Raw genomic sequence first — 72,089 nt, 5'->3', positions numbered from 1 at the left:
ACTGACTACAGATAGTCTTGGGAGTGCTTAAATTTCTGTGGATTTTACTGATCCCAGCTTTTAGAGACAGGTTAGCATTAGAGAGGGTAAAGAAGCCTCCCTCCTCCTTCACTTACTCAACCACTTCCATTCAGTAAATTTCCTCTGGTTATAGATTCAAAGATGTGTTTCATTGGGCTGAAACTAGGCCCTAGAAAATGTTCATACCTTTTAACCCAAAGTCATACCTTTTGCTATGACACCAAGATGTAAATCTGTTCCAGTTGTTTTATACATACAGGTTCCTGCACAGATCCACCCCTCCTGCTAGGCACGTACCAAGGCCAGACCCTCAAAGGCCCTCCAGATGCACCACCAGCTGCTGCACCAACCAAGGACATCAATGGGGCAAATACTGGCAGGTTAACTTCACCCACATGCCCCCTCATAAAGACTCCAGTATCTCCTAATTCGTTGACACTTATATAGGATGGATAGAGGCATTTCCCACCTCCAGAGAAACAGCAGATGTGATGGCTCCTGTACTCCTGATTTGGCATGCTGTTTCCCCAAGCTCCTGGAATGTCACTGCTGGTACCACCACTTTAGATTCAAGGGCATATCTGCTCTTTCATCTGGCTCATCCACTCTTGCCTCTTCTGTACAACCAGGGCTCTTCTCTGTCTCATTCTTTCTGGCAGTTATCACTCTTCCCATGGCTAGCTCCACTCATGAAGCCAATGATAACCACCTATTTTTTCCCCTAGCAATCTGCCTTCTCAGCTCCCTGATGGGGTCTCCAGGATGACAGCGAACTGAATGCTTCTTCACTCACACCTCCCACTGTGTGTGACCCTGACTCCCAACTTCTCCCTCCCCAATTTGCCCCCAAATCAGCAGGAAGCAGTCTCAAGAATTCAGCACCCTAGCCAGGCATTGGAGGCACATGCCTTTAATCCCAGCACTTAGGAGGCAGAGGTCTGAGTTCCTTTGAGGCCAGCCTGGTCTACAGAGCAAGATCCAGGAAAGGCAACAAAGCTACACAGAGGAACCCTGGAGAGAGAGAGAGAGAGAGAGAGAGAGAGAGAGAGAGAGAGAGAGAGAGAGAGAGAGAGAGAGAGAGAATGAATTCAGCACCCTCATTCCCCCCACCACTTGCTATCCATAACTCACCTTTCTATAATAATCAAAAAGGGAGGAATGTTAGCCCAGCATCCTGATGTCATCTTATGTAAAGTCCCCTTTAAGTAAAAATCCCTCCCCTCTTTATCTTCTTTTTCCCTCTTCCTTGCTCTTTCTCCCCAGGAGGTAGTGCACACCTCCACTTCTCTCTCTCTCTCTCTCTCTCTCTCTCTCTCTCTCTCTCTCTCTCTCTCTCTCTCTCTCTCTTTCCTTCCCCCTCTTTAATAATGAAACTTTCCATCTGGATGTCATGTCTGCATGGTGTGAGTAACTTTCTGCCATGCCCCCTTGGCCACCGCCCACATGGTGCGTCTCCCTCACCCACCGGGCACCCTGGCTCAAACCTGCCAAGGCCTCTTGCACAACATTGTACGAAACACTGTACTTGGGGAGAAAGTATCAGAATCCTGTCTGAGGACATTTGAATGTTTCAGTGAGTTAATCCTCATGTTTGGAGTTTACCATTTTAATTATATTTCCATATGCACTTTTATCATTTAGATTTTTATGTTTTGGGGGGCCTGAGAGATGACTTAGCAGTTAAGAGCCCCAACTGCTCTTCCAGGCATCCCAGTTAGATTCCCAGCAATCACATGGTGACTAACAACAGTCTCTAACTCCAGTTCCAGGGTCTCCAGTGCCTGCTTCTGGCCTCTGTGGACATCAGGCATATACATGGTGCACAGTCATACATGCAGGCAAAACATCTGTCTTAGTTAGAGTTTTATTGCTGTGAAGGGACAACATGACCACAACAATTCTTATAAACATTTAATTGGGTCTGGTTTACAGTTTAGAAATTTAGTCCATTATTTTCATGGTGGAAACATGGTGGCATGCAGGCAGACTTGGTGCTGGAGAAGGAACTGAAAGTTCTTCATCTGGATCTGAAGGCAGCAGGAAGAGACAGCCACTAGGCCTGGCTTGAGCTTCTGAGATCTCAAAGCCTACCCCATAGTGACACACTTCCTCCAACAAAGCCACACCTACTTCAACAAGGCCACACCTCCTAATAGTGCCACACTCCCTATGAATCCATGGGGCCTATTTTCAAAACACCACAATACCCATATACATAAAACAAAGATTAAGAAACACTTTTAGTGGGAATTTAAAATTTTACTCAGGCAATAATTTATTTTAAAGTAAGTAGGGTGTGTTGTGTCTATCTTCTTAGCCCTAATCATTTGTTGTTCTAGATGGTGAATTGGGAAAGGATTTTTACTCTATCTATTCATGGACGCTTTTAGGCTTTTATTACGGATGAAGTTAAATTGATCCCAGAAACTTGTTTTAAATGCTCTTACTAAAACTATTAGACAAATACAAGGTTATTAATACAAGGTTATTAATATGTGGTCAGATGAAATATAATTAGGTTCAAAAGTCCATATTTGTGCAAGTAACAATTTGCAATCTCAATTTACTTCATTAATTATATAGCAAACATAGAAGTAAATTATGTATGTATGGTGATTATCAGGACATTTGTCATGCATTTGACCACTCCATAATAACTATATTACATCTCTGGAAAATTTCTCAGAGTGGAGTACTAACCAGGTCTGACCCTGACTAGCTTTTGAGATCAGATGAGGCCAGGTGCATTCAGACCTTAGACAAATTTGTTAAACTTGTAATCTTACGAATATTGTTGTGTATAGTAGGGGTGGATTATCTGCCATAACAGCTTTTCTGCTAACCTTTGGTGTTGGACATTTGGTCCCAGCTGATGGTGTTATTTGGGAAGATTGTGGCATGTTTAGGTGTGGAGTCTAACAGGAAGAAGTGAGTCACTGAGGGTGGGTCTTGAGGCTTTAGAGTCCATTCCCAGTTCACTTTCTGCTTCGTGAGTATAGCATGAACCTTAAAAGTTCTTATTAATAAAAACAAAGCTGGGAGCCATATATTGGGGTGAACACTGAAAGATCAGAGAAACAGAACCACCCACAGCTAACCTCACCTCGCCAGTGCCTCAGGTGATCTCGTTTTTTCAAACTGAAAGCCTCTGTGTCCTCATCTGAATGGATCTCAGCTAAACTGCTGCTAAAAGCCTAAAAGCTTAACAGCTTCTAGTTCCTGGTCCTCACACCTTATCTACCTTTCTGCTTCCTGCCATAACTTCCTGGGATTAAAGGTGTGTTTCTTTCCCAAGCAAGACATGAGATCTCAAGTGCTGGGATTAAAGTGTCACCATGCCTGGTTGTTTCCAATGTGGCTTTGAACTCACAGAGATCCGGATAAATCTCTGCCTCCAGAAGGCTAGGATTAAAGGTGTGTGTGCCACCATTTTCTGACCTCTATGTCTATTGGTTGTTCTGTTCTCTGACCCCAGATAAGTTTATTAGGGGGCACAATATATTGGGGGACACAATATCACCACACCTGAGTGTGAATAAATGTGACCAGTCAGCTTCCTGCTCTTACCACTATGTCTTCCTTCCACAGTGGCACCATAATAAACTCTATCCACTCGGACATGTAAGCCCAAAACACCCATGTCTCCTAAGAAACTACCAGGTGGGATTTGACCATCCATCAACATGAAAAAGAATTTGAAAGAATATCAGTTATTGCAGTGGGAATGGCAGTTTCTGTTAGTACCAGAGGGACTAATTTTATCTCAAGACCAACTTGAAACAGGGTTCAGTGAATTTCCCCAGTGGCTTAGCCTTGAGGCTGTATGTATTTCTCCTTGTGGATTCTGTACAATTTCAAGTGATAAGGTTTACCCACATTTTTTTTTTCATTTTTAAAGTTTAGTTTGTATTGTGGTTAGAAGATAAAGCCTCAACTATAATTACTTTAAAATTTGTTGGGCAGAACATGCATATGTGTTTGAAAAGAATGGGTATTTCCTCATTATTATATAGAAACTATGACACAAGTTGTGACAAACCCACACAGTGCAAATTTCATCTATTTTCACTGCTGGGGCTTGAGTCTAAGGTTTTATACATGAGAGGGCTAGGCAGGTATCATGACATCCTTCCCTAATAACTCAGTTAAGAACTAGTCCTCAGTCCCTGCTTTTTGAAACCAAGCAGGCAATTTCTGAAGAGTACCATGAACAAAGGATAATCAATCTCTAACACCCCAACAGCAAGGACAAGGGGCCTGGTACATGCAGTCTAGGCATGAGTCATAAACAGCTCAAGGTGATAACCAACTAAGGACAAAGCCTGGGACTTGCCCAGGTCTGCTCCAAAATGGAAAATTGTAGCCCTGATCAGCCCCTGACTAGCCCTGGCCAGTTAGAACATAGTAATATCATTGCCACTTGCTTAAGCCAATCATATCTAAGATGAGCTAAGTTCCTTGGACACTTCTCTTAGGCTTAAAAGAAGCCCTCACTTCCTTCTTGGGGTCTTTGCCATCTTGCCTTTGTCTGGAATAACAGGCCCCAGCATGCTGGAAACTTTCCAAGATAATAATCGCTCTTGCTGATTGCATACATGAACGATGGTCATTTGTGGGGCTTTAACAACATAGGCTAGGCAAGTGCTCTATCCCTGAACAGTGTCTCCAGCCCCCAAATATACCATCTTAACCATATTCAATTTAGCAGACCTAACTATTGTACACTGTTGTGTGTTATTGCTTAAAAGTAACATATTTGGGAGTAAATTTGCCTTCATCACAATCACCCTTCATCACAAGGGTGAACTTGCGATGGTTAATTTAGATATTATCTTGACTGGATTAAAGAATGACTAGACAAAACTTTTGGTATATCTGTGATGATATTTCCAGAAAGATTAACCAAGAGGGGAAGACACCCCTGAATGTGGCCTGCATCATTCTATGGGCTAGATTGCTCAGTTATATAAGAAGGAAAGGCATCTGAGCATCCAAACTCAGCTCTTTCTCTTTCCTGTTCCACCAGATGAAAGCAGCCTCATCCTCATACTGACAAACCTTCCCTTATAACTAGAGTTTTCCTGCCTGGCCCATAGTCAGGACAAATCTCTCTCACCTGCCAGTCCCACAGCCGCTCAGACCCAACCAAGTAAACATAGAGACTTATATTGCTTACAAACTATATGGCCGTGGCAAGCTTCTTGCTAACTGTTCTTATAGCTTAAATTAATCCATTTCCATAAATCTATACCTTGCCACGTGGCTCGTGGCTTACTGGCATCTTCACATGCTGCTTGTCCTGGCAGCGGCTGGCAGTGACTCCTTCTACCTTCCTGTTCTTTCTTTTCTCCTCTCTGTTAGTTCCACCTAACTTCCTGCCTAGCCACTGGCCAATCAGTACTTTATTTATTGACCAATCAGAGCAACACATTTGCCGTACAGAACATCCCACAGCATTCCCTACTATGATGAACTGTATTCTCAAGCCAGGTGGCAAAATGAATCTTCCCTCAGGCTGTTTCTTGTCAGGTATTGGTCACATCAATGAGAAATGTAACTGATACCCCGTGTTACAGACTTTTCTCCAGAGTATATCTGGCTATAATACTTCAGCTACCTCATTTAAGTGAAATAACACAGTATTTTCTTTCTTTTTTCAAATAATGCTACCATATTATGAATCCATCAAGGAATCAATCCATTGATTAGTCCAAAGCCCTCTTGATATAGTTGTTTCTATAAGCATCTTCACAGTTATTGTTTGAATCTTAAATGGTCTTTTAATAAAAAGCCCAGAGTTAGATATCAGGGTGAAAGCTGAAATATCAGAGAAGCAGAACAGCCAGCCACTAGTTCTTGCCTCTACGAAATCCTCAGTCTAAAAAGAGTGAGTTCTGGTTTCCTCATGCCTTATATACCTTTCTCTGCCCTGCCATATTACTTTCTGGGATCAAAGGTGTGTGTGTTTCTCAAGCAAAATCATGAGATCTCAAGTGCTGGGATTAATGGTGTGGGTCACCACTGCTTGGCTCTGTTTCTCTCCTTTACTGGATCAATCTCATGTAACCCAGTATGGCGAATAACTCAGAGATCCAGATGGACCTCTGCTTCTGGAGTGATAGGACTAAAGGTGTGTGCTACCCCTGCCTGACCTCTATGTCTAATCTAGTGTCTGGCTCTGTCCTCTGATCCTTAGGCACGTTTATTAGGGTATATAATGTATCACCACACACAGTCACACTCAGAAGTGTGATTAACTAATTTACTACTGGCTGGTTTTGTGTGTCAATTTGACCCAAGATAGTCATCGGAGAGGAAGTTGGGAGCTAGTCAATTTGAGGAAAAATAAAACACTCCAGTGACAGAAAAAAAAAAAAAAAAAAAAAAAAAAAAAAAAAAAAAAAAAAAAAAAAAAAAAAAAAAAAAAAAAAAAAAAAAAAAAAAAAAAAAAAAAAAAAAAAAAAAAGCCTCATTTGAGGAAATGCCTCCATGACATCCAGCTGTAAGGCATTTTTTTAAATTAGTGATCACTGGGAGAGGCCCAGCCCTTTGTGGGTGGAGCTATCCCTGGGCTGGTGGTCCTGGGTTCTATAAGAAAGAATGCTGAACAAGTCAGGGAAAGTGAGCCAGTAAGCAGCTGCCTCCATGGCCTCTGCATCAGCTCCTGCCTGCAAGTTCCTGCCCTGTTTGAGATCCTGTCCTGACTGCCTTCAGTAGTAAACAGCAATGTGATAGTGTTACCTGAATAAACCCTTTCCTCCTTACCTTCCTTTATGGTCATGGTGTGTGTGTGTGTGTTTTTTTTTTCCCACAGCAACAGAAATCCTAAGACAACTAATACCCTAGAATGTTAAAAATCAAACTAAGATTAACCATCACACTATCTTTTTAAAAAAAGTTGTATTTTTATTTATATGTCTGTATGAGTGTATATCATACATGGGCAGGTGCCCGTAAAGGTCATAAGAGGGTGTCAGATTCCCCTGGAAGTAGAGTTACAGGAGGCTGTGAGCCACCTGATCTGCATGATGGGAATCAAACTCTTAACTACTGAGGCATTTCTCCAGCCCCATTATATGACCCCTCCCCCTTTAAATGTTTTTAATTAAAATAGAATCACATTTTTCTCTCCAGTCCCTCCTAGGTGTCCACCCTCCAACCTCTCCAGGTTTCCGATTCTCAAGTTGATCGCCTCCTTTCCTTTTATTATTGTCATTATATACATTTATACACCTATATGTGTGTATGCACAAGTATATATCAATACAGCCTGTTGAGTCCATTTTTGTTGTTTGTAGGTACTGAGTTTCAGGGCTCACCACTCTGTATTTGACAGTTAATAAGGAGGCTCATCCCTGCAAGAGGCTAATTCTTCTGCCCTCAGCAGTCACTAGTTGCCTGTAGTTCTTTGTCCGGGGCTGGGACCCCTCCCCAGATTTTCTTCCTTCTACATTAATATTTGTTGATTTTGCCATTGTTTTATTTTTGCTTTGTTTTAGGACAGACTGCTTCACAGCAGACTTTCTGGCATTCTGGCCCTTACAATCTTTCCATGTGTGCTGGCTAGTTCAGTGTCAATTTGACACAACCTGTAGGAGGATAGAACCGTGTCTCGTCTAGAGGAGAAAACCTCCATTGGGAAAACACCTCCATAAGATCTGGTGGTAATGGCTGTAGGGGCCCTCCTGGTGCCACTCGGCTCTGGCAGGTGAAAGACACCCTCGAGCCAGCCTGGGTCCTCACTGTCTGAAGACATCCACAGGCCCGTGCCCAGCGCCTTGTGACATCGGGTGGGTAGGTGCCATTATGATGAGAAAATTTATGGTGAACAAATAGGAGAGACAGAAAAGCAGAACAGTTCATGTGCTGTGGTGAGAGGCAGAACTGAAGAAGCTTGGGTGGTGAGGAACACGCTCAAGTGAGTGGCAGCCTTGCCACCTGAGGCCAGGGTGACATCCGGTCCGGGCTCCAGATGAAGGTCATGGCTGGGTCTATGGTCCTACTGCAGCCAGGATCTGTGTTGACAACCATACCCCCATGTTGCCACCAAAGACCACAAGGATGCCTGGGGTCTGGACTGCTACCTGTCTGTGGCCATGTTGGTGTCCAAGGGCCATGCTGTGAGTGGCCTGTGCTGTCACCAAGGGCCTTGATGACATCAGCGCCTGAGCTGCTGTCAAGAGCCATGTCTGGGTTGATGTATGTGGCTCCCATTCTCACCAAGGGCAAATACCTGGGATCTGGGCAGTCACCTGAGGCCAGGTGTGTGTCCAAGGGTCATGCTGCAGCTGAGGCCATCATACAGATCTGAGTGGCCTGCACTGCTACAAGGTGCCATCCAGGCCTGGGCTGCAGCTGAGGGCCATGTCTGGGTATGTGGTCCTACTGTAGCTGCGGTCTGTGTTGATATCCATGGCTCCTGTTACCCAGGGGGCATAGGAACCATGCATGTTGAAATCTGAGGGTCGTGCTTAGCCACCCTGCCCTTCACTGGACACTGCAACAGGAGAGCTGGCACCACCTCTCATGGGAGAGGTGCCCCCCCCACGTATAACACAGAATAATATTCAGCTATAGATGAAAATGAAACCAAGAAAATTTCAGGTAAACAGATGGACCTAGAAAAGATTATATTAAATTTGGTAACCCAAACACAGAGACAAAGGCTGAACATTTGTAAACCATGTATTTAGTAACGGGGTGTATTAGCTTTCTGTTGCTGTGATAGAACACTGATTAAATGCAACTGGGGAAGGAAAGGGTTTATTTGGCTTACACTTTCACATCACAGTCATCATGGAGGGAAATCAGGGTAGGGATTCAAGCAGGAACTTCGGGCCAGGAACTGAAGCAGGGACCATTGAGGAACATGCTTACCTCCTTGATTCCCCATGGCTGGCTCAGGAACTTTTCTTATACAGGCCAGGCCCAGCTGCCCAGGGACAGCAGTACCCACAGTAGGATGGGCTTCCTACCATAGACAGTAACAAAGAAGGGTCTCCACAGACATGTTTGGTGGGGAGAGGTGTATGGGAAGAGGCTGCCCATACCTGGCGCCAGTCTTCTTGTTTGACAGCCAATGATGTCCGGAAGAGGTGCTGTACTCTGCTCTAGAGTGGTATTACTGTTTACTTTAAAAAACCTTGAATTCATTTTGTTCATGGTATAAGGGTCCAATTTCATCATTTTGAGTGTGGACATCCATTTTTTTTCAACACCATTTATTGAAGAGACTTTGGAGTGGTCTTGACACCCTTGTTGAGGATCATTCATGCTATTACCATGATTTTTTGATTTCTGTAGTTTTCCTGATGTGCCCACCTTGACTCTCCAGTGTGTTATCTTTCTAATGCTACTTTATCAAAAATCCGCTTATCTATACTTCTGGCCTCTGCCTCATTCCTGGGAAAAGATACTTTAGGGAAGGCATCCAGAACCTCAGGTTGTCTTATTCAAGACAGGGATGATTTTTCAGTCTCCCAGTAATAATAATGCTGTACTTAGTTTAATCCTTTGTCAACCTAACACTAGATAAGGTTATTTGGGAAGAGGAAATCTCAACTGAGAAAATGCCTCCATCAGTTTGGCCTGTAGGCAAGTCTTTCTTGGTTAATGAGGTTGGTGGTCCTGGGTTGTTTAAAAAGCCAGCCAAACAAATAAAATAACCCAAACATTACTCTTACATCACTCTACTCCAGTTTTTGGTCATTCATTATCATTATATATGTTAAACATATTGATTACAAAACACAGCTTCTCAAAAGGAAGTTTACAGCAGCAGTTCTCAACCAGTGGGTCACCCCTTTGGAGGGCGTCAAATAACCCTTTCCCAGGGGCCACACCAGATAACCTGCATGTCAGATATTTGTATTATGGTTCATAATAGTATCAAAATTAGCTATGAAGTAGCAACAAAAATAATTTTGTGGTTGGGGGTCACCACAACATGAGGAACTGTATTAAAAGGGTCACAGCATAAGGAAGGTTAAGAATCAGTGGTTTAAGGCAAATATGAGTGACCATGGCCATAGCCTAGGAACATGGATTCTGGTTACCTTGAATGTCATGGCTCAACTGTGGGAGAGGATACATGGGCTTTTATAGTGTCAGAAAAAAAAAAGCCATATGCTAAGGCATTTACCAAACACAATAGTGGGCACATCACTGGGCGGGTCACAGGCGGCAGGGAAATTTCTGCTACAGGTTTCAGGCACTATCTGATAATTATCTGTACCATTTCAGTTTTCCAGTCGTGAAGTTCTCATCAGTCAACTGGGTCACACATCTTCAACACAGATGTGATGTTTCATAGGGAAATGAATGTTATAAATTAAACAGCACATCTTTAGAATCACTTATGGTCCATCTTGTAAGCTGGCCATGAGGACGTTTACATTTACACTTTTTGTGGTATTAACCTTCGTGTTTCTCATTTCTGTGGTCTTCATTTGTTCTTATGGATATGGGTTGGCATCAGAAGCAGTCCTAAGTGCACAGAACTTTATTCCTGCATTTTATGTTATCAGTAAATAAATGACATTTCTATGTGGCACAGGCCCAAGAATATAATACACCATACTTTTCCTGCTGTTCATTTAAAATTGGCTGCATTTTGTGCTGTCTTATAATTCTATGATTATTACCTTCACCACTGTTTAGTGGAGGGTAGGGGTGAATTACTTTCTGGGTCACTGACCTTCAACCTGAAGGATGTTGATTTAGAATGTGTTATAAGGAGGTTCAGTAAGCAATACAATTTCTGTTTTTATCTCAGAATATCTTTAATTTTTCACAAGGCAGATTAGCTGAACATAGGAATTTTATCTTAGCTAACAATCTCTTTCATTGAGTACTGACTGGACTATCTCAGTGCCATCTGAACTCTATTTTATCAAAAAGAACATGAAATATTTTACTCTGCAGTCAAATAAAAATGAGCACAGTCCAGCAACATGGATGCAGGTTGCTGCGAATACTATATTCTGAGGATTGGGGTGCGTGCGTGCATGTGTGCGCCAGAGATGTCCCATTTATGATGAGCTGGGCACTCCACTCTTATTCTGTGCTCCTTGACTTGTCTGTTAACTGCCACCTACTATAAGAAGCTTCTCTGATGAGGGCTGAGAGGCAATGTAACAGAGGGAGAGAGAATCTAAATTGATAGAATAACGAAACACCTGTTGGCCAACTGAAATTCGTGGGATTTAATTAGATTTAGGGGTGCTGGTAGTGAACTCAGGGTTTTGTATATGCCACACAAGCAGTATTATCACTGGGCTACAGGCCCAGTCAGTCCTTATTGGGTCTTTCTGTTGTTTGTTGTTCTGAGACAGGGTCTTCCCACAATTGCTGAGACTAAAGAATTATAATTCACATTCCTATGCTAGTGTTACTATGACCTTAAAAATATGTCCTTTAGAAGTAGCATTGAAATCCTCAAAGATGTAACATATGAAAATACCTCGAATTAACATAGAAGTGGGTGGTAGGTGGGATTATAGATTATGAAGTTATAATTTCTGAAACAGGGTGACGAGGGATGGCGAGAGGACTCAGCCTGACAGCCTGAGACCAAGCCCCGGGATCGGCATGGAAGAAAGAGAAAATCCACTCCTGAAAGTTGTCCCGAGTTTCATATGCCTCTCTTCCTCCCAAACAAGCGAATGAATGTAACAAACTGGGCAGTGGGTTGGTGTCTTGTTACTCTTTTGTTGCTGTGATAAAACACCAGGACCAAAAACAACTTGGGGAGGAAAGGATTTTCTTCTTCAGGCTTTTACTCGCAGGTCACACTCCATCACCGAGGGAAGGTGAAGTAGGAAGTGAGGGAGAGGCCAGGGAAAGTGCTGCTTACTGGCTTGTTCTCCGGCATTGAACAACTCATCCAGGGAGGGTACCATCCAGCAGGTTCTCATAGCAATTATCAATCAAGAAAATGTCCACAGACTTGCCTACAGGCCGGTCCTGTGGAGGCATTTCCTCCTCCCAGATGTCTAGGTTTGTGTCAGGTTGACCAGCACAGTTGGGATTTGCCACATCAGTCTTGAAATTTTTATAAATATCTGAAGTTCGTATTACTGCTTTAGCTTTGGGATCCTGGTTTTCACAGGGAATGAGTTTGTAAACTAAAAGTGGAGTTACAAAGAGAACAACCAACAAATACATCATCACATTCTGATGTGAAGACTTACAGACTGAATCATTCATAAAACCGAGGGTAGAGTTGGAAAACACTGACACATTTTTCTTTTAAATTTCTCCAGATGAAATTAAATCATGTTTTGTTTGTTTGTGTTTTTTCCTCTCTCTCTCTCTCTCTCTCTCTCTTCTCTCTCTCTCTCTCTCTCTCTCTCTCAGTTCTGGGAAAGAAAAAAAGCTCTGCACTAAAATACTTAAACTGGTGGCTGGGCTGTGGTGGCACATGCCTTTAATCCTAGTACTCCAAAGTTAGAGACGTAGGCAGAGATCGTGAGTTCAGGGCCAGCCTGGTCTACAGAGTGAGTACCAGGACAGTCAGGGCTGTTACACAGAGAAATCCTGTCTGGAAAAACAACAACAACAACAACAAACCTATCAAGTCTCTTTCTCAGTTCCCTGTTGATTTCTGTGAAATGGGAAAATATAACTGTAGTTCTATTTCTTTTCATGGCTGTTCAGTTTAAACTGACGTGCAACTTTTTTGTTGGCCAGTGAATTTGTCCATTTGGGCTGTCATAACAAAATATTTTACATGGGAAAACATAAATAAAAACATATCGCTCATAGTTACAGAGAGGTTAAGTCCAATATCAAGACTCCTGCTGCTTCCTAAAATGGAGCCTTCTAGCTGTGTTCTCACATGGGGAAGGGGTATTCAGGGCTCTTTGGGGGCATCTAAGGACCTTCATGACCTACCAACTCTCCACTCCTTGATACTACTGCACAATGAATTAGCTTTCTATATGTGAATTTGGGGATGACCTATTTTCAAAACGAAACAGTTGTCCTTTAGGTATACGTTGGACAACTCAAAATCTACTAACCGGAAGCCCCAGTTTCTTTTGTTCTGGGTACTTCATGAACACAAGTATATCCTTTTCACTCTTTAGTTCTGCTAAGGTGACAAGATACAAACTGAAAAAAAAATTTGTAACAGGACTCTAGCAACACTAAGCTACCAACACAATCACTTGGTTAATGAACAGATTCATTACCTTATTGGAAAAGGTTAATTTTTGGTTTCTGCCATACCAGGACACCCTGATAACCTTTACTGAATTTATTGGCAATTTCATACACATAAAGTACATTCTGATGACTGTACCCCCACCTCTGCAATCTGCCTCTCACCACCTTTAGTTCCACCCCATAATTCCCTTTCAAACACTGTGGTCTCCTTTTTGCTTTGAGTGGCAGAGTTGAACCAGAATCATCTGTGTGACGATAAGCTTTGAACTATTCAACTGAGCCAGGCTCAAGGTGCTGAGAATAAGTGTCAGTTGAGTACTTCGTTCCAAACAGAACAATTGTATCACACATCACTACCTCTACATACACATGAATGACATTCTGATGATAATTATGGGGACACAAGGCAAATAAGGCCTTCAAGAAGTGGGGTTTTTCTTTAAAAACAACAACAAAACGATTAAAAAATACAACCAAAGGATTAAGAACAGTTTTAAACATCATAGTTTAAAAAGGAAGAAAATGTTTCATTCATTTATCACAGGAAAATATTATTAGGCACAAAACTCAAATCAGGCAATACATTAAATAACTCATTGGGTTTTTATTACTTACCACTTAAGCCATTTTCTTTTTCAGAGTTCCCATTTTTCATTATCTATTTGGGAGACAGAACATGTACATAGCCTTACGTTGTACACTATGCCAAACGGTCCTTGGGTAACAGACTCTAGGTAGTCTGAAAATTCACAGCACTCTAGGTAGTCTGAAAATTCACTGGGTGCACCTAAAAAGGTTCTATGGAACCAGTGATTCCAGCTGGAAACGGAATGATAGCTGAAATATGAACAGGCTGAAATTTTCTAGACTTGTGCAATTATTTATGAAGTACAAACAGTGCCTCTTCTGTGTTAGTCACCGTGTCAAGAATCTGTGAACACAAAAGTGAACACAACCACACCAACGGACAATGAAACAGGAAATGACAAATGTGTGGCAAGAGAACAAAGTGCTGGGGAAGTACAATGGGCTGTCAGACCGTGAGCAGATCAGATGAAGGGGAGGAAGGCAGTCAGAGGTGGGATGGTGTCGAAATCTGAATTGAACTGAGCGAAAGAATGCAGAACAGATAAAGCTGTGATGGTTAATGTCAGTGGTCAGCTGATGAGGTCTAGTCACCTAGGAGATGAACTCTTAGCATGCCTGTTAAGGATTACATCGATTAAGTTTACTGAGTGGAAAGACCCACCCATTGTGGGTGGCACCATCCCTATGCTGGGTTCCGGGCGGTATAAAAATGATAAAATGAGCTGCGCACAAGCGTTCATCACTCCACTTCTTCACTGTAGATGCAACTGGGTGCTGAAATGACCTAATAAAGAGTAAGGAATAGTTGAAATGAAAGCACAATGGACCAGAGTAATGTCCTTGACTATGTCTGAGGTCTGGAATCTGTCTAAAGGACAACCTGCTGTGGGATGGTCTGTATGTCAAATTGTTCTGATTGGTCAAGAAATAAAACATTGATTGGCCAGTGGCCAGGCAGGAAGTAGGTGGGACGAGGAGAGAGGAGAATTCTGGGAAGCGGAAGGCTGAGGCAGAGAGACACTGCCAGCTGCCGCCATGACCAGAAGACGCCGGTAAGCCACCAGCCACGTGGCAAGGTATAGATTTATGGAAATGGATTAATTTAAGCTATAAGAACAGTTAGTAAGAAGCCTGCCAAGGCCATACAGTTTGTAAGCAATATAAGTCTCTGTGTTTACTTGGTTGGGTCTGAGCGGCTGTGGGACTGGCAGGTAACAAAGATTTGTCCTGACTGTGGGCAAGGCAGGAAAATTCTAGCTACAACAAGCAGACAGAAATGATTTAGATAGCAGTTCTCAAGGTAGAGTTTTTATATACTAACAGCAATAACTAAGACCGCAACCCAAGACCACGGGCATAGTTTGGTCATTAGAGGAGTCTGCAAATACATGTTTATTGAAACACTATTCAGAAGAGCCAAAATAAGGAATGAATCTACATGTGTCTCAACAATGAATGGATAAAGGAATTGGTATGTATACACCAATTTTTTTTGTTTGTTTTTGGTTTTTCGAGACAGGGTTTCTCTGTGTAGTTTTGGAGCCTGTGCTGGAACTCACTCTGTAGACCAGGCTGGCCTTGAACTCACAGAGATCCACCTGCCTCTGCCTCCCAAGTGCTGGGATTAAAGGTGTGCGCCACCACCGCCCGGCCACAATGGGATTTTATTTAGTCAGAAAAAAGAGCGGAATTCTGTCGTCTTTGGAAAATAGATGGAGCTGGAGAGCACGATGTTCAGTAACCAGACTTAGGAAGGCAAACACATTTCTCTCATATACAGAATATAGATTAGATGACATTAAAGTTGGAGGGGCATTATTTGGGAGGAGGAAGGGGTGGGAGAGCAGGAGAGAATATAATATGGGATAAATGATGATGTACATGATATGTATATGGAAATGACAGAATAAAACCCACTTTTGTAGTGAATACATACCAAGGAAAAAACAATACAATACAAATGTATTTTTAATGCCACTTAAAATAGCTAAGGTAGATCTTATAAGTGATTATATGCAATTTGTATCACAATGAAAAGACTAAAGAAAAAGAAAAAGAGCCTGCTATGACAATGTTAGAAAAGGTGACTGAAGAAAATCCCTTTTCCACATTGGAGAGAATCGTATTTTCTAAAGGCAACTAGACAAATGCTCGTTCCCCAACTTGACACTTTCAGATGACAGCTAAGAATGAAGGAAAGAAGTGTCCACACTGCAGTGAAGTAAAAACAACCAAGAGCCCTGCTCAGGACCCGTGGAGTCTCTCTGGATTGCTAATAACCAGCTGGAAGCTCTGCAACATGGTCAGAAGTTACAATTGCACTTATCCAGGAGCTCAACATGAATGCTGGAGCAACTGGTTCATTTATCGCTTATAATCAGCAGCTTTCTTTCTTGAAGTCAATTTCAGACACCAGCGCATTCACTTTGCAGACTCTTTACAAGAACCGCAGGGCACCTCTAACAGTAGGAACTCGAGGAAAACACTACGATTTCCCCATGGAAGACAACAAAAAGCACCCTATAACAAAACATTAGGCTTCCGGTTCCTTTCTTCCTTTCTACTCTTTTTTTCTTTCTCAAAATAAAACATTGCCAACTGATAATGTGTCAACTCTTAAAAGAGGAGTAGAAAAAATGGCAACATAAAAATATCTGACATACAGTAACGAAGCACACTAACTTACTCCTTGGAGAAGTGTGACTTTGACGCACCTTAGCATTAAACTCCTGCCTTTCTCCGTTACAATCCCAAGGATCTTTCCTAAGCAAAGATATAAGTTCCTCACACAGCACTTTGTTTTTTAAGTGCATGTGTGCAGGGGTGTGTGTGTGTGTGCGCTTGGGCTTATATATCCTAAATCACACACACAGAGCTTCTTTTATATTGCCATCTTTGTTTCACCACCAAGAGTTTCAAAGAATTTGACTTCTCTGAGTCCATTTAATTTTTACAACTTTATTATTTGATTACACTTACTTTTAAAAAAAGTAGAGAAAAAGATTAAAAGAAAATAAGAATTACTCAGTATCTCTTCACAAATACAGTAACAGGGTTATGTATATTCCCTTCTAGTCTTCTTTTTGTACATTTACACACCATTTAAAACAAACAGAATCATAAATGCTTATACCCTTTTCCCTCATTTCATAGCATGAAGTGACCATTTCTCCATGAGAAAACATGATTACCACCTGATTGCTTCATAGCTCAAGTATAACGGAAACACGTTACATCCATCTACCTTCTCGGTATTCAGAATGCTTTGAGTATTTTGTGATGATTGGTAACAGCCATTACATGTGATTCTTTGAATCTCCCCTAACTTCTTAAAGAGAAAATCCTAGCATACCAAAGTGCATTAAGTATATTTAAGCCTCAGATGCATTGTACCAAACCGCCCTTCCGAAAGATGGCGCCAATTTACAACCCTACAGTCCCGTTTCCAGCTCATACTCCGGGAAATGGGTGTTCTCGCCAGACTTCACTGCTGTCAGTTTAACAGGAGAAATGATTGACAAGGTCCGGGCTTGCTTTGTTCTCTTACATTTCTGCAGGCCGTTGTCTTCCTTCTGGGTTCTGGAGGTGTGGGTATCTTGGAGCGCGATGCCTCTCTTTCTATGTTCTTCTTTCCAGGCAAAGGCATGAAGACCACATAACTGCCCTGTTTTTGTTTAAGCAAAATCTCCCAAAGACTAGAAGTAGTAGTAAGTCTCCTCGTGGCGGCCATGCTGTTTTAATGTCTTGGCGGTAAAACAGAACTCTGGGCCATGTTCTGAAAGGAAGGAAGGAGAGATGAAGAGCTACAGGCTGCAGAGAGCATGCTAATGACACCAACACTTCTTTTTTTTTTTTTTTTTGGATGTCGAATGCCGTTTATTGAAAGAGGGAAGAAACCTTAAATACGTACAGGCTTACAGCACAAATGGAGGAACCCCCGGAGGGCAGAAGTTCGCTGTCAATGGTCACATTCCAGACCAATGTTCTATATTCTTGCATCTAAGTAGTTAACTGCCCAAAATGCAGGATACACAACAAGGAACTTCCCTTAAGCATTCAGAAGGGTGGATGACACCAACACTTCTTAACAAGTGAAAACAACAAGAAAAAACATTCAGATTTCTGTGGAGTATAGTAAGGATTCATGAGGCATTATTAAACTCTCCAGATAATTTCTGTGTTCACTAAAATTTAAAAACCACTCATGAGGACTGGCCAGATGGCTCTGGGGGTAAAGGTATTTTCACCAAGCTCGATAGCTTGAGTTCAATCACCAGGACCCACACAGTGGGAAGAGAACCACATGTTCATTATAGAATGAACATCTACATACATACATACATACATAAATTCTAAAAATGTCAACGGAGAAACAAAACAAAATAGCAACAACACTAACCAGACATGGGACTTTAGGAGCAACTTTTAACTCTTGGTTTTTCCTTTTCTTTCTGACAAGTGAGGTTGGTACTGCTCATCTCAGGGAACTGCTCTGAGAATCACTCATGTCCCCCCACTTTGACAGGCATCAGGGTGTACTATATATACCTTCTCCCAGCCTGAATAATTATCATTCACACAACCCCTACCCCTTATCCTTACATCACTGTAAGGTCACTGAAGTTTTAATGTGTCTCAATTGGCAATTCATCATCACTGGGAGTCTTGGGGTAGTCTAAATTTTCTTTGTTTTGGAGATAGGATTTCACTGTGTTGCCCTGGCTGCCGTGAAACTCACTATGTAGTCCGGGCTGTCCCTGAATTCAGAGATTTGCCTGCCTCTGCTGGTATTAAAGGCATGTACTGCCATGCCCTACAGCTGGGGTTTGTTCTCATCTGGAGCTTGACACACAATAGGTAAATGGGTGCTTCTGAAATGAACTAGTGAGTGAATGAATGATACACATTTCAGTGCTTTGATGACTGAAAATATGATTCAGAGTAAGAATTATTAGTACCGGTTTCCTTACTATTCCAGAATGGAGACCTCAGCACTCCATTTTGTCTATTAACCCACTTTAAAGTGCATACTTATAAAGCCATACAATATCAGCTTCAAAAAGATCATTGATTTATGTGGTTGATATAGTGTGCACCCCAATAAACTTATCTGGGGGTCAGAGAACAGAACAGCCTCTACATTAAACATAGAGGTTAGGCAGTGGTAGCACATGACTTTAATCCTAGTATTCCAGAGGCAGAGATCTATCCAGATGGATCTCTGTGAGTTCAAGGCCACACTGGAAACAGCCAGGCATGGTGACTCACACGTTTAATCCCAGCACTTGAGATCTCATATCTTGCTTGGGAAAGACACACACCTTTAATCCCAGTTAAGTGATGGTAGGAAGCAGAAAGGTATATAAGGCCTGAGGACCAGAAACTAGAGGCTGTTAAGCTTTGAGGCTTTTAGCAGCAGTTCAGCTGAGATCTCTTCGGATGAGGACTCAGAGGCTTTAAGTTTGAGGAAACAGGATCAGCTGAGGAGTTGGTAAGGTGAGGTTGGCTGTGGCTTGTTCTGTCTCTCTGATCTTTTAGAATTTACCCCAACATCTGGCTCCAGGTTTTCAATTAATAAGACCTTTTAAAGATTCATTTTACAGATTTATACATGTCTGAGCATGTCTCAGATTTCTTTTTAAGGAACTGACTTGGTGTGTGAAACCATAGTGAGCGGAAGGTCAGCAGGAAGACGGCAAAGTTCGAAACCGGATCCTATTGTGTGAGTCCAACACTGACTCAGAAGTGGCCACAGAGGAACTCAAGTCAGGCCGCTTAGACATTGGTTTGTAAGAAACTGTTTAGTAGTTCAAACCATCATTTTGTAACTGGTAGATTTTTTTTATCTTGTGTCTCGCCTCAAGTTAGGAAAATTACAAGATCATTTTGTACCTCAGCTGTGACAGAACACTTCATGGGAGGAAATTTATGTACTCATTAAATGAACATTTATCTCCAAGGTATCCAGTGTAGAAACCGGTAGGGAAGTCTCCTCTCAGGGAAGACGTTATGAATTATAACCTTCTTGGCTTTCCCAGTCCTAAAGTCTGAGACCCTGTGGTCACAGCGGGGTGCCGCAGCCTGTCTGCACCAGTTCACAGGTGCTACGTTCTAACTCCGGGGTGGCTTCACGTTGGCTGCCCTGAAGCATTCCATGCGAGACAGAAAACACTATTAATCATTCACCACTGCACAATGCCTCCACCATACTGAAACTGTGGCTCATTCCTGAGCTCTTCAGTGGTAATTTCAGGTAGGGACAGCCTCTATCAACCTGTCCCATGCCCTGTCAGTGACTGTCAAGGTATCTAAGAGTACAGATATGCTTGAGGACACCTGGAGGTACTTCCTCTTTGGATAAAAGGGGAAGGTGAAGCTTGAGGCTCCTCGCTACCCCGGTTAATCAAGAGTCACAGAACGTCCAAATAAAAATGACGCTTTCTAAGCTTCCCAGCCAGTTGAAATTATATCCTTAGGATGAATACTGGAGTTGAAAATCTACCAATCTGCAACTTGTCATCTGCTTATCATCATTAACTGTCTTAGTTTCATGTCACATATTTTCCGCTACCATTTTGTTTGATATAGTAAGTAAGAAGTATTGGCTGCAAAGGCCTGTCTGCCCCCTGTACGAATCTACCCAAGAGAAAAGAGCTGGAAATGCCGGAAGCCATAGATATGGAGCACACCAGTCTTCGAACCAAGACATAAAGATAACGCCAGGACCATGTAAAGAACCTGGGACACTAGCTAACAAACCTCCCACCCCAGGCACAGGCAGCACTCTCAGTCAGCAGAGGGAGCAGCAATCAAGGCACGAACAGTTGCTGAAAACAACAACAAAATGCTGACTTGCAGACACCGCACAAGGAGAGGGACCAGACGTGAGGTGAAAACAAGAGAAAATGTGGCGGAAGCCACGGAAGTGGCTGCTTACGGGTGTGAGGCCACTCACCTTCAGGTTACGGAGCGTTTCTGACCATTCCATTGACCCTATTTGAGGTATGGTAGTAAGGAGTAAACTTTTGGCTTTGTTGGCATTTTCTTTCATGGTCTTTAGAACCCCGTCCACTGACACCTTGAGAAAGAAGAGCACAGGGTTTTATTAGCACGAGCTGCTTCTCACAGAATAACTTACCCAACCAAGTCCCTATTTTGCTATGGTGTCAATGTTTGTGGCCCTTCCAAACTCATCTTTAGGAACCTCATCCTCCTTTGAGAGGGTGTCAGGAAGGGGGACTCGGGAATTGATTAGGTCAGGCCAGCAGTGCTCTTAGGAATGGGGTCTGGTATCACAGTGAGCCCCCCACACCAGCTGCTGTGGTTTAAACGAGGATGCCCCCTTAGGCCCATATATTAGGAATGTTTGGTCCCCAGTTGGTGGAACTGTTTGGGAAGGATTAGGAGGTGTGGCCTTGCTGGAGGAGGTGTGTCACTGGGGGGCACTGTAGCTCTCCCTGCCTTACTCTTTCAGACCAAGATATATGTTCTAAGCTACCGTTCCAGGGCCATAACTACCTGCCTGCTCCAATATTCCCTGTCATGATGAACAGGGACTCATCCTCTGAACTGTACACCTCCAGTAAACTCTTCTATAAGATGTCTTGGTTATGGTTCTTATCACAGCAATTTAAAAGTAACTAAAGACACATTATTCGTCATGTGAGTTCAGTGAGAATATGACTACAAAATTGGTCCTCGCCAGACAGACTTGATCTTATAGTTCCTAACCTGCAGAACCATAAAAACAAGGCTTTCCCTTTTTTCCGTCTAGGAGCTCCTTTTAATGGGATTTTCTTATAGCTGCCTAAACAGACTAAAACAGACCTGTGCTGTAAAGTCTGCTCACTCCAAATTCAGTCCCCCGAGCCCCAAACACTACTCTTCATCTTAGGGGAAAGCCTTAGAGCACCTCAACTCTATTTCCGAAAAGCCTGAGAAAACATCACAGATATCAAGAAGCAGCAGCAGCAGCACCCACCACCACCCTTCTTGGTACATAGAAAAACTAATTCCAGCCTAAAACTTGCTGTACTGGATAACCAAACATGAACTAAGTATTCTAAACACACTTTTTTTTAAGGGAAAAAAAAATCAAAAGAATCAAATTATCATCATTTTTATGACTCCTAGTTAATGAACCGGCAGTTAACACCACAAACTAAACCCAAGAACCCACAGGAAAACAAACAAACAAACCGGGACTGAAAAAAATTCCAACCCATTCTGTGTTTCCTGTCACAAAACAGTATCACGATGCTCAATTTCCCTTCCATATCTAGACCCAGCTTCCAATATATGACAGAGACACACGCTATATCAAGATGAAGCTCGCAGCAACCACAGTGTGGGAGACTCAACAGGACCAGGCCCTGGTTCCTGGCTTCCTTTTCCCTCTTCCTTGTCCTGGTTTTGTTTTGTTTTAATTTTAAAACTTAATTTTATTTTGTGAGGCAGGCTCCCACTGGTCTCGAACTCATGATTCTCCTGCTTCTGCCCTGCCAGGCACTGCTATTCAGACATGTACCAACTATGCTTGGCATCTTAGTTTCTTTACAAGAAAAAAAAAAATCACATTGAGGACTAGGGATGTAGCTCAGTGGGAGAATGCTAACCCGGAATAAATTAGGCTCTAAATTGGATCTCAGAAACTGTGTGTGTGTGTGTGTGTGTGTGTGTGTGTGTGTGTGTGTGTATGAGCATGTCACTTAGGACATTTAACTAGGAACTACAATTTTGCTCACGCTTTTGAAATAACAATTATAATTTAATTACTTAACTACTTCCTGCAATGTTTCTGGATTAAAATTATGGAAGCACAGATGAACAGTACTGGGCATAAACTGGCCGGATGACTGGAGAAGGTGCCTGGGCTCCTAAGTGCTCATGCTGTTATCTACCCTTGTGTATGAATGACTGGTTCCTAAAGGGGAAGCTGACCATCAGGCCCAGAATCCTTGCCTTGCTTTATTCCACTTATAAGAAAGCCAAGACTCAGGGACACATGATTACAACTTTGTGTCTCCTCATCCAGGTGGCTTCTACAAACACCAAGAATGTGGTGAGAAAATGTGGGTACCACAGGAGCAGAAGCTCTGCTACAGTGTGGCACACATGTCACATTTTAAGGTGCATTTTAAGTTAAGCCGTTAGATGCAGGGGCTTGTGGCAGCCAGACTTACCATTTATTTATACTTCTTTCCAAATACTTTTCATGGGACTCTGACCTCTCTTTTCTTTGTTCCTGTTGCTGGGATCCATTCAAAATCCCCTTCCTATTGACCCTGTGACTCACAGCAACAACCTAACCCTCACATAGAGGCGGAGCGCAAACCGCCAAGGTTACTTTCTCTGCACGCCCACTCCATGGAGTGACTGTGATAACACACTCCTGTGAATCAGCATTCTCCTAACCACTTATGGTCTGACTCTGGCATGCCTCCCACAGGCTCATGTTTTGAGAGACTGTGGACTCTTTAAGAGGCAGGCTTGGGTTTTTGTAAAAGTGGCTAGTGGCTTGGGCTTTTGTAGGTTGTACTCAGGCCCTGAATTCTGACCCTTCTTGGATCCCTGCTCCTCCTCAGTGGGAACAGTTGTTACCTCTCTTTTCTAATGCTGTCACCCTTTAATACAGTTCCTCGTGTTGTGGTGGCCCCCAACCATGAAACTATTTTCGTTGTTACTTCATAACTGTTAACTTTGCTACTGTTATGAATCATAATGTAAGTATCTGTGTTTTCTGATGGTCTCAGGCAACCCTGATGAAAGGTTGCGACCCACTGGTTGAGAACCACTGCTTTAGGAGGTTGTTGCCTGATGGGTAACTGGGATGATGGTCTTGGAAAGGCACTGCCCCTTCCTTGTTGACTCTAGCTCTCTTTGCTACCTGAGTGTGATTATAGGAGCTGCTATGACCGTCTTCCCCGCCACGTGAACTAGCTGAAACCTTCTGTCCAAAGTCAGAGTCATAACGAAATCACCCTCCCCACCCCCCCCCCCCCGCCCCCTCCATGTCCTGGCTTCATTTCAGAGAAATCAAGTTAAATAACTCGTTGAGTGTCACAAGGAAACTGAGGTGAGTTGAGACCACTCCGGAACCCTGTCACGTCAGGCTGCACATCTGTTTAAAGCACAATGACATGGAGGGCTGTTTGAGTGGATGCCGTGTTTGTGTGTGTCTTTCTTGTGGCGCCTATCATGACTAGTCCTTACCACATGCAGAACTTAGTCCTCTGCTTTCCAGCCCCCAGCTGGCCTAACAACCACCCGAGAGGAGGCGTCTAACTCGAGACTGAGCAGACCATTTCCGGCAGGAAGCAATCTGCCGTCAGGAAGTGATGGGAGCTAATGTTCCCCATTAATTGGAAGCAGCTTCTCTACACCATGAAGCTGGGAGTAGCTAGATATGCTGCCAAGCCAGATACAGTCAGCCTCAAAACTCTCCTATAAATACACAGTGACAAAACCAAAGAATTGGGATTCATTTTTTGCTGCCCAACACCCACACATGGGCAGAGAGATGACAAGACCATGTAACACTGTTTTGTGTATAACTAGACGGAGAGACAGGTGCTCTCTGACACAGCAGCCCTCTAGAAGAGTCAACGCCTCCAAATGCATGTGCTCACTCACCTCTATACTTCTAAAATTCTTTCATGGCTTTTCTTAACTTCTCCATTTTAAAAAGCCTGGCATGGCAGGGCCTTGGTGACTTGAGCCTGTAATCCCAGCTGCTTGGGAGACAGAAGCAGGGGGAGTACCAAGTTCAAGCCAGGATGGGAAACTTAGTGAAAGCCTGACTCAAAATAAAAAGGCAGATTAAGAACATGGCTCAGTGATAGAGTACTTTAGCATATGCGAGGCCCTAAGCTCAATTCTTGGTACTGAGGAAAGAGTTAATAAAGGAGATTGTACGGGCCTATCATTGACACACAACACAAAACAAGAGATCTTGATTTGATCAAGCTGATAAAATTGTGATCAGAAGAAAACTGCCAATAGTCTAGAGATTCAGTAAGAAATATCACTTCTTTGTACAAATCGTGGTACAGTTACGTTTTCGCTTTGAATTAAGAGACCTTTTAGGAAATGTTTACCTTCAAAAGAGGGTGGGGAGGGAGGAGTGGGTAGAGTCATGTGTGGCCATGGTTGGTATCGTGGAACCAGGGTGACCGCTTCACCGAAGCTGACGCTTTCCATGATGAAAATGCTGTCTTGGGAGGCCCAACTTCAGTTCTAGGCCCAACACCTTCAAGTCCTGGCTGGGCCTTGCTCTGCTCCCTGTCCAGTATCCCCCATCGACCTGTCTGCAATCCTTACCACAGTCCACGGCCCTGCCACGGCTCATCCTGCCCTCTCTCCACTGCTCCCTCTCTGGGTGTCTCTCAATCCTGCCCATCTTATCACACTGCCAAGCAGCACTCACAGACTTTAAATATTTGGTCCAGGCAACTCGAAACACTCAGCACTATTCCTTTCTAACCCTTTGCTTAGCCTCTGTGGTGGTTTGAGTAGGAATACATACAGGCTCAAATATTTGAATGGTTGGACATCCGAGAATGGAACTTGAGAGGGATCAGGAGGTGTGGCCTTGTTAGAAGAAGCCACTAGGGGTGGTTCTGGGGTTTCAGAAGCCCAAGGCAGGCCCAGTGGCTCTCTCTCTTCTTGTTGCCTGGGGATCAGCATTTATCTGCCAGCATCGTATCTGCCTGTGTGCTGCCATTCTCCCTACCATGAAGGACAATGGACAAAACCTCTGAATATCCTGACTAAGATAACAACCTCCACCTTCCACAAACAGAATGCTGGCTCCTTAAAGAACATGTATTTGCTGGCATAGTCTCAGGCTGAGCACAGCATCCAGCCACAGTACATTGAACAGGATAGGGACTCAGGGTTTTCTTACTAGGATTTCTTTCTCCATGAAAATAAGCAGAATAAACAACAGCACAAGGAAACAACACTCAAAGTATATCTTTACCTTTAAAGGCAGGCCCAAGCCTCGATGATTCTCAACACATCTACATACGTACAATGTCAATCATGATTGATTCTCAGATAAGCACCTCCCCACCCCCCATGGAAGATCTTATCTTCTAATAGGAACTACAGGAAATAGCTTATAAAGCCGAATGAAAACTTAAAAATGCTGTAGAAAGGACCTTCCCAAGATGAATCCAAAGAAAATCAATGAATGAGACATTCTTTTAACAACTCATGGCACCCAGAAGTCGATACCACACATGGTCAGAGGAGACTTGCACTCACCGCTTCTTCATGCTCCTTCCAACAATCATAATCGGTTGCCATGGCAATGCTTGCATAGCAAATTCCAGCCTCCTTAGCAAGCACCACCTCTGGAACTGTAGTCATATTGATAACATCCGCACCCCAAGTGCGGAATACAAAGCTTTCTGCCCGAGAGCTGAAACGAGGTCCCTCAATTGTGACTATTGTCCCCTTTGAATGGCATCGAAGTCCAAGCTTCTTAGCTGTTTCTATGAGGACCTGAAAAAGGAAGAACCAGTCTCAAATCACACAAACCTACATTCGGTATAAGATTTTATTTTTCTATGACGCTTAGCAAACTAATCACCTACAGCAGACTCTTACTACAATGTTCTTAGGGGAAACCTAGACCACGGAAAGATACTGTCTAGCTCCATACCCACACACTCCTACTGTCCAGGTCCACTGCACACATAGCTCATAGCTTTTAGAGAAAACAGCAGATTTGGATTTATGTGCTTGAATCTCATTCCCTTTTGAAGAACTTAGAAAGGCTAAGCCAGGGCTTCAGTCTGGACGTGCGTCATAGGTTTCTATTTCCATCACACTTGCTCAGCTAAGGTATCACTTGTCACGCACAGATCAAAGTGCTGGCCAGGTGCCAGGTTCCAAGGTGCAGGGCTGTATAGCCACAGACTCTGTGGTCTTCTGGAAAGCTTTGTAGAAAGTCATTTTTCTTTAGCTTGCTGCCCCTCCGAGACCATATGGTGAAATGAGAATGGTTGTCCTGAATTTTTCTTTCCAGAGACCGACTTATCTGGGCATTCATTACTTGTTACTGTAAGGCCATACACAGGTTGTTTTTTTTTTTTGTTTTTGTTTTTTTTTGTTTTTTTCTTCTTCTTTTAAAGAAACATTAAAGTTTCCTGGGGTTGGAGAGATGGCTCAGCAGATAGCATGTTTCTGCTTAAAATAACTGAGAGTGGAGGTATTATTAGCAATGGGAAACAACTCCCCGTGAAGCCACTGCATTTCAAAACTAAAGCTGAGGGAGGAAGAGGAATTACTACCCGGCCAACTACAGCAGACAGATAGCACACCAAGACTTTATACTTTATTCTGGTCTATCTGTCAGAGACTACAAACCTCTCTTGTTTTGGGGCAAAACGGTTCAGCCATTGGGATGTGGCACACTCCTCTGGCGCCACAGTGACTTCCATCATAGAAGGTCTGAGGCCTCAGGGATGTCCTAGAAAGAGAAAGTGGTGAGGTTCTGACTTCTGTCACAGTACCATCTCTGTCCTCTGAGGGTGAGTGACTCCGCTGTGTCTGGGTCACTCCACATCCAATAGCTCTAGATAAGTGAAGGTCACAGAGCATTTTCAGGTTTGAATTGGGCTCTTTTTAGCTTTGGGCAGGTTGCAACACGCTCCTAACCAGGAACAAAAGTGTACCCATTTGAGACTGTTAAGGACACCTCATCGGGACCTCAGGGAGGGCGGGTAAAACCCAAAGTCAACCTGAAACATTTCATCACCACAACATATGCAGAAGACCACAGAGTCCAGTGCCTGGACCACTAGTTCCCCAAACTGTGTCAGACTCATTCTATTTGTTAGCTTCTGCATAAATTTAAATTGTTAGCATTGACTCAACCACACCCAGGTCTCCCTAAAATCTTAAAAAACAATTGCTTTGTTTCAGTCCATACAAGGTCCTAACCCACATTTGACTGTCGTATCTTTAAGGTAAAAATAATTCCTGCTTTGACCCTAGTCACATTTTTCCAGGCCATTGATCCTCTGAAGAAAGCAGCTGGATTGTCCTGCTCCACAGGGAACCTGTTTCCTTGCTCGGCTTGCTTCTCAATCCACTTTAACAAGGTCTCAAGTTTTTTATTTCAAGTGTTTTGCTAGAAATCTTTTTTTTTTTTTTTTTTTTTTTGTTTTTGTAGATAGGGTTTCTCTGTGTGGCTTCGAGCCTTTCCTGGATCTCACTCTGGCCTCGAACTCACAAAGATCTGCCTGCCTCTGCCTCCCAAGTGCTGGGATTTAAGGCTTGCGCCACCTCCTCCTGGCTAGAAATCTTTTTTTTTTTGGAATTCACAAAAGATGGGCAAAGATGAATTCACTGCCAGCTCACTCAACTTTTTTTCTAAAAGCTTTCAGAAAAAAAAAAAATACAAACTGCTTTTTATGTGCATTGATTTTTCTAAACTTGAACTACTTAGTAACTCAGGGAAACTGCACCCTGACACTCCCGGCTACTTCCTACAGAAGGGGAGACGAGGGAGGGACGGGATACAGGAAAGCTGAAGGCACAATATCTGGTCTTTTTCCAGGGGTGGCAGTGGGGTGAAATGGAATTTTTTTTTTTTTTTTGCTGGTTCCATTTACACAGTTGGTGTATCTACTGTCCACAACTGACTATTCCTCGGTCTATGTCACACTCAGTGACTCTAGCTGGCACTCGTCACCTCTCTTGGAGATGAAGAAGCCCTATCGCTGTGGAAGAATGCAAACCTCATCTCTACAGTTCTTCACTTTTTCTCATGTGCTTGAAGAAGTCAAGAGTTAACCCTACAGCAAATCCAGCTGAAGCTGAAGACTGGGCCAAATGACATCTCTAACCTACATCAGCAGGGTTTTTCCTTGAAGGCTGACCAACAAAACAATGCTACTACGTTATCACAATCTGCTTGGTTTTAGTCTTTGATGAGTCAGGTTGTATCAATGTCTCCACTTGCAACTGGGATTATGAAGCAGAGACACGAAAACCTTTAGTAGCTATGGCAACAGGTGTCCACGCAGGAACACCTACCTCTTCAACGTGTCCACTGCTTCTCTGTCTCTCCAGGTCTCTGCCTTGTGGCAAACACACGAATGAACATGCACTACATCATGCTATGTTACTTGATACTTATTGACTGGTCTTGAGTACCGCTTTCTAATGGAACAGTTTACAATTTTTTTTTTTATTAAATGTGAAGGGTGAAGGTATCTAATAACATATAGTTATAGCTAATTCTGCATATTTTTGATTCTCCCATTTTCTAATAAAGTATAGTATTAGCCAGGCCTGGGGCCATATGCCTTTGATTCCAGCATTCAGGAGGCAGAGGCAGAGACAGAGGCAGGTGGATCTCTGAGAGTTCGAGGCCAGCCTGGTCTACACAGTGAGACTCTGTCTCAAACAAAACAAAACATACAAAAAAAACCCAAACCAAACCAAACCAAAAAACCAACAACAAAAAACCCCAACAACCCATAGTGCTCATTCTTTCATTTATAAAGGCATTAGGAGAAATAAGTCAATCAAGACACCCTGATAACTCATAGGAAAGACACCTGAGAAGTCAGCCACAGGCCAAGGACCCACAGAACTTGACCTTGCAAGAGACATCATGGAAGAGAGGAAAAGCAGTAATAAAATCAACACCCCCCAACAAAGATACACCTTTTGTGGCATCCACACCACTAGCTGAAGTGTCACTGTGTTCAGTGGAACGGCTGATGACCAAAAACTAAATCGCTATATAAATACAATTGTTTTCACTAAACCACAGCTGGGAAATGTGCAAGGCACCCCCAAAGGAAATCTTAAAGCAAAATATGTATCATCTGTGGATTTGCTGTGAGAATCTGTCAGAGAAATCGAATCTCTAGGATTCAGTCAAAGTCTGGAAGAGTCTTTCAGACAAAGACAGCCTCAGAAAAGAGACTGTTAACAAAGCTGAAAGGTCACTTCCCATTTCCAACCAAACCAGCTCATCTAGATTCAAAATTATAGTTGACCGGTGTCATTCAATCATTGGCTGAGTGATACGGTTTGAATTTTTTTTTTAAACCAAATGTGTCTTGTACAAACTCCTTAACACCTCAATTTCTATCTGTCCATTTAAAGCAGAATCCTCACAGCTACATATAAGGCTCATATAACCTTTAGATTTCCACGTTGAAATCCTACCCCTTAAGGTCATACTATCAGGAGGCACACAGCACCCTCAGGACTGGTACTAGGGCCCTTTCAGAAAAAAGAGGACCCAGAGAACTAAGCACACAAGGACACAGCAAGAGATACCAAGAAAGCCAGCTCTTCTCAGACACCAGATCTTCTGACACCTTTCCCCCGTCTTCTCAGCCTTCTAACCAAGCAATCTCTGTTGTTTAGAAGCTAGTTAGTCTGCAGTATTGTGTGATAGCAGCCGAAACAGACTGACATACTTGCACACTTGCTCAAAGATGGCAAGAGCAGCAAAAACTTCAGCGGCTACCCCTAATACACTCGGATGCAATCACATCTCAAGGTCACACTTGGGTAACGCCTACCCCACCAGATGCCCACACACTTATCCCCAGAAGCTTTGATTATTATTTTACCCCTACATGGCAAAGGGCAACAAAGGTAGCTGATGGCTAGTATGAAGCTGACTTCAAAACAGAAAGGTTATTCTGGATCAATTATGCGGGGACAACGTCGTCACTAGAGGAGTCCTGCAAGAGGGCAGCAGATGTGTAAATGTCAGAGAGATGGCAAGAACCTCCTCCATCATCACTGGCCCTGGATGGATGTGGGCCATAAGCCAAGAGCATAGGGGACCAAGGGTCAGGACAGGGACTCCACCTTAAGCACCTCCCAGAAAGCAGTATAGCCTTGCCAACAGCTTTTTTTCTCTTTTAAAGGTTCGGTGAGACTCATGTTAAACTACTAACCAATAATAACAAGACGATACATTTGTGGTGAGTCCCTCAGTTTGTAATTAATTTTTTGGGGCAGCAATAGGAAATCAATACGATGTAGTTTGATAGAAGATAACCCAGTCTGACCCCTCTACCAAAGAAATAGATTAGTTTTGCCTCCTGAATACACATGGATTTTTTTTTTTTTTTTTTTCCTGAGACAGGGTTTCTCTGTGTAGCTTTGCGCCTTTCCTGGATCTCACTCTGTAGACCAGGCTGGCCTCGAATTAACAAAGATCCGCCTGCCTCTGCCCCCCGAGTGCTGGGATTAAAGGTGTGCGCCACCACCGCCCGGCTAAATATGGATTTTTGGGAATGACCACCAGGCTGGTTTTACTACTCACTAGCTGCTTGCTTCTAGGGGAAAAAATCATTCTGATCTCTGCCCCTTAGATCTTCCAATATTTAAAAGTAGGGACAAAGCCACTTCCTCCCAAATGTGAGGGTGAAATGGGATAATACAGTGGCTGGCACTGGCCACTGCTGCATGTGGAACATCTGCTTCTGCACTCTCTTCTGCCAACATGGGAGCCTGGCATTTTGATGGGCCTCAAATCAAGGAAACTTCTGAAACTCCCTGAGGCTGCCAGGAAGGGGAGATGCTATTCTAGCTTCGTCTCTGTTGCCGACAAAATACTCTAACAACAAGCAACTTAGGAGAGAACGGGATTTTGCTCACAATCCCAGGTTATACATCACTGTGGGGAATTCACAGTGACAAGAGGCTTGGAAGAGCTGGTCATATTACAGTCACGTAGTGATGCAGAGAATGAATGCCTACTGGCTTGCTCTCGGGCAGCTTTCCCCTCTCATATTGCTCAGGACTCCTGCCTAGGGAATGGTGCTGCCCATAGTGGACCAGCTCTCCCTATGTAAATCAACAATCAAGACCACCAGCCACAGGTCAACCTAACCTTGATAATACATCACTGAGACTCTCTTCCCAGATGATTCTAAGTTGTGTTGACCATTCAAACTAAACTAACCAGGACAGGTGCTAAAAACAACAACAAAAATGCACAAACAAAGCATCTCTTTAAAAGAGTGAAGGAGGCAAATAAGCTCGCACTGTCAAGAGAGATGAGCTCAAGGTAGTCTTTCAGACGTAGGACAGGAGAAAAACCCAGAGAAAAACTGACCAGTAGGCTGTTTCTTAAGCAGAGACCCTTGGATTGGCTTGAGGGTATATTTGTTAGATCATACTCTCCCTTGAAGACATGTAGAGTTAAAAAACACACTGCAGAAAAACACCCATCTTCTAGGAAAGACACCTCTGAGGTGGTTTCCTAATACAGCCTCTGTACCCAGCAAGCCCCAGCACGAGTGGGTGAGTGCACATGAGTCAGTTAACTTGCTGCAAAGCAACAAGGACGGTTTCTGGGGAAGGGATTCTCCCAGCTCATGAGGATGATCCCTCTGCTCCAGTCTCAGGAGCATTCCTAACTGATTATTGTAATAACAACAGCAGCAAGAACAAAACAAAAAAAGGAAGAAAGAAGAAGCAACCAATGGACACACCTCCGAGATGAGAGACTTCAGTAAAGGGGCCGAATGGTTCCTCTTTTATTCTCTGTTATGTCTTAGGAGATCTTGCTCACTAAGCAACAGACCAGTATAAAAATTCTAACTTTGGGGAGGAGGGGGCTGGAGAGATGACTCGGCAGTTAAGAGCACTTACAGAAGATCTGGTCTGGTTTCCAGCACCCACGTGGTGGCTCGCAACCACCTACGTACACCAGTTCCAGGAGATCCAACTCTTTCTTCTGACCACTGAGGGCACAAGACATGTATGTGGTGCACATAGACACAGAGGCAACACATCCGTACACATAAAATAAATTAAAAAAAACAACCCTCAAAATACAAAACCAACAACAAACATCTTAACTCTGATAGCGGTAGTGAAAAGAAATCTGGTACCATCTCCTTAAGGGTTAGGATTTCAACACAAAGTCTGAGGGTCACAGAAGAACAGACCACAGCAACAAGGATTTTGCTCAAGGCTCTGACGGAGACAGTGATTTAATCTTAGTCTGTACATCTGTAAGGGACAATAAGGAGAGAGGAATGCATTTGCTAATACTGTTATTGTTTCCTAAATGTCCCAGACTCAGTCCAGGTTAATGGAAATATTTTACCAGGTTGTGTAATCCCTGCCCCGGGCTGTTTACTCAGAAACAACAGCCACACACAGGTATACTCTGCAGGAAAAAGAACCACTCCATGTTATGCTTAGGATTTGCAAACTGTAAAAGCGGGAAAAAGCTGGCCGGAAAGGCTTTGGCATTTTAAACTCTACTAATGGGTCAGATTGCCCTTTTTAAAAGGTCTGCTTCTAACAGCAGTGATTATATTTAAGTAACTGTCAGGTCCTACGAGCAGGATGTGACCCTTTCTATCATATGGAATTACTTACAGGTAACTTGACTTGCCGTTCAGGAGGCAAGATGTGATCACATCATAACCATTGATATTCTTCTGGAAAGAGGGGAACAAGCAGAGGTTCAGGGCTCTCTCAAGATAAACTTATAGAAGAAACCATTCCTTCAAAGGTGCAAGAGATCATGAAGCACAGACCCACAAGTTGGAACAAGTCACATCCAATGACAAGAAGGTCTAAGAAAATAGCTAATCGGGACATCACCATTTCCCCTGGTGAAGCCTCTGCTGCTCAAAGCCCTGAAGGTTCTGCTTGCGGCTGCTTCTTGGAGTATGCCACACTTCCAGGAAGATACATGAAAAGATACATGAAGGGCTGTCAGGCGGAGAAGGGGAGTCCTCTCTAGAAAGGGTGCAGGAGAGAGGGAGCGCTCAAGCCCGCAGACAAGATGTTATGACGTAGAGAGTCAATGACGCAAGAGTAACAGAGGGTCCCCGCAAGGACCACTGAGCGCCACAGATGAACAAAGGGCCAGAAGACAATCACAAAATCTGAGGTATCTCAGGGAGGTGGGCAGAGTTGGAAACACGTGGATGAGGTTGACAGACTTGAGAGTCACCTGAGTTCAAATCCCCCAGGGTTCACTTGCTAGCATGGAATAGCATCTATTTACCTAGGTCTCCTCAAGCATAACTGGGTGAAAGATTACTGTGTGCTTGCAACTGACTGACCACAGCACCCAGATCGGACAGCTGTTTTTACAACAGGACGTGGTAGTACTGTGAAGAGCTAGAGATAAACTAGGATCCAGAGCAGAATAAAGACAAACTACTTCCGGGGAGCAGTTGACCTCACTTTAAGCACAACTAGATAAAGGAGAACATGGGACACACGTTATGAATGAAAGGGAGTCGAAAGGCAGGCAGCGAGTGTATGCCCAATAGTATCTGCTTCCTTATAAAATCAAAGGTGACGGTCTCAGCACAGCGTGAGGAAGACACACAAGAAGCAGCAGGGACAGGATGGTCCCGTCTGCCCTTGCCTGAGTGGGACAGAGCAACGCAAGGGTTCCTTGAGGAACTCTGCTTCATGCATCTCCATCCCTTCCTTTTTTGTTTCAGACAGGGTCTGTCTCACTACGTAACCCAGGTATCCAGACCATACTCGAACTCATTATCTTCCAGCTGTGGCCTCTTGAAGGTTGTGGTCACATGTGCAGGTTGCAACGCTCAACTCAGGAGTCTCTGTTTCTAATCATAGAAACTATCCACACTTCTCATGAGAAGAGGCCCGACCAGGAACGGACACCAGAGCAAACCCCCAAAGGACCATAGCCTTAACCTGTGACATCATGGGGAAGCCCAAGGCAGGGCTGCATCTCTGGGAGGGGGAAACAAACAGGCATAATCTGTCAGCCCATTTGTCTACTGCGGGACTTTCCTGATGAGTCAGAGTGCAATGGCAAACCCAGGCCTCTCCTATTCTTCCTGCAAGAGGATAAGCTGGAAAAAAATCTCGAGAGCACATAAAACCCAACACCCTTAGAATTCTGAAGGGGATGAGGATACTGAGGGACAAAGGCATCTGAGGGAAGAGCCAGCAAAAAAGCTGGGCGTCTTCTCTGCCTGCTGGGCAGCTCTTTGCATTTTTTAAGCAGTACCTAATCAGGGTCCAGAGGTCCTATTGGCCAACATGCTAACCACACTTCAAAGAAACCACTCGGCACTGCAAATCACGCTTTACTTTCTTTGATCTTTGGGGTCTGGGGCTGCATTATTTTTTTTTTTCATTGTAAAACAAAACAAAACCGTCAACTGTAAAACATTCCTGATAAAGTCAAGTATTAAAAAAAAACAAAGGAGAGGCTCAAAGCTAGAGAGAGAGAGAGAGAGAGAGAGAGAGAAAAGAAAGGAAGGAAGGAATAAATAAATAAATAAATAAATTAAATAATTAATTGCCGGAAGTCCCCATCCCTGGGGCCTCTTGATCTCTTGAATGGCAGGACTGCATGACATTTCTTCTACCCGAACAGCAGGATCTGTAATCGTATCTAACAGTGATTAGTGTAGAAAATGGAGGGAACGCGTGTCACGAGTGACAGAGGAGGAGACAACAGAATGCCTCAGGCTTCGATGAAAGCTGTGCCGGGCACTAAACAACGACAGGGGACGGGCTGAGCAGCTGCACAGCTAGCTGCACATCTGTCCAAGGCTCTTCCAGGAAATCTGCCTTGTTCACACAAGGCCCTTGCCAAGCCCCAGGTAGGGAGGAGCAGTACCATCACGTGTGGGACTTCATGAGAGGCCCCATCACAGACACTGGTGGGCTCAGGACACGGCATTTCCAAAGATATATGAGGTGTGAAAAGAACTCTTACCAGGGCTGGAGAGATGGCTCAGCGGTTAAGAGCTCTGACTGCTCTTCCAGAGGACCCGGGTTCAATTCCCATGAACCCACATGGCACCTCACAACTGTCTGTAAGTCCAAGATCTGACACCCTCACACAGACATACACGCAGGCAAGACACCAATGCAGCACACAGAATAAAAAAATAAAGTAAAAAGAAAAAAGGAATGGTTACTATGTAGTGAAAAAGTAAGTAGCTGCAGACCCCATCAGCTAGCAAGTGGGGTTCATACAACTTTGCCAAAGTGACACTAAAGATCGGAAGACGCTGCAATGAAAGCACACATGAAATTCAAGGACGAAACAGCATCTAAAAGCCCAAATGGAGCCTTGAGAGCAGCTGAGCCATCTTTATCGGCATGGCAAAGCCAGAGTTGGAGGAGGGAAGGCACGCCGACTCCTGTGTGACAGCCACCCACCCACTCCCACTTACACAACAGGCTGTTTTGGTTCCCCACAGGTGACAAGTTAAAGACTATTCCCCACCCACACATGAGGGTATACACCAAAGGAGACAAACCTCAAATTATAGGTGTTGGGGATGCCCTGTACAATAAGGTCCTTTTAAAACAGAAATGTCTGACAAGATTCTCTTAGACCAAGTAAAAGGCCCTATTCTTTTCCCTTTCAAATGGACTGCTTATTAGACTACCAAGAAAAAGAAAACAGCACAGTGGGTATGCTGAAGAAGATCACTGGTCTGGTGGGACCGGCTATATGCAACACTCCGCAACACAGGCTACCAATATTGCACACAAAACCTCTGATGTTCTTGATCAACTCCCTAGAAATCCATCACCTAGAACAGATTATAAATGAGAAGCTGGGCATGCTCAGAGCAGAACCAGCTGTTAAAAACCAAGGCCACCAGTGCCAGGATGGCTAAACAAGGAGTCTGGTAAGAAAAACTTACAACAGAGGTCATGGGAGCATTGAGCGGAAAAGCCCAACTCCAACCTGTGGGAATAACCAATATAATCAATTGTCTTTGGCCTTTGGCGGCTTGAAGGGAACCGGATACAGTTATATGCTCTGTTGTGTTAAAAACAAAGAAAGAAAGAAGAAAGGGAGGGAGGAAGGAAGGAAGGAAGATATAGAACAAGCCCCAGCTTGAATCAGATTCTGTTTTCAATGGTCTACTGACTTGTGGTTCTGACAATGTGGACTTTCTACAAGGCAGAGGAAACTGATTCATCAAACTGAAGACAGCAGGAAGCTGTCACCATGGAGATCTACTGGGGACAAGACTCATATGGGTTCTTAATACGATCAGTATGAATCCCTGTTTTCAGTCTTTGGATTTTGAGGAACATTTCACAGGAGCTGTGCCATGTATGCCTTAGAGGACACGGACATGAAGGTGAGGCTGATTTTGACCATGAGCCCCTCTTAAAAGCATTAGATTTCTGTTCTAAGAAGAAAATATACATCCTTGAAAGAGATCGACAGGTTAGGAGCCCTTGTCAGAAAATGGGATCATTCTTTTCTAAAACTCTTTTCCCACCCTCACATACAACATTTCAACCCACAGAGTCAAAATCTGGGAGGAGAGAAGGGAGGCCCGGGTGAGACCGTACTGGGGGAGGGAGAAGAGCATGAGAGCCGGGGTGTGCTTGGGTTCTGTGATCGGCCCAGGTTTCTTCCAGGACCCGAGGAGGTGCTTTAGGCATTTAAAGAGAAAACAATCACCCTTCAGATGTCACTAAGGTGATCACAGAAAGCAAAAATTTGTCTAGAACTTTAATACCAAAGAAACCTACTCTCTCCTTATTTCCCATGTTTGGAAGTGAAGTCGAAGTCAAGTTTCCTGATTCTTCCCTTGCCAAGCGAGCTCCTGCCCATACTCTACATTTCCAGAACCCACCAGGTAGTTCTGACAAATTGAGGATACGATACGGGTGTGGCTGGTTCACAGAAGGCAGATGTGATTCTCAAATGAAATTTCCAGTGGCCACATTAAAAAAGAGAAAGAAAGCCTTATCAAACTTAATAGACCTAAAATTTTAATCACTTGAGATTTCACTGTAAATTAGTCTCTGATGCTTGCTAGACTCTTTTAACAATATTCTCCCTTCTTAACAAATGGATGCAGAGACTGGAGGGCAGTTATTAAGACTCTCAGCACTTGCCCGCACTGCCCTGGGGTTGAAACACAACCACAGGCACGTAACTGCAAGGAGAAGTAAGGTGCTGTGGAAAGGCACAGCAATGCAGCCGTGAAGTCAGGAGCCACGTGACACTCAGAAACAGCGGACTTTAAAATGGCAGGAGAAACCAGGAGCCCAAGCTCAGAGTGTGCAGCTGCATTGAATGTTGGTATATCTAACTGCATAGCACAAACACTCACTGCACATAAGAGACAGACAGATTCAGACACATAAACAGCAGATGGTGTGAACAGTTTCATCAACAGACATCATCCAGGCCCCTAACCCTTTAAAAAAAAAAAAAAATCAGCAAAAAAACTTCAGAGCTAATTATGCTATGGATCAAACAGACTTTGTAGAGAACTACAGGACATCCGATCCAACAGCTGAGGAATGCACATTCTTCTTGGAATTGTCTCCCCAAGAACCACACTTCAAGCCACAGAGCAACTGTTCCCCAAATACCAAGAAAGTAAACTAATTCTTTGTATCTTATCAGCTCATACTGGAAAAAATATTAGAACCCAACAAGAGAAAACGCAGAAACGTTATCCACATAAAGATGGAACATACTTTTCAACAATGAGTTGTTCATTACAGGGATCACGGAAGGAATTAAAAATGTCCTACACTCAAATATAAACACAACTTACTAGAACCTGTGGGATTCAGCAGAGAAAGTTCTAAGAAGGGGTTTGTAGTCATAAACGTCTGTATTAAAAATTAAGAAAGATATCAAGTAAATAACCCAAATACACACCAGTGTCTTAGAAAAATGAGAATAAGGCAAATCCAAAATAGAAGGAAGAGATAACAAAGATCAGAGGAAGCAGTCATCCGATTCCTGAGGAAGGGGCCCAAAATATGATGATGGAAAAGACAATTTCTAATAGTGCAGAGAAAATGAGACAGTCCAGAAACTAGAGCCTTCTCATCCTGCGCGCGCGCGCACGCACACACACACACACACACACACACACACACACACACACACACACACACACACGAGTCTATTCAAAACGGATCTAAGACCTCAATATCAGACCTGCAACCTTAAAAGTGATGGAGGAAAGCAGAGGAAGAACACTTTGAGATAGAGGCCTGGGCAAGGCAAGGACTTCCTTCAGCAGGACTCAGAAAGTCGGAGCAACGGGCAAATAGGCCCACATCCAGCTACAAAAAGCCACACATACAACAGTCAAACTGTCAGAAAGTGCTCACAAATTGGGAGAAAATCTTTGCCAGCTACTCATATGGCAAGGAATTAAAAATGAAAATAGACAAAGAACTTAAAGAAATTAAAATAATAAATAATCCAATCCATAAACGGGGAAGCAAACTGCTTGGACTTCTCTCAAGTAGAAACAACTGATAAACACACGTTCAACATCTTTTTAGCCATTAGGGAAACGTCAATCAAAAGCATAGTGGGATTCCATCTTACCTTAGTCAGAACGGCTCTCATCAAGAAAGCCGGCAACAAAGGTTGGCAGAGATGCATGCAGAGGGGAGAAAACAAGCCCTTCCTGACTGTTGGTGGGAATGTAAATCAGTCCGGCCAACAGGAAAATCAGCCCAGAGGGTCCTCCAAGAAAGCGACAAGAGCAAGACCCACCTACCTGTCCTTGGGCATACATCTGAAGTATCTAAGTCAGCATATTACAGAGACCCTGGCACACCCAGTTTATCACTGACTACAGCCACGCCATAGAATCAACTCTGATGCCCTTCCACAGATGGGGAAAATGTAAAATACTGACGATCAACACAGTCAACCATGAAAAAAGACAATGGTCATTTGCAGCAGAGTGAGTGAACCCGGGGAGATATGGTGTGGTGAAATAAGCAAGACACTGAATGACAATGCACAAACACAATCTAAAACGCAGACTCAGAAGCGGAGGATAAAGCGGTGTTTACCAGAAGCTTGGGAGACAATTGGCCAAAGGACGTCAACTTTCAGTGGTGATGTGGTATATCTATTATATACTGAAAATCAATGTTTGCATCCAAACTGATTTGTGAGGTGTGTATGTGAGGTGATAGGTGAACATATATATAAATCACCACGTTACGTCCACATATATCAATTATGTTCACCAATATATAGTTACTATTTGTCAGTTCAGCTAAAAAAAATAAAACCCCTACAACGAAAAGCTTACAGTGATTCTGTGTCCTGCTCCCCACCACCCCCTCACCCATGTTTCCCACACATCATCCCCCAGAGATGAAAATGGTGAGCTACAAGACCACTTACCCCTTACCTGTCAATGAACTGATCGATGATGACCATGTCACCAGGCTGGATCTCCTCTCTCAAGGACCCACAAGCTGTGGTCACTATGACATGCGTACAACCCTCTTCCTTCAAAGCCCAGATGTTGGCCTGGTAGTTGACTTTTGAAGGCATGATGGTATGCTGTCTCCCATGTCTAAGGAAGGAGATTGAGGTAGGACATCAGCTATCAGGGTAGGCATTTTAACAGTTACAAGGAAACAGAGACCGCTCCCACCCCTTCAGCCTAACTGAGTAAACTAGGAAACTGGTCAATCTATTAGCTCCTGCTGGCTTGGATGACAGACCAGCTCTTTCATGACCACTGTTACAGGCTTAACTGAATCAAAGTTGTTGTTTTTTTTTTTTTTGTTTTTTTTTGAGATAGGGTTTCTCTGTGTAGCCCTGGCTGTCCTGGAACTCCTGTAGATCAGGCTGGCCTCAAACTCAACAGATCTGCCTGGCTCTTCATCCTGAGTGCTGGGATTAAAGGCGAGCACCACCATGGCCCAGCCCTGAATCAAAGTTCTTGAACTGTATGTAGATCCAACCCCAACCTGGATCACAGACTGTGGCTATACGTGGAGACAGGGTTCTTTGCCCCTTTTTTTGAAAGAAAAATTTATTTTGATTGATTTCTCAATGTATTGTTCAATATAGTGTCAGTTTTTAATGGCAAAAAAATTGGTTCCGCTGACACTTGGTAATGCTACAGAGAGCTACTACTTTCTCCAGGAAGTAGTAAATGGATAGAAAGGAAAAGCACAACTTTCTAGAAGCAGGACAACTTAAACCACAGTACCAAGAGGAAGCCCACAGCTTCCATATGGCATGGACATTTCTTAGCTGCTAACAGAAATGAGAAATGGGGAAGAGACATGGGGACACATCTGTATGTACAGTACTATGCTGTATGAACATGGCACATCTGTAGTACATGTTATATGTGCTGTATGGGGAACGAGACATGGGGACACATCTGTATGTACAGTACTATATGTGCTGTATGGAACGAACAGACACATCTGTACAGTACTGTATGTGCTGTATGGGGAACAAGACACGGGGACACATCTGTATGTGCTGTATGTACATCTGTACTGTACAGTACTGAGAGCGCTGTATGTGCTGTAACAACAGTGGCCAAAGAGGGTGAAGAATAACTATAAAAAAGGGACTGGTGGGCAGTGGTGGTGCACACCCTCAATCCCAGCACTCGGAGGCAGAGGAAGGTAGGTCTCTGTGAGTTTGAGACCAGCTGGTCTACAGGGTGAGTTCCAGGCTAGCCAGAGCTGCACAGGGAAACCCTGTCTCAAAAAACCAAAAAGACCATTATTTTACTCAAAAAAATTTTTTTAGAATCTTTGTCTAGATAAAAAAAGTCTTCTCTTCTTGCCCAGGCCTCTGGCCCTCTTTAGAGCTTAGCTCCAAAGCCAAGAAGCATCTACCGTAGTTACTGCATCTACGCCACATCTACCTATTATACTAATATTTACTCTAACTGAACATGCCTCTTTGGTGACCACCTCTACAACTATAATTTGTCCTAAGGGTGAAACCCTTGCCTGTCTTCCTCAGTAGCACCCATCATGTAAGTTGATCCTATTGGACAAACAAATGCACTATTTTCATTTGTTAAAGTTATTTAAGAACTAGAAACACATAAGCATGAGCCTGCTTATCCATACCAACAGGGGAACTCCAGTCAACAGCTGTAAAGGGCTCAAATTCTAAAATGAATTTTAAAATTCACATTGGTCACATGGCTTTCTTATGTTCTTATAAGCAATATTTCATAAAGAAGCCTAAAACTATCTGGGCCTCCTGAAAAACTAAGACACGTGATGTTCTAGCACAGAGTGGCTTTGTCCAGAGTTTATTTCTTTACCTTTGATACGATAGAAATACACGGGAAGAAAGTTAACACACAGCTTTATTTTGTTCAGTGTTTGAAAGGTTTGTTTATAATTTACATAGTTTTGGAAAGAACACTTAAAATCTATTCTATATGCATATATATCTGAATACCCACCTATACATGTATTATTAATATTTATTCAAGTAGTCACATTTACAAGAGTGGAAATATATCCAAGCGTTTAAGTAAAAACTTTAGGCTTTGGAGTGCAACCATTTTGGCTCAAAGCTCTCTCTTTTACCTCCCCTGAGACCTTCCAAAGTCACCCAACCCACTCGGAGCCAGGATTTTTTCCCCCATTAATAAAACATAATGAAATATCAACCTGCTCTACAGAGTTGTTAAATAACACCACACTATTATCCTCTTTGTATTTAAAAAGAACTTCTCTTGACAACTAACAAACCTCAGACTAACACAGCACCTAAGGTTCCACCCTGAGTTCATAGGCAGCCTCTAAGAAAGTAGGAGCCCTCACTATTCAGAGATACATATTATTTTCCAGGGCCTGGCTCCAAAGCTCTCTTTTTCAGAAGAAATTGGTCATCTGTGTAATTTAAACAACTGTTTCCTCCCTGAGCTTTAGAAAAAAAAAAGAAAAGAAAACCAGGCATTTCTCCAGTAACGAAGAAAGGAGACTTGTAAGAAACCCACAGCAGGGGACCACTTAAAACTACATTTTCGTTTTGCTGGCTCCCAAGAACCTACTTTCCACACCACTGTGGTGGACGAAGCTTTGTTAGGTGCCCCGTCATGTCCTATAGAGTCCACACACATCATGTGTAGCTCAGCCTGAGACTTGCTCCCCAACACTAAGCTATGTATAGCTTCTAGAAGCCACTCCTGGGACTAGGTGCCACCCTGTGGGCACGAGAACCTGCTTGTTATTGCGTTAGCTGCAGTGGAGGCCACTGGGGTCAGGGGAATTCCTAACCTTGCCGCTTTCTGTGCGGCAGCTTCTACCGCCAGTCCTGTTTAGGGAACAAGGGTGTAAGCACAAGAAGTCATCCAGGTTAGTTCAGGGACTGAGACCTCTTCCCCACAAAATGTAACTGCCAATAGACATGGATGTCATGAACAAAGCATCTTATTTATCTGATAACTGGAAAGAAAATTAACAAAGGAAATATTTTTTGTAGTCAGAACAGAAACTGGAGGTTCAGTGTCGCTCAACTGACCTATTTTCCAAACCAAAGAGAGGAATGAGATCTTTGATTTCCTAAATACTTTTAATTCAAGCTTGTCTCAGAAGGGACCGACATGTTCTGACTCTGCGGACACCTATCTCATACCTACATTATTACCTGTTTATGGGCTTTTAAGTTAAATTTAAATTCTTCAGAAGTAGTAATATTAAACAACAATAACAACAAACTTAAAATACTTTACCTTGCAAGAAGTACACAGTCAACGTTTTTTATCTTCCCCAAAATTAAGGCATCAGATGGCTGCATGCAATAAAAAATAAACAGTCGCAGCTTAGTAATTTTAAAACATGTATAAACAGTTCTTCAAAATCTGAGTCATTGAAACCACAACAAACTGGTGGAATTCTGGAGTTTGGAGATACAGCTCAGGGAAAGGAGCTTAAGTTTTACTGATCAATATCATCATCCATAAGTACTGACTGAGCTCTCTGTGAGCGCGGACTCCGCAGGCTATGAAAGGCAGCAGGGGCTTTGTTGCAAGTGTTCCAGGAAACTCTAATCAAATTTACACGAGTCAAGGGCATTTGAAAGGTTCACGAAATGTAGTGAGTCAAAAGCTAAAAGGTCACTGCCGAGCTCAGCGATAGAACGGCCTACTGCGGCAACCAGGCTAAAGAAGGCCGTCAGGCGCCTTGAAGAGATGCTGGGAAAAACCCGAGAACCAACCCTGAGGCTAAGGGCGAGATGGGAAGGGGCTTGGAAAACCCCAGGTCAGGCTAAGAACTTATCCGAAAAGGAGGGCTGGGCCAGGATGCAGCTCCTCTCAGAGGGAGGAATGCCAGTGTTGTTTGGAAGAGGTGATGTGGAATTAGGAATGTAGATACCTCCTCACCTGGCCCCGGTCGGAAAATAAGCCAGCCTTCCCTAGAATCCATTCATTCCCAATCCTAACATGTGTTCCAGATCCCAGGACTCATCTGGGCCAGAAGACACCACTTCATAACAACTCTTCATCCTACCTGCCACCAGCCTGTCTGCTAAGTTACTGTGGTGTGACCTGGGCTCTAAATTAGAAACAGATTTGAATTTAAAACCAGCATCTTGATTTCTAGTAATGCAAACTGAGAAGCCAGCCCCTTGTGTGTTCAAAGCCACATCATCCCAACAGTAGCCTCGTGCACCCTTACGGGCAACTCAGCTGATGAAACCCAGTGGCAGCACCGGGGGCCCTCTGCCTGGATCAGTCTCTAGGATGTCCACACACAACCAACTACTCTTCTTGACTAAAAATCAAGCAGTAATTAGCAATGCCAAAGGCAACACTGTCGGCCGGACACTCACCTTGCCAAATGGAGTATCCACGTACTTCTCGGTTCTTCCTTCTAAAATTTCTGGATCATCCAAGCCCGTTCCACCAATTATTCCAATCTAAGGGAGAAAGGAGAAGGAAGAAGGTTGGCATATCTGGTCATGCTGCATCTTAAGCAAATACATTTATCTATAGACACAGGCCCTGTCCACCCCCACCAAATCCCACAAAAAAGGGACTCTGATCAGAAAACATTTAAAAGCCTGCTATTAAAAAGAGAAGTAAAGAATCAAAATCAAAAACCTCAAACAAAATAACAACAACAGAGCCTGATGGTCTTCTATATTCTAGAATTAAATAGCCAAATATTGGCCATTGTTTTCCACTGCATCACATTTACTCCCAACTGAATTACAAATAGAATTAATTTTCGGTTGGAAATTGAGCCCAAATGTGGTAGTAGAAAGACTGACCAAGGTTGTTTCTCTACCACATTTACTATGGAGTAAAGGAAGCATGATATAAAAACTTAGGTCTGTTTATTTGGTGATGGTTTCTTACTACACCAAGATACAAAGCAAGAAATGCTCTTTTTATGTCACGAGTCACAGAACTAGGAGAGAATGCAGGGAAAGACAAGTGACATGACAAGCCCTCCCTGATGTATATATTCACAAAATCAAACTGCTATTCATTGTCCACATATACAGCGACAGTATTTCATATACTGCATAATTCAAATATTCATAAAAGTAATCAATGCACACATATATAGTAGACAGTAGTTCATACACAGCATAATTCAAATGTTTATAAAAGTACATGATTCAAAAGTAGTTTTAAGTTCAAGCATTTCATTTCAGTTTCCTGAGATTATCTAGAAATTCATGTTCTTGGAAAAGGTAGAGAAAGAAACCTAATTCTTTAAGAGCTGATCTAGGTCCACTGTTGGTGGGAATGTAAACTTGTACAACCACTGTGGAAATCAGTATGGCGGTTTCTCAGAAAATTAGGAATCGAACTACCTCAAGACCCAGCCATCCCACTCCTGGGCATATACCCAAGGAATGCTGATTCATACCATAAAGATACATGCTCAACTATGTTCATAGTAGCACTATTTGTAATAGCCAGAACCTGGAAACAACCTAGATGCCTGTCAATGGAAGAATGGATGAAAAAAATGTGGTACATATACACAATGGAGTATTACTCAGCAGAGAAAAACAATGAAAGCATGAAATTTGCAGGCAAATGGATGGAACTAGAAAGAATCATCCTGAGTGAGGTAACCCAAACCCAGAAAGACAGTCATGGTATGTACTCACTCATAAGTGGATTCTAGATATAAAATAAAGAACAATCAGACCACAACCCATAGAACCACGAAGGCTATATATATAGCATGGAGGTCCCTAGGACGACTGTGGCTTATAAAAAATTTCGGATTTACTCAAAAAAAAAAAAAAAAAAAAGAGCTGATCTAGGGTTGCAGAGATGGCTCAGCAGTTAAGAGGACTCCCAGCCTTCCCATGGTGCCTCACAACCATCTGTAACTCCAGTTCCAGGAGATCCAACACCTTCTTTTGGCCTCCGAGGACAATGTACATATGTGGTATACAGACACATGTGCAGGCAAAACACCAATGCCCATAAAAAATAAATCTTAAAAAACTGAGTTGATTTAATTTGAAGTTTAGGAAACAAACAAGAACAAAGACAAACAGTGAAATCTTAATATTCAAATTAAGCAACACGAAGTTGGAGAGATGGCTCAGAGGTTAAGAGCACTGGCTGCTCTTCCAGAGGTCCTGAGTTCAATTCCCAGCAACCACACGGTAGCTTACAACCATCTGTAATGAGATCTGGTGCCCTCTTCTGGCATGCAGGCACAACACTGTATACATAATAAATAAATCTTTTTAAAAAATTAAGCAACATTATCATTAGGACATTTTTCCTTTGTACCCCCTACAGAAAACAGGATTTAAACAGGTCAATAGACAGCTATGACATGAGGCTTTAAGAGAAACCTCAGAGAAAACCTCAGCACTTTTTAAAATGAAAAGGTGCAAACATATTGTCACTGAATCAAATTTCTACAAAGTAAAATAGAAGCTCCTAACTCCAGAGAATAAAGTTCCAAAATAAAGAATTTGTGAAATTCGGCTGTAGAATGGCGGAATGTACTTCCTGGTGGCTAAGACAATTGACGTTGGTGCCACCTTGTGGTACACTCTTGAAGTTACAACAGGTTTTGTATTTTATATCAACTGAACATTACAGGTAAAAATTTAACATTGGCATTTAAAAATCAACAATATTTGTTTGAAACACGCAAGTTACTTAATTTCTTCAATTCAACAAATACACACACACACACACACACACACACACACACACACACAAATCATTCTGCTTTACAAAACCCTAGCACTTGGGCTGGTGTGGCCTCTCCACTTTACATAGCTTGGCTAACAGACCATCCAGCCCATGTTCTCACACTGGGCAATAGAAAGAGCGGCATGTGAAATGACCATCACCTGACTTTGGGAATTTAGCTACCTGATGCACAAAGGAGGCTGGAAGGTAGGAAGACCAGAAGTTCAAGGTTGTCTTCAGCTCTATTGGGAGTTTGTGGCCAGCCTGAGCTACACAACACGAACAAAAGCCAAAATCAAACAAATAAAAACACCTCAGACCTTTCACTTAAGACCACTTTTCTCCATCATTTCAAGATGGTCCCTTGGCCACAGCATCTCAGACATGGAGTCCACATTGAACCTTCAGGCTTGAAGGCCAAACAGAACTCATTTTGTTTTGCAATCACCCTCAGAATGAAGAAGACAATTTGTACGGCATGAAAGCAGCACTCGTAACAGGCTAGCTCCTGAAACTCATGCTCCCTTAGTTCCCAGCTTGAACTTCAGTCCAAACCCTCCTGGCTGCACGATGGCCCTGCCTTAGGTAGCTGGCAATTCAGCCGTCAGCAAGGAGTGGACAGTCCCTGAACGAAAGCAAACCGCCCAGGAAGCTACAGCAGTCTACAGACAAGCCCACCCAGTCATTCAGCTGCCTCACATTGTTAATGGAAACCTACACCTCATAGGGAACCAGAGTAGCAATCGAATAGACTGCCACACCAGGAAACGGAACCTTGAGGAGAGGCCTGCAATGGCAATATGTGGCCAATGTCACCATCTGCTGGTTGTATAGGCGAAGTACAGCTTGATGGAGCTCCCAAGCAGAGATGGTGCTAGACCACAGGCTAGTACTGAGTGTGTCACAGGGCTCCCCTTACCGATTTTCACTGCCACTGTTAGACAGGCCCTATGGTATTAGCCCCACCTACAAATGATGAAAGAAAAGTACTGCTGTTTTCCCACTTAAGAAGCACCGTGTGCTAAACTCCCAATATCCCCTGGGGTCTTCCAGCTCACTCTACCAGAAAGAGTCACTGTCTCTATGATACAAAAAAATGGTTTCCTTGGTCAGGTCAAGCTTTTGCCCAGGGGGAAAGAACACACTACAGACCACACTATACAGAGCCTCTGGATAGCCAGGTGAGCACCTAAGGCGGTGGTTCTTGACCTTCCTAATGCTACGATCTTTTAATACAGGTGGTGGCCCTCAACCATAAAACTATATCCTTGCTACTTCATAACTGTAGTTTTACTACTGCTTTGAATCATAATATAAATATCTGATATGCAACCCAAGGGGTTGTGTGACCCACAGGTTGAGAACCACTGATCTAAGGAGCCTGTTTATAGCTCCATCCATACTCAGAAAGCAGTAAGACCCTGCCAGGTCCCAAGTCCAGGCAACTCTAGAAAGCCTAAGAAATGGGTTCAAGTGCTGAGATAGAATTGATGGGTCAACTCTGTACACCCAGGAAGTCTTTACTACAAGAAACAAGGTTCTGTCCCCAGGGGAGTCCTTGCCTTGGAGGAGGTGGGAATGGGGGGTGGACTGGGGGAGGCGGGAATGGCGGTGGGGGGAGGGAGGACAGGGGAATCCGTGGCTGATATGTAAAATTAAATTAATTATAAAATTAAAAAAAAGAAAAGAAACAAGGTTCTGAAACAGGGATACATCTTACTGCTTGTCATTCGCCCCAATTTTCCAGCACAGTCACCTCAAAAAGAATGCCTGCTTCCAGCAAGGCTGGAGGTGCCTGCTAGGCCGCACCTTACAGCTACTTTCCCTGCATCTGAAACAGAAAATGTTTCCTATCCAATCTGTCTCAAGGTGGGAAGGGTGTCTGCTATTCCCTACCCTATGCACTTCCTCTGGTACCTAAAAACCAGGGGCTTCACCTACCCCGCTTGGTCTCAGGAGCCATCCTTCTGAGCCCTGGATGTCCTGCCTCACAGATGTCCCAAGATGCACTCTCCAACACCAAAGACAGAACAGCTGAGAGGAGCTCACGTCAGGAAGATGGGAGGCTTTTGAGTTCCTCAAGCTCAAGATGAGGAAAGACAGCCAAGGCAGGATCTGGGATTTCACGCCTGAAGCTTTGGTTACCACCAAATATGGCAGGCACTACTGACCGAAGCCTTCACCACTAAGCCAACCTGGACATATGTGTGGTCTTCTAAGATCCCACAGAAGCCACGAAGCCCAGATTCATGGGGACCAAGAGGCCAAATGCCTCAGCCTGGGAGGTCTGTACAAAATCTGCAATATGAACCAAGGGGATCATGTCATGGGTAGCTCTAGCTGATGAATCATTAGAACTTCTGGATTGTAAAGAGCTGGGATATTGCAGATCCTGAGTCAAATCTCAGGCCGAACCTTTGGTCCTCTTGCCCACCCGTGTCTTATCTAATAAACACCCAAGCTACCAGCAGGAGAGACCTTCTGGAATCTACTAATTCAGCAGACCACTAAGTTCTACCAGCTTGAAGCTAAGGACGTCAGATAGAATCTGAGAGACTTCCTGCTCTGCTGTAAGCTGCTTAAGCATGGGAGCCACCAAAGCATTTTCAAAATGCCTCCATTATGACTTCACTCCAGTCTATAATGAAATAAACTTCATGAAACCATTTATCGGTTTTCTTTAGGGCAACTTAAATTCAACGTTCCTAGGGCACAACTCATCTTGGCTCAAATATCTCTTATTCTCTTTGAGGATTTTTTTTGTCAGAATATGTGGAAAATGCGGGCCATCCCAAATCCAAAACCCAAGGAAGATTACCACAGGAAAACAAAACAAAAAACAACCTTCTTGGCATGTTATCTGTCACAAGTAGCCTCCAGTACTGTGAGGTAGTGTCTGTTGCTCAGGCTTTCTGGTCTACCAAGCTTTGCTGAAGCCATCCTAGTAACCTAATGCAGGTATTATAGTCAGAGAAGTATGGATGGCCTGGAAGATCAGAACAGTCACGGCTTCAATGTCACAAGCCTCTAGACACCCCGACGACATACATTTCACACCTGAAATCAATTATTAGTTTCTGAGGAGCATTTTCCTCAAAGCTCACCATATCTGCTCCAACTCTCTTGCTTGCAGAACAAGGGCATAGCATGGCCTCAGTTCCTCCCTACTCAGCTGATGGTTATCAGTATCCTCAAATGCCAAAGTCAGGTCCCAAACTGCAGAGGATCTGACTATGGGGCAAGGCATAGATGTTATTCCAAGCTTGTGGGTTGGTTCTAGTGCATGGCTCCGCTTCAAACACAAATTGCTAGCTGAGTGTGGCAGGCTGTATAATGACCCCTTCACTAGCTGGCCAGCTTTCTGGCACTGGGAGACAACACACATGAGAAAACCCAACCTTGAAGAGACGTTTACTTTGGCTCCAAGTTTAGTCTGTGGTCAGTCGGCCCCATGGCTGAGCCTGTGGTGAGGCAGAGGACAGAGTCAAACTGCTCACACCACAGCAGCAAGGAAGCAAAACGGGAAGGTCTGCAGCTCCAATGCCCTCGTTAACAACACGACTCAACTTCCAGAACAAGGCTAACCTTCTACGCGTTCCATCTCCCAACAGCGTAAGCCTAACCCTAACTAACTAAGCATGTAGTTTCTAAAGAGATTTATGAGACCCTTGCCCCTATCCTTGCACCCCAACCCCCAGAACCTATCAGACCCCTGCCCCCATACTTACACCCCAACACTCAGAAGCCATAAATGTTATTCCATGTAAATAAATTAAGATGAGATGGGAGACTACCCTGGACTATCTGGATGGGTCCTAAATGGACTCCAGGGTTCTGATGGCAGGACATCAAGAGGTCACGTGATGATGGAGGGTGTGACTATAGGGCTAGGAGACAAGTATGATAGTGTCTCCAGAAGCTACAGAGTCAAGCCAATGGATTCTTCCTACGTGAGATCTTGCAAGAGAAGCCGGACCTACTGACTTCTTGATCTAAGACTCATTTTGGACTTGTGACCCCTAGAACTATGAGAATACATGGGTGTTTGAAGGCGCTCAGTTTGAACTAATCCTGTTGCAGCCACAGAGAACAAACATGAGAAAGAACCATGGCCATACTTCCCAAAGCTCCTGACGTCAGGGACGAAAGTCAGTGCACATTTAATATGCTAGGCCGTAAATGTATGGTTCAGCAGAACTGGGCTGAGGCCCAGCACTTTGCATTTCTAACAAGGTACCAGATGAGGCGGATGCACTGCATTCTTTGAAAAACCACAGCTAAGGATCTAAGGACCGTCACATATAAATATTTATGTTGTCTGTTTTCTCAACTTTTTCTATGTGGGCCAGGTTTTTAATTAGCCTGTAGAACCAGTATGGAAATCAAATGTACTACTGCATTAGAATAATTCCTATTCCATATTCTATCACTCCCAGCAAAACACACTCCTCAAAGTAACTTCCTCAAGGCAACTTGGGCCCATTTCCCCCGCTTTTCTTTACAGGCAAGTACAACCCCCCCCCCCCATGTCTTACCTCTCTCCTATCAGTGGCCCAGGTGAGAGTCTGGCTGCCAGTGACAGGGGAGGAGGGCCTGTTGTCGCTCTGTGGGGAGGGATGGGGATGCATTCTGTGTGCTGCAAAGCTTAGGACAATCCTACAGAAGACCTGTGCCACCCATGCTTGAGAAAGCCCGAAGGAGAGGTTGAAAGGCCATCTTCCAAACCAGGACACTCTGACTTGTCTGTCATCTTCCTTATACCACTGTCTGAAGTCTCCCAGCGACCTACAGTGGGGCCCGATTCCCTCTCTATCACTCTAACATGACTAACATTATTTCCTAATCTCCCTGAGCAGAAATCTAGCCAGAGGCATTACAGATCACCGAAGCAGCTCTCCAAATAACCCTCTCTCTCAATGTCAAAGGTTTGCTTTGCCTTCTTCTGTATGGTCTCTGTATGGTCAAGTGCACCACCAGCCCATGGCTGAAGCTAGACAATGTTTCCCTGAAGTCTTCCTGGACAATGCCAGCTACTAATCTACGACCTGCCTCCCCTGCCCCCACCGGCTGCTTCGTGGGGCATGCACACAGGCAGGAACCCTTAAGACTGTCTCCATTATCTTCCACCTTCCCCGAACATGGATGTACTCAGCTGCTACCCTCCTGCCACGGTAAAGAGGCCCCTCACACCCCATACTTTAGCCACATCAGAAATGTGTCAGCAGAAGGGATCTCGTATTTATCCTCCCTGCCTTTGTTCGGAAAAGGATCCCTCGGCACCTTTGGGGCTGGAAGTCAGACACAGAAACACCCCTTCTCTTGCTACGCTGCCCACACCTTGCCTCTATTCTGCCTGCAGAGCCTTACCTCACTGCTTCTATGGCTGCCAGCCTAGACTGGACCACAAGTGCCGTGGCTTCTGGCCAGATGTAGTCCATCACCCAGTACAGGCCATTGTGTACAGAGCAGCCACGCAATCACTTAAAAATATAAATCAGATGCCACCTCTCTATTCAGAATCCTTAAATGGCTTCCACAGCATTTAGAATCAAACCCAATTCTTTTTTTTTTTTTTTTTTTTTTTTTTGCTTTTTGGAATAGGATCTTAATATGCAGCCATAGTTGACCAGGAACTCATTATGCAGACCAGGCTGGCTTCAAGCTCTGAGATTTGCCTGTGCCTGCCTCTAGGGTGCTGGGTTTAAAGGCGTGTACAAATCTAACTTCTCTATCTTGGTTTATATCCTGAAGGCCCACACCCAGCTAATTCTCATAATCACAAGCACAGAGGTTTCTATTTCAAGACCATATGCCCAGTTCTTCCCCAGACCTTCCTACGCCCTAGCCGGCCACTGCAACCTCTGGTTCTTTATCACCATTTCAACGCTAAGCCTGTCTTCAATGTGCTCAAGCTGCTATAATAAAAATCAGACTTATAAGCTCATTTCTCACAATCTGCAGGCCCGAAGGCCAATTCAGTGTCTGGGAGAGCCTGCTCTTTGGTTCATAGATGGTCTCTTACATGGCAAACCATGTGACACTCAAGGCCGTACTAATGCTGCTGCCACCATGGAAACTCTAGGATTATGACTTGATCACCTCCAACCACTATACTGGTAGCACAGCTTAAAAACCACTGCCTAAAGGCCTTTTTGGCCCCCTCCCATAACTCTTACTAGCTCACTCATATTAATCTTTCAGCCCCAATGCAAGACAAACTTAAATAGAGACATTGTTTCACTCATATATGTATTCCCAGAGTTTGGCACGTTTTCAGCTAAGTACTTTTGGGTAGGATTCTACCAGTAGACAGCTAGGTTTCATTGAGCTGCCGAACATCGTACTGTCCACACAAAACTGGAGGCTTTTCACCTGAACACTCTGTTTGTATCTCTTAAGCCTAGGGTATCAACTTGAAGCTCGAGCCCCTAGTAATATTTCCATCTTACAAAGGAAGGTACCAGGGCCGGCATTAATGGAACAAGAACTGAGCTGGCTGTGCAACATGTTATTGTGTTTAAATCTAACCACTCTCCAAGTAAGTGTGCTTAGCCCCGAGTGTACACTGCTGACAGAAAGACGTGGGAGCATTACAATAGGAGGCTAGGTCTCTCCAGCTTTTGGGCCCCCAACACCAATGTGGGAAGAGTCCTACTGCTGTGCCTAATCAAACTGTTGCTTCTCAGTAACAGATGAAATGGTGCAGACATTTCCGGCCAGACACAAATGTGCCTCCTACACCCACACTTGGAAAATGCCCAGTGGTTTTTGCAGAGGTGGCTAGCCTATGTCCTAAGGTAGGATGCCTTCTTCACTCAGACAGTAAAGCAGAGACCACGTTTCAGGTCCTAGAAATGTCTCACATCTACTTAACGGGAAGGCCAGGTTTTAGGTCTGTCATTATCTAGATTTTATCATGGGACATTCGATCACACTGTGAACCCGGAGTTTGCATTTGTGTTAATTGAACAAAATCAACCTAGGGTCAGGAGGCGGAGCCAGCAACTGGTTGACAGAAAGTAATCAGAGGCAGAGGCAGTCTGGAAGGATAGAGAGCCGCACAGGAAGTGGTAGGGAGGGACTTGGAGTGTGGCAGTTTTTTGGTTTGATGGAGAGGAAGGACGTGCTTTCAGAGACACTGATTGACAAAGCGGGAAGGTCGGACAGTTGTCTTCAACCTCTCCGAGCTAGCAGGCTTTCAACCCACCCTCCGACTCCCGAGGCGAGTATTATCAGTAAATAGAACGATAGAGATTTAGTTAAAAACTACATTTGGTGGCAGCAGCAGGAGGTGGATCTCTGGGGCCGGCCAGTGACTGCAGAGTCACAATTACTGGCGGAAACAGCAGTAGATTCAGGTGCAGCCGCTGTATCCGCAGAACAAGGCAGGGTTTGTTGTATGGGACGGGACACTTTAGTTCACCTTTCTGGGCTTCAGCTTCACATCTGTAAGAACACTATTACCAGATGATATGCAGAGAAAATAGTTTGCGAGGGTGTTGTGCACATGTTCAAGTGTGTGTGTGTGCACAGGCCAGAGGTTGACATCAAATGTCTCCCTCAGTTAATCGCAATCTATCTTTCAGTGAGGCAGGCATTCTCACTGAATTGGGAGCTCATCAATTTGGCTAGACCAGCCAGTCTTCAAGCTCCAAGAGCCTACCCAGGCCTGCCTCTCTAGTGCCAGGATTGTAGATGCTCGCCTCTGTAACCAGTCTCGCCCCCCCCCCCTCACATGGGCACTGAGGGTCCAAAATCACATTCTCACACTTGGTAGCAAGCACTCTAGATAGAGACTGACCCACGCCACTCTCCAGCTTTACAATATACTTTTTTGAATAGGTTATTTTGCTCTGGATGTGGGTGTGAAAGGACCCCAAAACAGCTTGACCACACTGCAACCATGACAGGCTTAGGGACCTAGACACAGCTTCTGTGACAGGCTTACTGGCAAACACCCAGATCCAGAAAATGCCTTAAGCTGATACCACCCAGGGATCCACCCAGGGATTAGGAAGTACCCGACATCCCAAATATTCAAATCATTAGATAAGGTGGCCAGATGCCCTTGAGTCTAGCACACACCTATTTTTTGTTTTACAAATACCCCTAGATAATTGTCAGCCAATCAGGTTCCTGGACCCTGGAAATCCCCTCACCCCAACCTCTGCCCCACCTGAGCTCAGGGCTCTCTGCTCTCACCACTGTGTCAGATAGACAGAGGGACCAAGCTCCAGAGCTTGAAATAAAGGCTCTTTGCTTTTACACACGGGATTCGGTCTCCATGGTGGTCTTTTAGGGGTCCCCGAGATCTGGGCATAACAGTGTGTACTTCCTATTTTCTAGATAAGACACTGCTCGAGCCGTTTGTGGAATATGGTGGAGGCATCACGAATTCTCACTAGCAAAGCTCCCACCCGCCCCAGTCTCAGGGAGAGCAGTCAGCAGGCATGGCCAGCACCACTTATATCTCTAAGTTTTATTTCAAAAGCTTGCCAAGATTAAAAAAAAAAAATACATATCATTCAATATTTACATAGCTCTTTCTGCTCTTAAGTGTACCACATTCATTTTACAGGGAAACTGTGTGTCAGGCAGGATGTTAACCAGATTAAAGCGAATTCTTTCTGTTGAGATATGCTGGTCCTGGCATGGGTAGTATTATCCTGATTGGGCTGAGTGAGTGAGAAGCACCAGCCAGCTATGCTGGTTTCACTCACGTTGTGGGTCAGAGATGGGGAAAAAAAAAAAAAAAAATCTATACCCCGGGGAAGTTTCTTTTATTCTGCATGCCAAGATACAGATTCTTCAGTCAAGGTAAAATGATTACATCTGGCCCACACCTACTATGGTGTTAAGGGAAAGGTATAAAGCTGTCGTCTTATGATACCTTTGGAAGTAATGATCTCCACTCCTAAAAATTCAAAGATGCTCAATCCAGACATAATTCTAGCCTTCCCAGACCACACTGTAGTAAAAGCCCTACTTCATAAATACACCCCGCACCTTGCACGCGAAGACCCTTTCTGCCTAGTTCCTGATGTCAGGAGGCTTTCTATAAATGTAAACAATCCTTTTCAAAATGGCAAAAAAAAAAAAAAAAAAAAAAAGTTGGCCGCTAAGTCTGAGCGCAGCATCCTTATCCTCTCCTCTCTCCTGAGTGGTTCGAGAAGCCCTGCAAGGCCCCAGCATACAAGCCCAGGTTGGCTGCACACTAACTGCAGAGATTTGCCTCTTCCAAGGGAATCAAACAGCGCTGCGGGGAATCCAACTGAGATGCCTTGGAGAAAACGGTGCACTTCCTGTGCCAGAGGCCAGAAATTCCTAAAGTGAATGAAGTTAACTGAGTTCTTGGCTAATAATAAACAGCCTAGAAAGGACTTAGCCTTTTCCACCAGCTTTCCTGTTCTCTGCAATTTCTCTTTCACTCTCTACCCTTCAATCAGGATGTGTTTAAAAGACCCAGGGGAGGCTCACAAGCAACTCTCAGAACTCATGCTCACTTCTGGCCAGCGGTTCCCAGCATACAAGAGTCCCTTGTGCCGAGCTCTCTGGGGGACCCGAGGCCCGAGAAAATAGCTCTAACTCTCAAGGTTACAAAGCCGTTTAAACACAGAGGCCTCCGGGCAGGGAGCGGCCCTAACCCGAGGTCTGCACTCCTTTTCAGTATTTAGAAAAGTCTTAGAGCAACCACAGCTCTGCACAACCTGGGTAAAACAAAGCAAAGGGAAATTTAAGTTTGGGGCGCGCGCGCGGGGAGGGTGTTTGTGGGGGGGAGAGACCAGAAGCATGCAAAAGAGCTCTCCCACGTGGGCCGAGTCAAGAGAGCGAAAGCGCGAATCCCGCAAGGCTAGAGGGACAAGCGCAGCCGCCGGGCCACGTGTCAGCTCCCGCCTGGAGCATCTCCGGAGGGGAGTGGTACAGAAGAAGGGGTGGCAGCGGGGAGCAGCTCACCCATCGCCCCCCGCCAGAGCACCGGCTACCGCCGTGGGGCCCGGGATGCAGATGAGTCCAAAGGCTGGGGACATGGGAGTGGGCTGGGGGCGAGTGCCGCGCCCCTGCACCTCTCCGCTCTGTCGGGGATGGGGGTGCCCGGGCTGGGGACACAGCCCCGAAGCGCGGCCGCTGCGGAGGGGCGAGAGGGCGGGCCCATCTGCAGCCTGTGGGGTGATCTCACCTTCACCGCGGCGCAGGCGGCGCCCGAGGCCATGTCTGCACCAGGGGAGTCCTCCGCGAGCCGGAGCGCTGGACAGGGAGAAGACTGCGGGGTCGGCGCAGCGCGGGAGTGAGCAGTGGGGGGCCCGCGGGCCCTGGCTCCTCCTCTTCCTCCCGGGGAGCGCAGGATTGGCTGCTCTCCTGGTACCCTCCTCCTCCTCAAGTCAGGTTCCCGCCTCCCGACCCTTTTGCGGACTTTTCGGGTTCTCGGTGTTTCTCTTATCTTACCGCGTGATGGCGGGTCCATGATCGAGGCAGAAATGAAACCACCGAGGACGTGCTTGGCACTTTGTCTTTTAACTCTTTCATAAGAACTTAGTGAGGTGGTGCAATGCTACCAGCTCTGCACCGAATTGGTTGCCTCGGTGGCCTGGGCTGTAACATCAGGCCCTGCCGCATTCCAGCCGGGTTTTTGGGTGGGCGAAGGGAGGCTGAAGGGTGCTAGCTGAGATTCCCGCCCCCTGCGCTCTGATTTACAAACTGGCTTATCCATCTTCTGTTTGGCGGGAAGCTTTTAAGGAGACACGACTCTGCCCAACACCCAGCATGGTAGTACTTAGGGAAGGGGCATTTTTAATACTTCCTACAATGCCTAGTGGTGCAGATTCGTAATCCCAGTTACTCATGAGGTCGGAGCAGGAGTATGGCAAAATCAAGGTCTGGGTTGGCTATAGAGTGAGTTCAAGGCCATCCTAAGCTATATTGAGAGCCTATCTTAAAAAGTAAAAGCCGGGCGGTGGTGGCGCACGCCTTTAATCCCAGCACTCGGGAGGCAGAGCCAGGCGGATCTCTGTGAGTTCGAGGCCAGCCTGGGCTACCAAGTGAGTTCCAGGAAAGGCGCAAAGCTACACAGAGAAACCCTGTCTCGAAAAAACAAAAAAAAAAAAAAAGTAAAAAGAGGGTTTGGTATTTAGCCCAGTACTAGAGTGTTTATCTAGCATCCAAGGAGGTCCTAGCTTCAATCCTCCGCCCAATATAACAAACGGAAAATCAAAATAAATCTTCCTATGCAGGGCAATCAGAACCTGGGTCTCCATGATGCAACACTAGCAGGACCCACTCTGATCCTCAGGGACCTTTTCCCTGGATACTCACTCATTCTCAGAGGCCCCATCCCTTTCCCACTAGGATAATTCATCACAGCCTTTGATGGAATAAACTGCCCTAAACAAAGTGCTGAGAGGCAGCTGTCATTTTTTTAAAGCTTTATTTCATTATTTAAGTGTGTGTGTGTGTGTGTGTGTGTGTGTGTGTGTGTTGTGTGTGTGTGTGCAGAATCGAGCTTGTAGCTAGAGTTATAGGTGACTGGACCTCCTGACATAGGTAGCGGAAACCGAATTTACCTCTGCAAGAGCAGTAGGTACCCTTGACCCCTGAACTATCTCTCCAACCCTGGGTGATGTAGCTGGGCGGAGAGAGGAAGTGAGATGGTAGAACAGAAAGGTGTATATAGGCTGGGTATACAGGAAGTTGGTCTCTTTGGAGGCTGGGGAGTCAGTAAGGTGGGGTTTGCTGTGGTTTTTCCTATTCCCCTGATGTCTCAGTTTTAACCCCAATATCTGGCTCCGGGGTTCTTTTAAAATTTATTATTATTATTATTATTATTATTATTATTATTATTATTAATAAGACCGTTTAGCAATTCATCTGACAGATTTATTTATTTATTTATTTATTTTGCTTTTCGAGACAGGGTTTCTCTATGTAGCTTTGCGCCTTTCCTGGAACTCACTTTGTAGACTAGGCTGGCCTCGAACTCACAGAGATCTGCCTGGCTCTGCTTCCCGAGTGCTGGGATTAAAGGCGTGCACCACGCTGCCCAGCAAAGGTAGCTTGACAGCTATCTTAAGGGTGGTGCCTGAGAGTCAGAAATACTACGAATTACTCTGTGTGGGGATGGGAGTCAAGGAAGGAAATACTGTCTTCATCCTTTCACCAGTGTTCATTGAAGTTCCCAGAGAAAAAGTACCGCCTACATAACATTCTACAAGGCTGATTGACTAATCAGAACTTTGGTGACTGTGGAGAGTTGGAAAGTTGCAGGCTCGGAGCCAAATTATTTTGGGCTGTCTTGATCCACTGAAGTAGTATTTATTGCCTAACTTTCTGTGTGCCTTAACACCCTGTGCCTATGGGGTCCATCTCTTTGGAATGTATAAGTCTAGTCCCACCAATCCCCAAAGCTGAGAATCATCAACTAGCATATTCAGACTTCCTGCTTTGCAGATCACCTATGTGATGTTTTCACAAATGCATTCAGTGTCTTCCTTTATGATTTTCTTTGTTCTGCCCCTAGGAAAACTTAGTGAAACTGTCACAGTCCTGGAATATGATATGTGGGTTAGACTAAATCTGGTTCCCTGTCATGGCCACTCATGCCTGGATCCAAAATAAATTCTCATACTCCCTTTGAGGTGAGAGCTGGTGTTTGTGTAATTAAGGAAACACCAGTGCAATTCCATTCACAGTATCTCCATCTTCTGTGAACATGGATGCTCCCAGAAGCTGTATAGACTCACTTTTTATCATTATTTGCTCTGGGTCTAAGTTTTCTCCAAATATATCCTACTTTAGGTTATCTATAAGATACAATGGAAGCTGGGTTGTGGTGCTGGTCTGTGATTCTAGCACTCAGAGGCAGGAGGATTGTAAGTTTGAGGCTACATAGTGGCCAACAGAGCATAGTGGAGCACTGTCTCAGAAACTAAAAACTAAAACATAATGGAAAAAGGAATACGAAAGATTGGGTCAGGATGGGGTGGTGAGATGGCTCAGTAGATAAAGGAGCTTGCTGCCAAGCCTGATGGCCTGAGTTTGATATCAGAACCCACAAGGTGGGAGGAGAGAATCAAATCCTACAGACTATTCTCTGACCTCCTCATGCATGCTTGAAGGCATGTACACACACACACACACACACACGCACACGCACACGCACGCACGCATGCACGCACACGCACGCACTAAATAAATAAATCAACTTACTTCAGAAATAGAAAAAAAGTTGGGAGCCTGAGAATAGCTGATGGATGAAAGTAATTTTCTACCCATGCTGGTGGATCTTTTGGGCCATTGAAAGCCTGCCACTCAGTGTGGACTCATTGCAGAGCATGCAGGATGAAGTGAGCTTTATGGCCCATAGACCAGCAGGGATCTTTTTTTTTTTTTTAATTTTTTTTTTTAAGTTACCAACTACATGGCCTATGGCAGACTTCTTGGTAGCTAGCTCTTTCATATTTTTTTTTTGAATGCCAAATACCGTTTATTGAAGGAGGGAGGAGGTCTTAAATATAGGCTTATAGCACAATGGGAGAACCCGGGAGGGCAGAAGTTTGCTACTGATGTTTTGCAATCTTGTATTTAAGCTGTTAATGCCCAATATGCAGGATACACAGACAAGGAATTTCCCTTAAGCATTCATGAGGGTGGAACCCAGCAGGGAATTAGCATAGGGAGGATATCAAGGTAAAGGTCAGCAAGCAAGGCAACAGTTACCCAAAATGGGAGCCAGGGCTCTACAGGTCCCCCCCCCTTTTACTAAAATATGAGCTTCTGACTTAGGTTGCTTGGGATGTCAGCAGGTCACCTTACCCGTCATGGAGACACCTGCCCAGGCCACACAGGCACTCTGTCTTAGGTTGGTGAGCGCCCCCCAGGCATTACCCATCTCTGAATACTCATTATTATACAGGGTCAATCGTGTGTGTGCTGCAGAGTTAACTGCTGCCAAAGATCTCAAAGTGGCGCTGGGCTTGCAATCTGTGTTCGACACAGAAAAGACCAACAAAAGTCCTAACCCACCCATAGCCAGTAGGTTAAAGGCAACTGAGCCATTCCCTTCCTTAACGAGCCTTACTGCAAATTGGAATCTTTGTAAGATGGTATCCCAAAAGCAAATGGAATTTGAGTTTATAAATTTATAACTTTCAAAGCCAATCGAAATGTATATAACTATTGAATTAAATTTATCATGCCCAATAGAATGAAAGATTAACTAATTGTGGTAGTTACTTTTGCTGCCAGGGTCTCCACTGTGCTAGCTGTAGTAACCAATTATGAAATGGCAAGCCCAGAAACAGTAGCAGCTCTGGCCACCACTGCTATAACAGCAACAATGGCAGCAGCAATGTCAAATTCTCTTCTGGAGCATGTGAACATCCACTGGTGTGGACATAACTCCAGGAACATGAACTACTAAGGCCCATTTTTCTTGATCCTAGCACGACTTAAGCTGGCAGCTCTTCAAAAGAACAACTAAGAACCATAAAGAAAAAACAGGCAGCTCACAAGGAGCAGAACTAATGGACTCATAATGGCTACATTCAGGTTCACAAATTTTAAGGTATCTTCAAAGAGTGCTAAATGAATTTCAGGAGGCCAATAAATGTTGCACAGAGCCATTCCTGAAAAGTAGGTACTACACCAGTTTGAAAAGGATTGTAAAAATGAAAAGGCTTAGCTGGCATGCTACTGTTAACAAATGGAGGTCAGTGACCTTCAGGGTTATCTTTAATCTCCAAGGTGTCTGGGTGACACATTCTCAAACATACTTGAAAAAGCAGTTATCATACATTACCTTCTGGAGAACCCAACCGCATGGCTACAGTTCCTAGGTTTACATTAATGTTTACCAAAGCTGGCCATATTGGACTCTCAATTCCCATTGGTATCAGAAGGGGAGAGTTTTTCATGAAGACTCAATAGGTCTCAACAAGCAGGGATCTTAACAAATTTGTGCAGCAGGTCTAGGCTCTATGTAGACAAGTTGGGTCCTATAAACATAAAGATCCCTAGACAGAGGAGAAGCTTGAGGTAGACTAGACTGACCTTCAGGCTTTCCCTTTGTCGTGAGCAGGGCACAGTTGAGCATTTATTAAACAGGGCATGTCTGTGAAGACAATGGACTTGTTCCTAGCCCACTCAGGTTTTCTCAGTGACAGAGCTTACATACATTTCAGAGAAGACATGTGTACTTCTAGACAAAACTGAAACCATTTTCTGTACTGTTCTAAGAAGTGAGGCACCCCCTTACAAGTTGTCAAGTGCTATTTATTCTGTGTGTGGGGGATGTGTGGTTCAAGAAAAGTCAGTCTACACACCAAGGGGACTCACGGCTTCCCTCATTGTATATAACAGAAAAGGCACAACAGTGGTGTAGACACTACACTGGCAACCATTAGATTTTTACCAAATAAAACAATTTATTTTATTTTAAAAAGGTTTGTGTGTGTGTGTGTGTGTGTGTGTGTGTGTGTGTGTGTACATGCATTTGTGATTATGGGTGCCTGCAAGTTCTGGCTGTGTGTGTGGAAGTCAGAGATAACTCGAAGGAGTCATGAGTTTTTCTTGACACCTGTGGGAACTGGGATCCAATCCTGGTCATCAGTTCTGCATACAATGGCCTGTATCCACTGAGCTATCTTGTTAGGTCAAATAATCTATTCTAGAAGACCATGTCAAACTGAATTTTTAGAAGTTAGAAACAATATTCTGAGCCAGGCATAGTGATGCATGCCTTTAATGGCAGCATTTGGGAGCAGTGGCAGGCAGATCTCTGAGTTTAAGGCCAGCTTGATTACATAGTGAATTCCAGGCTAACCAAGGCTACATAGTAAGATTATCTCAAAAGGAAAAGAAAAAAGAAAGAAAGAAAGAAAGAAAGAAAAGAAAAAGGAAAAAAAAGAGAAACCAAACCATAATTTTCTAACAAATATTCTAACAAATCCACTCCAGCCTTGTAAGAAATATGCTTGAATGATAAAAGAATCAGAACGAAGGAAATATAATAAGCTGAAAAAATGAGCAGAAAAATGCTAAAATAAAGAAAGAGTGAAATACAAAATTGGGTTAATATTTTTTACAAGGCAATAAATCTATATCCTGTGGAATCCTTTCAACAAATACCATTCACATCTATCACTGAAGAAAAGTGGGACACCAATTTTTATTTATTATTTGTTAGTGTGTGTGTGTGTGTGTGTGTGTGTGTGTGTGTGTGTGTGTAGATCAGGGAACACTTTGAAGAAGGCGTTTCTCTCCTGCTTGTATGTGGGTTCCATGGATTGAACTCAGGTCACTAGGCTTTCTTGTCACACTTCCTTGCCCTCTGAACTATCTCACCAGCCTGTGACATCAACAATCTGCAAAGTAATAGAGAGTAATCATAGCTGCTGAACTTATACCAATAAGAGACAATCAAGCAAGTTTTATCCCTTGGGGAAGGGATGGGCAAACCTTACCTGTTTTAAGGGCAAAAATTGAGCAGCCTGTGAAACTTAAAGGTGCAGGCAGTAACTGAAGGAACGACCGTGGCTGTGTACTCATGTGGGTGCATGTGTGGACACTAACACAAGTTTCACACATGACAAAATCCTTTTTTCCTTCTGATTTCTTCCAGCCACTCAAGATAATATAATCCATTGGTCACTAATCCATTGGTCACCTTGAAGATCTGTAGAAAGCAGATGGAGCAGTTTCTTCCTGCTACTCAGAGTATGGGGATGAGTTAGATAGCCCTTAGGAAGACATGTTGGCTCATGCTGCAGTGTGGTGATGTGAAAAGGTTGGTGATAACAGCTTTGTTCTATTTTCAAGTTTTTGTATTATTTTTTTCTTAGCAAGTCGGTAATAAAAGAAAGACAAAAATTTAAATAGTAAGTGGTTTCCCTTTTGGGTTATTATAGGGAATACTGTGAGACAAGAAATCCCAAGGACAAATCTAGGAAAGTAATTAATGTCTGTTCTACCTTGTTTTGGTTCATGTTGCATTCCCCCCCATTAACCTATAAACTTATTTTTATGAAGACAATTCTAAACAAGTAAATACCCAAGCCATCTAATAACAATGCCTTTTTTTTTCTATTGAGAAAGAGTCTCTCTATTATGTAGCTCTGCTGTCTTGGAAGACATTATGTAGATCAGTGTGACCTCTAACTCACTGAGATCCACTTGACTCTGCCTCCTGAGTGCTGGGATTAAAGGAGTGTGCTGTCACACCCAGCCAACAGTTCTGTTTATGAAACTATTCAGATAGCCAGTGACTTATCCTTTTGATGTGTTGTGTGTGTATGGAGCATGCATGTGTCTATGCCAGTGTGCCTGAGCACATACATGCAAAGACCAGAGGAGGATGTTAGGTGTTATCCTCTATCACTTCCTGCCTTTTTGTCTGATTCAGGGTCTTTCACTGTATTGGAAGCTGACAGTTTTGACTAGGCTGGCATGGCTGGCCATCAAGCTCCCAGGATCTACCTGTCTCCACCCAGTAATGCGAGGATTACAAGTACATACATGTATGAACTGTGTGTTGGGGATTCAAATCTGTGTCCTTCCTCATGCTTTCATATCAAGTGCTCCTACCACCGAGGTGTTCCCCCAGCCCTGACTTATATAATTTTGTTTTAATATTTTATAAATGCCTCCACAGCTTCCAGCTGCTAGCCAACAAGGCACTGGGTGGTGTCGTGGAGGCTGTCAACTCAAGTCTGAAGCAGTAGTCTTTCAATGTCTCACAGTCCCTTGCAGGGAGAAGCTACAGTAGGTACTTCTTTAAACACGACTACGTTGCATGCCATGTTTGACATTCTCAAACCATTCCACGACTATCAAATACTTGGGAGGCCGTGTTCATAAAATAAGTGAGATGTGTCTCCTCAGTCAACTACGCCAGCTTTGCCGCTGAATTATAAACCTTAGCCTCTGCCCAGTGTGTAGGTGCAGGATGGATCAGCTGGCATGTAGCCTCTGCCTCTGGAGGTGTTAGAGCTGTTGTGCCAACTGAAATAGCTCACAGCCTCATAGTTATCTGGGCCAAAATAACAATTCTGATGACACGGGTGTGTCCTTGCAGATTCCTATTTCCATGTGACTGATTTTTTCTATTGCATTTCACTATTTTTAAAATTAACTTTTGGCATTTTAAGACGGAGTCTAAGGTAGTACAAGCTGGCCTTCATTACTATATAGATGAAGATGGTCTGGAACTCCTGATCTTCCTGCCTCCATCTCCTAAGTGCTAAGATTTCAGGTCGCCGTTCTTTTTTTTTTTTTTTTTTTTTTGGTTTTTTCGAGACACGGTTTCTCTGTGTAGCTTTGTGCCTTTCCTGGATCTCGCTCTGTAGACCAGGCTGGCCTCAAACTCACAGAGCTCCACCTGCCTCTGCCTCCCGAGTGCTGGGATTAAAGGCGTGCGCCACCACCGCCCAGCTTAAATTTATTCTATGTGCATTGGTGTGAAGGTGTCAGATCCCCTGGCACTGGACTTACAGACAGTTGTGAGCTGCCATGTGGGTGCTGGGAATTGAACCTGGGTCTTCTGGAAGACCAGCCAGTGCTCTTAACCACTGAGCCATCTCTCCAGCCCCTCAGGTCACCATCCTTACTGGACCTTTTTACAGTACATGTGTTGAATTAGGGTCTTACTGAAAATTTAGTGAAAAAGCTCAAATTCTGTTAGCAAACAGCCATTCTGGACGAAGCCAAACATTGTCAACAATATACTTAAGAAGACAAGGGCTCAAAAGCCTTGAGCTCAGAGCTGGTCTGGGGCTGCGGCTGAGCTCAGAGTTCCTTACAAGGCTGGGATGCCGTTTGCAGCCCTAGCTTTGTTGAGAGCTGGGGCAACATCTGGAGTGGCAGTTAGGGTTAGGTCTGTTGTAGCTGTAGGCTAACCTGGGCCTGCACCTCTTCCCTGGTGATAAGGAGTGACAGATGCAGCCTGAGGCATGGCCAGACAGCACGCCTCCTGGACACCACACCTGGATTCTTCCAGGCCTGATCAAAACTGAAGAAGGTGGGTTCCCAAGCTGGGAGGATGCTTGAGGGGCTGAGTGGGAGAAGCTGAAGCTGGCTTGCCAGGCCATGCAGGGATCTGCATTTAGCAGGGCTTGAGCAGGGACACTGCCTGTGGGACACGCAAGCCTCCCTATACGTTGAGGGCAGCAAGGGTGACTGACAGTTTCCTCACCTCGCATGATGAACAACCCAGGCAGACAGTTCTAGATGTTGGAGAGACTGTGCTTAGCATTCTTCGACCAGCCCTGGACCTGGAGCTTGTTCTTGCTAATCCTAACTACTAGTTGTAAGACAAATTGCTAAACGGTCTTATTAATAAAAAAAACCCGGAGACAGGTATTGGGGTAAAATCTGAGAGATCAGAAAAGCAGAAGAAGCCAGCCACGTTCTTACCACTTGAAAATCCTCAGCCAAAGAGACCTACTTCCTGTATACCCATGCCTATATGCCTTTCTGTTCTACCATCTCAGTTTCTCTCTCTGCCCAGCTACATCACTTCCTGTCTGTCTGTACAGGCCTCCAGACCTCTATGGTTAGTGTTAGGATTAAAGGCATGTGTCACCATGCCTCGCTCTGTTCCCAGTGTGGCCTTGAACTCACAGATGGTCTCTGCCTCCTGAATGCTGGGATTAAAGGCATGTGCTACCACTGCCTGACTAATATGTTTAATATAGTGGCTGGCTTTTTCCTCTGATCCTCAGGTAAGCTTTATTAGGGTACGCAATATGTTGGGGGACACAATATATCACCAAAGCTAGTGGCAGCGGAAATCATAGGTTGGGTACTCACACTTCTTCAGTTGTTATTTGAGCTGGTGCTGCTCCTTGTTGTTCTGATTGTGTTCCTGCCACTGCCATCTGAGTGTTGGGGGGCAGTGGGGATCCTGGAAAGATGGGGGCCGTGGAAGACATGGTAAACCTGAGGGATATGGGTAATCTTGGAAGCCTGGATACCCTGTGGAGCCTGGAGACATTTAGAGACATGGCTGCATGGCGGAGGGGCCAGGGAGCACAGCGGGTATTTGCAGGCACTGGCAGAGCTTCTCGCTTGGAGAGTTCAGGAAGTCAGTAGATTCTTACATCTTGGTCCAGCTCTGTTCTCTGTAGACAGGAGCTTTAATTCTTCGGATGAACAAAAACGTTTGGAGCCAGAAAAACAACAAATACAGGATAACCAAAATGCTAATGCCAATGAGATAGCACTAAAATGACTTTGAAGGTGTGGCCAGGTGGAAACATTAGAAAGAATCCAAGATGGTGATGATGGTGAATTATTCCTCTTCAAATCAGGCCAAGAGAGGGAGAGAGAACATAGGTCTTGAAGTGGAGATAAGTGACAAAGTCACTGGAAAGTACTTGAAATAGAGCTCTCTGGCTGGTAAAACTCTAGAAAGACCCTGTACATCCATGTGTGACATGGATGGAATCCTCATGTAGTCCACGGGTGCTGTGTCCTGGCCTCAAATCTCCATACAACCAGATAGTGATCAAGAAGAGTTGACTGAGGAAATTCTGTTCAAATTACAAGTGAATCTCTATGCTAGGATCATCATGGGGCGACCATCAGTCTACTTTGGGACAGTTCTGGTTTGTTCCCAATAGTAATAAATGAACATACTTAAAAATCTAAATATCTTCAAAATATTTTTTATTAATTCTTTGATGATTCCATACAATGTGTTTTGATCATATTTCCTTCTCCCCCTAACTCCTCCCAGACTCACTTCCACCTCCCTATCCCACAACGCCATGCCCTCTGTTTTATTAGTTAGCTATCAACTCCAATTTATGCTGCCCATATAATCCTGGGTGTGAGGCCATCCACTGGTGTAGTCACTCTACCAGAAACCACACCCTTGAGGAAAACTGACTCTGTTTTCTCCAGGAGCTATTAGGATCTATCCATAGATCCTCAGGTAGCAGTGGGGGCTCATAAAACCCTCCCTACCCCATGCTAGAATGTTTTTTTCTGGCTTGATTTTATGCAGGTCTTGTGCAGACAGTCACAGCTGCTATGAGTTCATGATTGCAGTGTTCCTGTCGTGTCCAGAAGCTATTGCTTTGCTCTGGTCCTTGCTGACCTCTGGCTGTTATAATCCTTCCTTTCCTTCTTCTGTGATAGTTCCTGGGCCTTGAGGAGAGGATTTAATATAGATGTCACATTAGTGGCTGAGCACTCTGCTGACATGCATCCTCTGTACTTGGACCTGTTGTGAGTTTCTATGGTAAACCACTGTCCACTGCACAAAGAAACTCCTTATGAGGTCTTAGGGTGGCACTAATCTATGGGTAGAATGATACAATTAAGAGAGCAGTTTGATTATACTATGCCCATTTAGCAGAAAGTAATTGGTTCTCTCCTGGGGCCCATGAGCTTCCCAAACATGGGTTCTTGGTGAGATCGACAGATTCATGAATGTGTTTCCTCCTGTGGAGTGGGCATTTAATTTTACCAGAAAGTAGTTGGTTATCACCCTAACATTGTGCCACCATTTCACTCATGGCATATCTTGTCATTGGTCATTATTACATTTCACAGGGTTCACAGCTGGGTAAGACTGTTGGTGACCACCTCCTGTCCCCCAACAGCCTCCATGGAACCTGGTGCTATGAAACCTAGCTGTCGGGAGGAAGCTTCCTGATCAGTATCATTAACTTGATTTCTCCATGTCCTATGACCAATGTGTGTGGTGTCTTCAGCAATAGGGTCCTACCATCAGGTTCTGGTGGGCAATCCAAAGCAGTGGCAATAGTTTATATTGTTTTGGAGGGGGGGGCCTCTGGGGGGAACCTCTGAGAAACAACTCAAGGGGAAGAATCCCATACCTGGCATCGAGATTTTTGTTTGGCAACCTATGGTTCTTGGATGAGCATAATCCCTGTGGAGGGTAACTGTAATTAAACTCTTTTTTTTTTTTTTAATTTTTTTTGAAGATTTATTTATTATGTATACAGTGTTCTGTCTGCCAGAAGAGGGCACCAGATCTCATTACAGATAGTTGTGAGCTACCATGTGGTTGCTGGGAATTGAACTCAGGACTTCTGGAAGAACAGTCAGTATCCTTAACCACTGAGCCATCTCTCCAGCCCATAATTAAACTCTTTATGTGAACAAATATATTAATTTAGGCTTACACATGGCTTTTTCAAACATCAAACATTTAAAAATATTAGTTATTTTTCTCCACCCCCTTCTTTTCCCTACCCTCTCATCCCTCTCTCCACTTAAACATACATCCCTCCCCAGTATTCCTTTCCCCAGTTCTATCACCTATGCCCATCTTTCCACACTCCCTTAAGATCCTTCTTTTCCCTCCCCACCAATGATCTCATTCTGGTTTCCTGGATTCTACAAGTACTCCAATCTAAACATACAAATCTAAAGATTGCATGTAGCAGGAATCTTAAAAGTTCTTATTAATAAAATCAAACCTGAGCCAGGTATTGTGGTGAACTGGAAGATCAGAGAACCAGAACAAGCCACAGCTACCTCACCTTGCTGGATCCTCAGCTGGTCTTGTTTCCTCAGACTGGAGGCCTCTGAGTCCTCCAGTCACCATGCCTGGCCATTTCCAGTGTGGCCTTGAACTCACAGAGATCCAGAGGGATTTCTACCTCTGGAGTGCTAGGATTAAAGGTGTGAGTGCCACCATTTTCTAGCCTCTGTATCTAGTGGCTGTCTGTTCTCTGACCCCAGATAAGTTTTTTAGGGTGCACAATATTTTGGAGAATACAATACCACCACAATTGCATGATAAGATCCACACTTGAGGGAGAATATGTGATGTTTGTCTTTCTATATCTGCCTTATATCACTTAGAATAATGTTTTCCACCTCCATCCATTACCTGAAAATTTCCTAACTTCATTTTTTCTTTACAGCTGAATAAAAATCCATCGAATATAAGATTTTTGTATATAAATGTGTATAAGTATATCATATCCTCCTTATCCATTCTTCAGGTGATGGAAATCTAGGCTGTTTCCACATCCTAGCTATTGTGAATAGAGCAGCTACAAACTTGGATGAGCGTGTGTCTCTGTAGTAGGAAATAGTCTTTTGGCTGTATGTCCAGGAGTGGTATATTTGGGTCATAGGATAGATCTATGCCTGTTTTTCTGAGGAACCACCACACTAATTTCCATCCTGTCTGCACCAATTTGCACTCCTGCCAAAGTGCATGAGGGTTCCCTATTTCCTAAATTTTTACTAACATTTTTCTTTGTTGTTTTTAAAATTTTAGCTATTCTGACTGGGGTAAGAAAAAAAAATCTCAGAGTAGTTTTATTTGCATTTCCCTGATAGTTAAGGGTGAGGACATCTTTAAAAAATTTTTCTAGTCATTTATATTTTTTCTTTTGAAAACTCTGTGTTCAGTTCCATGGAGTTTAATGGTGTTTGTTTTCGTGGTGTTTAGCTTTTGAGTTCCTAGTGTATTCCTGACACTGGCCATCTGTCAGATGTATAGCTGGCAAAGATTGTTTGTTGATGTAACCAACCGTCTTATTAAATAAGAAACACAGAAACAATGTAAAAGAGAAAGCCGAGAGGTCAGAGCTCAGAGCTAAAATCTCACCCTTCCTCCTGCTGTCCCAGCTTTGTGAAAGAGACCTACTTCCTGTCTGTTCATTTTTTTTATAGTATGTTGTTCTGCCTTCTCATTGGTTGTAAACCCAAACACATGACTGCCTCGTCACTGTCTGAATGTACAGCCCCCTAGGTCTTAAAGGCATATGTCTCCAATGCTGGCTGTATCCCTGAACACACAGATATCTATGGGATTAAAGGCGTGTGCCACCACCGCCACACTCTTGCTATGGTTCTAATAGCTCTGACCCCCGGACAACTTTATTTATTAACATACAATCAAAATAATATTTCAGTACAATTAGATTACCACCACAATTGTTTTCTTCCCTGTTATGTAGGCTGCCTGAACAGTTTCCTTAGCAGTACAGAAGCTTTTTAATGTCATGAAATTCCACTTGTTGATTGTTGATCTTCTATCTGGGTCAACTGGAGTCTATTCAGAAAGTCCTCACCTGAGTCTATATTGTGACCTGTACCCCCTACTCTTCCTTCTAGAAACTTGAGATCTTTAATCCATATGGAATTGATCTGTGTAAGGCCAAGAAAGAAGGATCAAGCTTCATTTTTCAACATGTAGATATACAGTTTTCTTAACACCATTTGTTAAAGATGCCATCTTTTTTCTTGCATGATTTTGGCATCTTTGTATATAAAAATCAGGTGGCTGTAGGTGTGTGGTCTTACATCTGGGTCCTCACTTCTGTTCCACTGATCAACATGTCTGTTTTCTGTGCCAATCTAATGCTGTTTTTACTGCTCTGCCTCTGTGGTATCATTTGAAATCAGGTATGATGATGCCTCCAGCAGAGTTTGTATTGTTCCGGCTTGTTTGCCTCTCTGGGCTCTTTTGTGCTTCCACATGAATTTTATGATTGTTATAAAAATTTTTAAAAGAGTTGTGTTAGGATTTGATGAGGATTGCATTGAATCTGTAGAATGATCATCTTTGTATTAATCCTGCCAGTCCATGGACATAGGAGGTCTCTCCATCTTCTGATGTTTTCTTCAATATCTTTTTTTGGTGTTTTAAATTTTATATTTTAGATTTTTTTAAACTTCCTTGGGTAGTCTTATTCCAAGGTATTTATTTATTTAAGGCTATTGTGAAAGATACTGTTTTCCTGATTTCTTTCTCAGTCTTTTTGTCTTTGGTATATAGGAAGGCTACTAAACCCAAACATCTTTATTCTTTTTACTTTTATGTGTATGAGTGTTTTGCCTGCATGGGGTTGGAGTTACGGGGAGTTGTTAGCTACCACGTGAGTGCAGGGAACCACACCTGGGTCCTTTAGAAGAGCAGTAAGTACCCTTAACCACTGAGCTACCTCTCCATGTACAGCCCAAATATTTTAAAACACTTCTTTATGCACCCAGACTCTCTTGTAAATAGTTCTAATGAAAAAGGAGAAGATATTGGGACATGACTAGAAGACAGGGAGTCAGTGGGATGGAATTTTCCCCTTTCAACGATCAGAGAGTTTCAAATGTATTTGTATGCAGGAAAGAATAAACCTGTGGAGGAAAAATTGGATGACACCAACAGGAAAGTATGGCTAGTGAGGTGAGGTCCCAGAGAAGCACAGAAAAATGGGATCAGAAGCACTTTCAGAGATCATTGTCTCATATCCAGACGGAGACTCGAGTCTACAAGGAAGGAGGCAAGAACAGAAATACCAGAATATTCAAGAGCACTTGTGGAGAACTTCATGGAGATCTGGTGGCCCCATTTTCTAAACTAAGTAGGAGGTAGGGGATACAAAATAAGGGGGGAAAATGGTA

General features: G+C 43.9%; 1 protein-coding gene across 1 annotated transcript; it reads right to left on the bottom strand.

Annotated features, from left to right (window-relative positions):
- Positions 1-17,125: 17,125 nt before the first annotated feature.
- LOC114698359 (methylthioadenosine phosphorylase) lies at positions 17,126-57,189 on the bottom strand. The gene is made up of 8 exons (XM_028877018.2): positions 56,890-57,189; positions 44,363-44,449; positions 43,263-43,321; positions 39,945-40,112; positions 27,151-27,253; positions 26,044-26,283; positions 20,732-20,854; positions 17,126-17,551 (listed from the first exon to the last, which is right to left on the bottom strand). The coding sequence occupies exons 1-8, from the start codon at positions 57,172-57,174 to the stop codon at positions 17,513-17,515; spliced, it is 1,104 nt and encodes a 367-aa protein (XP_028732851.2). The 5' UTR covers positions 57,175-57,189; the 3' UTR covers positions 17,126-17,512.
- Between the last annotated feature and the right edge of the window lie 14,900 nt (positions 57,190-72,089).

This window comes from Peromyscus leucopus, chromosome 2, assembly GCF_004664715.2.
Source record: "Peromyscus leucopus breed LL Stock chromosome 2, UCI_PerLeu_2.1, whole genome shotgun sequence".
Classification (NCBI taxonomy): domain Eukaryota; kingdom Metazoa; phylum Chordata; class Mammalia; order Rodentia; family Cricetidae; genus Peromyscus; species Peromyscus leucopus.
This window is presented reverse-complemented; position numbering and strand designations above follow the sequence as displayed.

What these genes read in the sequence shown, in the direction of transcription:
- LOC114698359 (XM_028877018.2), bottom strand. Translation starts at nt 57,174, where the DNA reads ATGGACCCGCCATCACGCGGTAAGATAAGAGAAACACCGAGAACCCGA. An exon ending in ATCGATCAGTTCATTGACAG is followed by an intron (nt 27,254 to 39,944) that starts GTAAGGGGTAAG and finishes TTCTCTTTCTAG; the next exon opens with GACATCCCTGAGGCCTCAGA. An exon ending in AAACGCTCCGTAACCTGAAG is followed by an intron (nt 17,552 to 20,731) that starts GTGAGTGGCCTC and finishes CCTTCCTTTCAG; the next exon opens with AACATGGCCCAGAGTTCTGT.